This window comes from Chenopodium quinoa, unplaced genomic scaffold (assembly GCF_001683475.1).
Source record: "Chenopodium quinoa cultivar QQ74 unplaced genomic scaffold, ASM168347v1, whole genome shotgun sequence".
NCBI lineage: Eukaryota > Viridiplantae > Streptophyta > Magnoliopsida > Caryophyllales > Amaranthaceae > Chenopodium > Chenopodium quinoa.
Genome location: NW_018745540.1, coordinates 893,270 through 964,450, shown reverse-complemented (window position 1 = coordinate 964,450; position 71,181 = coordinate 893,270). Strand labels below are relative to the sequence as shown.

Genomic DNA, 71,181 nt, shown 5'->3' with positions numbered 1-71,181 from the left:
ATGGCAATCAAGTCATTCAGATACGAGTCGAGTTGATTAAGGTCTCTCATACCCAAATTCAGATTAGGTCAATTTGGTCAATTAGGTTATCTAAATAAATACAACAACAACAAAACCTTAGTCCCAAAATGATTTGGGGTCGACTAACATGAATCGTCATAAGGAACCATTCGGAAAGGGAAATGAACATAGCAAAAAAATCAAATGAATAAAAGTTAGGGAAAAAAAAGTGTGAAAAGTGAAAAATAGAAAGAGTGTACAAGTAAAATTTACAAGAGTTTCAAAAGAGTAGTAAGGGGATAAAAAGGAGAGGAAAAACATGCGAGTAAAAATATAAAAGTTTTAAGAAAACATTGGTGAAGGAAATAAATAGAGTTTAGAAACACAAATTAAGTATATATATTAACATGAATATTCTCCCTCCACTCAGCTATCCAGCATCATATTTTCCTCAATCCCCAAAGCACTCACATTACTGTCAATCACCCCCTTCCAAGGTCTTTCCCTACCCCTCACGATCCCAAGGCCACTCTTTAAGCTTCAATCGTCTCCTTTTTACATGGCCAAACCACTTTAGGTGATTCTCCCTCATCTCATATTCAATGGATGCAATCCCTACTCTTTTTCCTAATTATCTCATTCCACAATTGATCATTTCTTTGTATGATCACATATCCATCGCAACATATGCATCTCCGCTGCATTTATCTTATGCACGTGACAATGCTTCTCTGCCTAACTAAAATGGGTAATTTAAAGGGTGGGAAATCTTTTGAGAACTTCTCAAAAAAAAAAAATTAAAAAAATTAGAAAAAAAAAAAAAAAAAGGATCTAAAAGTAGTAATATACTAATATTCTGATAGTTGCTTTCGGGAATAAATTGCAATTTGAACAACCTACTCTTAAATACCTAGGGGTGGCAAGGATCAAGTTGGATAGATTAGAGCTCAAACCACCTCCATCTGCCACCCGACTCATTCTACATCCACATTTAATCCACCTGTCATCCGCAAGTTAGAGGATCATATAGTAAATAGGTTGTTACAGTGCACTATCTATAAAATTTATCCAATTGTATAATAAATATGATATAATATCAATTTCTTATATAATGTTAGGTTGGAAGCACACATTATAAGCATATTAAGACTAGTTTATTAAGTTTGATAATGAATAAACTAAGTATGAACAAAACTTATAACTTAGTTTAATAGATAAGCTCAAATCAAAAGTTGAAATTAAGTACTTCAGTATTACATAAGTCCTACTTCCTCCATTCATTTTTTTTTTAATTTACTTGAATTGTTTCAAATATCACATTTACCAACACATAACTTTAACCATTAAAATCTTTGATTCTCGATGAGTAAAAATTATAAAAAATAAAAAATAAAAAAAAAATTAGATACAATTGTTATATTTTTTGAGATGATTGTAAGAAGATCCATGTAACGAACTAGTTAATATTATCAGCTATTATAATCGAGATTGCAGATGAAAGAGAGAATTGAGGGAAATCAGGTAGCTTTTCGTTCAATAAAGATGACTACTTCCTTACAGTGGAGGCTTGAGGCCACCAATCTCCTTAGTGTCTTGAGGACACCACTCTCTAGACCTAGATCACCACAATACTCAAGCTACCTAAGCAATTCCTGATCCCCCCTTTTTATATGTACATCATCAGTCCTAGAGAAGATAAGACAAAATTAAGAAAGTCACAGCTGTCGCAATTTGGTATGCAAGCAGCCCTGCAGATCAGATTTTTGGTTTCTCCTGAATGGGGTGCTGCTCCACTACCCGTTCCTCTTGCATAGCATGTCCTTTCTTCCTTCTCCTTGCATATGTGATAACGGCCTTCTGCTTGTCATGCTTGCAGCCACCAGCATTCCTTGCATCCCCTCCCCCTAGAAGCGCCACCTTGTCCTCAAGGTGAAAGGATGGAAATCGCTCAACAATCACAGATGCCTCTTCCCAAGTAGCTTCAAGTGTGGGTAGTCCTTGCCACTTAATTAGCACTTCCAACACCTTTGGTATACTCTTAGAGTCCCTCACATCTAACACCAATTCTGGCTCCACCAGGAGCTCCAATTTGTCGGTCAGTTGGGTGGGTACAGTCGGGTTAGCGACCTGATTGCCCAACGCTCTCTTGAGTTGCGATACGTGGAACACAGGGTGGACACGACAAGAGTCAGGCAGCTCCAATCTGTACGCCACTTGCCCGATGCGTTGGATTATCTTAAATGGGCCATAGAAGCGGGGAGACAACTTCTCATTGGGCCTCTTAGCAAGAGACCTTTGCCTATATGAATGGAGCTTCAAATAGACGAAGTCCCCAAGCTGAAACTCTTCCTCTCTCCTTCGCATATCAACATTCCTCTTCATTCTATGCTGGGCTCGAACCAAGTTCATGTGTAAATCTTCAAGCACCTAATCTCTTTCTTGCAGCCACTCATCCAAACTATCCACCGGGGTTTGACCCTTGCCAACCTTGATCAACCTAGGGGGTTCTCTTTCATAGACCACCCTAAAAGGAGTGAATCCGGTTGAAGCATGGTATGCCATGTTGTACGCATACTCTGCCCAATGCAGCCACGTTCTCCATGACTTAGGCCTCCCATTCACAAAGCATCGCAAATAAGTTTCCAAGGTTTTGTTCACGACCTCCGTTTGGCCGTCGGTTTGAGGATGGTATGCCGTACTCCGCTTGAGATCCATGCCTTGCAATTTGAACAACTCTCGCCAAAATATACTCATAAAAATCCTGATCCGAGACAATGGAGGTAGGAAATTCATGTAGTCGCACTACCTCCTTCATGAATGTTGCAGCCACTGTCGCCGCACTAAAGGGATGTTTCATCCCAATGAAGTGCGCATATTTAGATAGCCTGTCCACCACTACCACAATTGAGTTCATGCCTTTATAAGTTGGTAGGCCTTCTATAAAGTCCATTGAAATGTCCTCCCATATTGCCTCGGGAATGGGCAACGGTTGAAGCAACCCAACCGATTGTAATTGCGAATGTTTAGCTTGCTGGCAGATTGAGCATTGCTTCACATGATCCCCAATATCCTTTCTCATCCCAAGCTAATACCACTCCGAAGCAATTCACAAGTCTTGCTTTCGCCTTGATGTCCTCCAATCGGGCTATCGTGGTACTCCTTTAACAACTTGGGAATTAATTTCTAAAATTTGGGGATTGCAACTCTCCCTTTAAACAACAGCCTATCTTCCTCCATTGCATACCCCACATAATTTCCGTGCCCATTAGCCACGACTGCTGCGATTTTACTCAGCAAGTCATCGGACTGAATCTCATTATCGAGTTCTCCCCGATCAATCCCCTGCACCATGACCATAGCAGCGAGATCTCCGACTGGTCCTCCCCTTCTTGACAGCGCATCCGCCACTCTGTTACTTGCCCCCGGCTTCAACTGAATTTCGAAATCAAAACCTAACAATTTGCGGACCCATTTCTGGTAATCACCCCCACTTCTCGCTGCTCCATGATGTACTTCAGACTTTGTTCGTCTGTCCTCACAATAAAATGACGACCAAGTAGGTAGTGTCGCCATTTAACTTTAGCAAGGCAAATCGCCATTAGCTCCTTCTCGTAGGTGGCCTTGGCTTGCGACCTTAGGCCGAGTAATTTGCTGGGGCCGAGAGTCTTGCATTAGCACAACTCCTAATCCATATCCCGAGGCATCAACTTCGACCACAAACCGTTTACGGAAATCGCATGACCTGCTGACACCATGGTTGTCTTCAGTTTCTCGAATGCATTCGTGGCCTCCAATGTCCACCCAAAGTTATCCTATTTAGCTATTTGAGCATATCCCTTAATGAACTTTCGGTAATAACCGGTTAACCCCAAAAATCCCCTTAACTCCCTTAGACTTTTGGGTGTCGGCCATTACTTTTTCCATGTCAACGGCCACTCCTTCTGGGACACCACATGACCCAAGTAAGCTACTTGTGACTGCCCAAATTCACACTTCTTAAAATTCACAACCAAGCTATGTTCTATCCTTGGAAAGCACTATCCTCATGTGTTCTATGTGACTCTCCTTGTCGGGACTATAGATCAAGATGTTGTCGACGAACAAACACGAACCTTCACAAATAGGGGCGGAATACTTCGTTCATGAGTTCTTAGAAGGTAGCGGGGGCGTTAGTGAGCTCGAAGGTAATCACTAAGAACTCGTAATGGCCTTCATGGGTGCGGAAGGCGGTCTTGTGGGTATCCTCTTCCCTTACCAAAATTTGGTGGTAACCTAAAGGTCAAGTTTTGAGAACACAACAACCCCATGAAGTTCGTCCTGCAGCTCGTCAATAATGGGAATGGGGTACTTGACCGGGATAGTCTCCCGATTCAAGGCCCGGTAGCCGATGCAGAAACACCATGAGCCATCCTTTTTCTTCACCAACAATACCGGACTTGAGAAGGGACTAATGGAGGGTTTGATTATCCCAGCTTTGAGCATTTCCCTTATCAACCTTTCGATTTCGTCCTTCTGAAATTGCGGGCACTGGTAGGGCCTCACACTCACCGGATTGTTGCCCTCTTTCAATACTATCGCATGTTCATGGTCTCGCTTCGGTGGTAACCCTTTAGGGTTAGAAAATACCTCTTGAAACTGCCCCATAAGGCTTTCCAGCCACTCCGGAACTATGGCAGCCCCTGCACCCGTATTACTCTCCTCGACTTCCACCTCCACTCGATCTCCAGCCAAAGTCCTTCACCTTCGTGGCGCAAGGTTCTTATCATGGCCTTGAGTGACACCTTAGTGCGCTCCAAGGCCGGGTTTCCCACTAGAGTGATGCTTTGGTCCCCCACCCTGAAACTCATGATGTGAGTTTTCCAGTTATGTGTGACTGGTCCTAGCTGTTCCGGCCACTCTATGCCCAATATCAAGTCGGCATTACCCAATGGCAAAAAATTATCCACCACCACGAAACCGTTATTGAGAACCACCCTCACCCCCTTACATCGCCCTTTTCCCCAAATCAGGTTGTCTTTGCCTAGGGAAACACCTCACCGGCACTCCCACCTCAGCCACCACCAGAACGTCGGAGATGAAATTGTGAGCGGCCCCTGGTCAACTAGGATAACCACCGATTTTGGCCCCACCTTTCCTTCCAACTTCATGGTTCGGGGGTTGGATAACCCCACCACCGAACAGAGTGAGACTTCCGGCACCACCTCTTCATCGCTGGAGTCGGAGTTTCAGCGGCTAGGATGGCCCTTCTCCAGCGTCCTCCGCGTTGCCCTGCAACAAAACACTTAACTCCTTATTCTTGCATCGATGCCCAACTCCCCATCTTTCATCACACCGAAAACAAAGGCCTTTCGACTTCCGTTCTTGGTGTTCGGCGTCCGTCAGCCGTCGCGGTTCGCCTGGCTTTTGCAGTAGAGTAGGTGGTTTTGGGAAAATTCACCGTTCCTTGGGATTTAGTGGGAGCTTTAGGCCAACCCTTGAAAGAGGAGGCTTGTTGGGTTGGAGTCCCATATGTGCTGATGAGGCCCGGCCGGTTGGCGCCTTGGATCCACTCTCACCTGCAACAGACTTACCAGATCCGAAATAGCTGGGTCCCTTTTTAAACTTGCCTACCCGATTTCTTTCTTCAACTTGACCCGCTATTTCCATGGCTTGCTCTAGGTTGTACGGGTTCATTAGTCTCATCTCTGCCTTAATATCTTCTTTGAGCCCATTAATGAAATGGCCTAACATAATGGTTTCGGGTATATCTTCCAAAGGGGCTGAAAGTTCGATGAACTTCTTCCGATATTCAATGACGGTGGTGTCCTGACTCGCCGCCAACCACTGCTCGTGGAGACTTCCGGCGTGGGTTAGGTATCGACCTCCTACGATTTTCCCACTGGAACCACCGCAAGGCGTCACCCTCCATGGCTACCATGGCGGCCCGTAGTTTTTGTTCCTCCGTCAACTAGTATTGTTGAAAATACTTCTCACCCCGAAGTATCCAACCATCAAGCCCTCGAAAAGTGGCATCTCTAACTTCCTCGGTTTCCACCGATGGCCTCCCCCGCCGCCTGGGTCTTGCCAGCCTCACATAGCATTGTTGAACGGTTGCCCATTCTCGTGTTCTTGGTTCCTCAGGTTTACGAGATTGCGGAGTTCTTCAAAGAACTGAGCTTGTGTTGTGGTGTTCACCGTCATCTGGGCTTCTTGCTGTTGGCAGAATAGCTCAAAGCGGCCCTCGATTTTCTAAACGGCTTCTTCCAGCGATTTCTTGAGAGATTCTTCTCGAGCCTTTACCGTTGCCTCCATCGTCTCCAATTGAGTTTCCACTCCGGTCATCTGTTCATCAAGCGCATCACATCTCTCAGCTGCAGTGAGAACCATTTTTTTTTCTAAACGGAGTTTGTGGTGGTTTCCGGCACCAGCAATCGCAAGACCGCTGTTCTGATACCACTTGTAACGAACTAGTTAATATTATCAGCTATTATAATCGAGATTGCAGATGAAAGAGAGAATTGAGGGAAATCAGGGAGCTTTTCATTCAATAAAGATGACTACTTTCTTACAGTGGAGGCTTGAGGCCACTAATCTCCTTCTCCTTAGTGTCTTGAGGACACCACTCTCTAGACCTAGATCACCACAATACTCAAGCTACCTAAGAGATTCCTGATCCCCCCCTTTTTATATGTACATCATCAGTCCTAGAGAAGATAAGACAAAATTAAGAAAGTCACAGCTGTCGCAATTTGGTATGCAAGCAGCCCTGCAGATCAGCTTTTTGGCTGCTCCTGAATGGGTGCTGCTCCACTACCCGTTCCTCTTGCATAGCATGTCCTTTCTTTCTTCTCCTTGCATATGTGATAACGGCCTTCTGCTTGTCATGCTTGCTGCCACCAGCATTTGTCCCACATGTGACATGTGTATGTTTTTTCTTTTACATAAATCACGAAAGAAAATCAAAGAAGAGGATGTGATTATTGCAAAAGTCAAACTACGTCAATTAAAAAAGAACGAAGGAAGTATTTTATTTGTCATATTTTGTTTGCTAGTGTCTTATGGCATGGTTCCATTTCATTTTTAAGAGATATTGTACAAAATAATTGACATACTTCTCTCCTTTGGTCATTTTTAATAATTGACCTACTTCCAACGGCCTACAATTATTAAAATGTTGTTTAGAGCATCCTCAATGGAAAGCTACAACGTCTACAATACCTTGTAGTTTGCCTTGATTACATCTTACATCAAAATTTCAAGGTAGTATATTTTGACATTTTGTAGCTACAAATGGTTAGCTATAGCATAGTGTAGCTCAAAAAAAAAATATACTACCTCCGTTTCATATTATTTGCAACGATTAGACATTTTTCCTCTCTACTTTATGTCAAATCATTGCAAATAATATGAAACGGAGGTAGTACATAAATAAATAAAGTAATTTTATCATACCCAAAATGAGTAAAAACATCACCAGCTTTAAGAAAGATGGCCTACAAGGCTACATTGCACACTCTAATCAGTAATCAGTAATCAGTAATCAATCACCGCATTGGAACACCACTTGGTGCTTAACAATTTGCAATTTTGTATGTACAATTTACATACTCTCTGCGGTTTTTATTTTTTCCTAGTGTGTCTCTTTAACTGGAATATATTTTTAGGTAAGTTAATTTACTTTAATATATCGTGTCAAAAAATTTGACTATAAAATAAAAGGAAATTTGTGTAGAACTATCTTAAATATAGGCTGGTTTGTAAACAACTATTTGTTTTTTTTTTTTTGTCCAATTTTTCTGTTTTTGGGACTCACTCCTACTATTTCCGATCCAATTAACTCCCCTCCTCAAGTACCTCTCTCTCCTCCTCCATTTAAATGGGGAACTTGAGAAAAGAGATATAATATTAAAATAGATAATTTGCCAAAAATGGAAGTATAACAGTTAATTTGATCTGATTTAACTAAACTTATAAATTAGCGTACAATTAATGTCAAAATTTAATCAAATCAAAAAATTAGATCAAATAAAAAAAATATATAAGTTTGGATCTGATTAGAAAAATATGTTTTGATCATATTAGATAATTAATAATAAAGTCAACTTAGGTTTTTATCTCATTGAAGATTGAACAAAGTGTGTTATGTCCCTTAGGAGATTAATCCATTATTCTTTGTATTAGATTAAGTAAGTAATTAGTAAAAACTTAGTTAAGTCATTTATCAAGGCTATAAATACATACAACCGGTTCAAAAATTTGCGGGACATAATCGAGTCACATATATGTAATACCCCATATTTTTAAAACGTATTTTCTATTTAATTAATTAATTAGTATTTTCTAAATAGGGTATTTTAGTAATATTTTACTATATAAATTTTGGAGCCAAAATGATATTTGAATTAGCGCCAAAAACATTTTCAAAACTCAATTATTATTTGGATAAGATTTATTATCCATTTATATTATTTTAAAAATCGGATATATATTTTAAAATAAAATAAATGGATAATAAATTATATATATTTCGGATATTTTAATTAATAAAAAATTATATTTTCCTATTTATTTTAAAAGGGACGAAAATCTATTTAATTAAGCTAGAAATTTTGGATTTTCTAGGCATAGAAAATCTGATTTTTCATGATTAATTAATTAGTTTAAAGTTGGTATTTTTCTAATTAATTATTTTCTACAAAATATATTATTTACACAATCATTTTTAATCCTTAAAATCTAGCAAAATATTTCCTAAAACTAAGTAATTAGGTCCGAAAATATGGGCATGGATAGGGTCAATATTTTCGGCCACCTTATGCTGATCTTGGTTTAATTGTTTTGGTAGTTTTGTATTTTAATTATCTTAAATTCCTTATTTCCTTAATTCCTTTTTCCCCATCTCACAAAGATTTGATCATGGAATTTATTTGCCTTAAATCTTCCTTGATTATTCTCCAAGTAAGCTCACTTGCCATCTTTTATTTCATGACCAAACTACTTACCTTATTTTCTTATTCCCTAATCACCATAAACTAAACCTTCCTTAATTCTTAAACTTTCTTTTCCAAGTAATGCCTTAAATCAAAATTACCATAATTCTTCTTATAAAATCTTGCCTTAATTCTTTCATTCATCAGCCTATAAACATCCCCTCATAGATTTCATATTCTTCACACCAAATCCAATTCTCTTCTTCTCTCTTAATTTTCTTTTCCCTAAACCTTATCATTCTTTTCTTCTACTCTTTTCATAAATAATCAGCTCGTATACCTTTGAAGCCAATTTTCGGGCACATCTAGTCAGATTTGGGGTTTTGCTATTTCACTGAAGATTGTTCCTCTCAAAAAACGCTTAAGGTTAGGCTCAAGAATCACCCAATTCGGATTTATATTGAATGATTTATGGCCTCTGCAAGTTCTGCCTATTCTTTCTAACGCATATTCAATTCTCTTTAATCCTATTCCTTTATTTTCTTCGTGGTTAGTTTTCTAAAAGATAAATACTTATTTCAAAGTTATAATTTTATATTAAAGTATTATTTTATAAAGAGTTTTATAGTCCATGCACATTAGATTTGGGTTTATGTCTAAAGATGTTGTGATAACCTTACGGTTATGTTAATTGCAAGGTGTATTCGTGATTGAACTATGAAAGTGCAAAGTGTTAATTGAAATTCGGAATTAAGATATGTTTAGGTGGATAGATACCTTCGAAATTGATTGAATAAATAAGCATTTTTGTGTGATTTTAATTATATTGCTTTGAATTATGATTTATGAAATAATCTTGAGAATTAATGTTTTAAAATAAACATGTTTTTATATCTTGTTTTGAATGGTTTGAAATTATTTATAATGTTTAAAGGAATTTGATTTCAAAAGTATTTAAAAGGTTTGATTTTTGAAAACATATTGAATTAAAAGAAGTTTTGAATTATTCTATTATAAAGTTTGATTTTATTCAAAGAAAGAATTTTATGAAAATTATTTATTAAAGCTTTACAAACATATTATATTATTCCCACTTTGCGGATTTGATTGATAAGACTATGGATTTCGTATGACCTAGTATTTCCTCAAGGATAGTCTTTCTACATAAAGACACTAACTTGGGGGTGTGCACACTTGGGAGAGGAATTTGTTTTTAAAAAAAGGAATTGATTTTTTATAAATCATCATTATTGAGTTATTGAAACTGTTTTGAGAATCTTGAGAATTGGTTTTGAATCATGAGTTTTGGAATTATTGGATTAATTGTTGGAATTGGTTTTAAAAGCATGTTGGCAAATAAATTGAGTTTACATCATCTTGCGCTTATCGTACTTAGCATATTTTGCTAATCCGTATTTCCTATTGGTTTTGGTTCGCCCTGCTTACCTTAATGATAATCAGTGTTGACTATTTTCAGGTGGAGTCAATAAATAAGTATTTGGAAGTCCCAGGATTTGCTTCACCTAAATTAGGAATGTTGGTTTTTGTCTTTATTTTGAGTACTAATAACAATGGTTATTACTATTTTATAGGTATTAATAAAAGAAGAGTTGATTTTTTTTCGCTGCAAGTTTGTTATTGAGTTAAGTATTTTGAGTAGCCTTGCGTAATCACGCAGCGGTAATACGTCTAAGTTTATCTCTACGGTATAATTATACGTATTATACTAGTATTACCGTAGAGGGAGATTTGCGGGTGTTACATATAATATTAGGCCAGAGTCAAGTATAGGTTGATATTGAGCAAGGCATGTAAATCGGGTCACGATTTGTTATCAAACGATTCATATCGGTTATTTGTCAGGTTCAATCGGTTTAAAGTTGTTAACAGATGAGTTCATAACGGGTTGAGTATATTACAAGTCAAGGCGTACGTAGTCGAATTAGTTGTAGATTGTGTTTGAGTCTTAAATTATTGGGTCTGATCCATTTTGGTCGATTTTGGGTGGGGTGAGGTCGGTTATTGATTACCACCTCAAGGCATTACAAAGATTGTACATGTGGATTTCGGGCAATTTTATGGGCTGGATCATAAATTGACATCTATAGTCTCATTAAAGATGTCGAGGTGGATAAATAACCTCTTGACACAATCTCCGTTACTTGCTAAAACAAGCAAGTTAAGGACGGATTTCATGGCCACAAGAGAAAGCATGTGCCAAAAATATGTTGATTACCACCTCAGGACTAATTTGATCGTTCAAGGGAAACCAGAATTCAAAGTGGGTTTGTGAATTTACGCTCGGTATCACGGAAAGCCAAAAAGTCATATCGTGAAGAAAACTGGCAATTTGAACATGAATTTTGGCCTTTTATTTAATCATAGCCCCATCTAATATACTCACTAAAGAGAGATATTTGATGATGCTTTTAATTGATTCACAAGGATATTGGCAGCGTCGGTTGTGTAAATAATTTAAATCCATTGTTATTACCACTGTCAAAACGATTTGACAGTTCGATTTTGGTACAGTTTGAAATCAGTTCAAGTGCCTTACGGGTCGGTTTCAATTCGGTTCAAATTATTATCGATTTTGTTTGGTATCGGTTTATTCTTAAGCGATTTTAATTCGCTTCAGCTTGTAAACGGTTCGGATAGCAAACTGTTGGTGCAAACGGGTTGCGGTTTGTTAACGGTTCGGTGTAAACAGTTTTTATCCCAATTCAAACGGTTTCGGGTTGCAAACGGTTTCGAGTTTAAAACGGTTCGGTTATTTTTCGGTTCGATTTTATTTTAGTTCGGTTTAGAACGGGTTCGGTTCTTATATGGTTTAACATTATTCGGATCGGTTCGGTTTCGTGTTTACTAAAATGCGGTTCGAGTTTCGGATTCAAAAATCGGTTTTTAATCGATTTGGTTTTCATTTGGAGCGGTTGGTTTCGGGCAGTTGTGCATTGATCTTTTTCCATGTGACTCAATTCAAATTAAGAGAAAAAAGTCTTTTTTAATAAAAAAAAAAAAAATCTTCTTTTTCAAGCTAGAATTTTTCGAGTTTCTTTTCAATTGATAAATTGATTAATAATATTCTTTATTATAATTTTTATATTGACTTAAATTTTTTTTGAAAGATCAAAGGATGCAATCTCATTCTAAAAATTTCAAGAATTACAATAATACATCATAAGAATTTGACTAGGTCAACTTTGGTCCAATAATATAATTATTCCGAGCAAACTGTGAGGCACTTTGATGATGTCATTTAAAGAGAAGATGAGAGTATTTTTGCTTAATCCACAATTACATTAAAAAAAAGTCAGAGAAAACAATAATGTACTCCATAGTAAACATGTGTGCATAATTAGATTTTATTTAAAATTCCTTTTAACGTGATTTTAATCTTCCCTTTATAATAAGCGGTTTGTAAGTGGTTCGATTTATAAGCGGTTCAGTTCGGTTCGGTTTATAAACGGTTCAGTTTGTAAGTGTTCTATTTATAAACGATTCGGTTTGCACATGGTTCGGAGTAAACAATTTTTATTCCGGTTCAAATGGTTTCAGGTAGAAACGGTTCGGTTCTTTTTCGGTTTGGTTATATTTTAGTTCGGTTTAGAATTGGTTCGGTTTGTTAACAGGTTCGGTTCTTATAAGGTTTAATACTATTCAAATCGGTTTGATTTTCGGTTTACTAAAATACGGTTCGGGTCGGTTTTTGGTTTCTATAAATCGGTTTTTCATCGGTTCGATTCTCATTTGGGTCGGTTGATTTCGGGCAGTTAAACGATTTCGGTTTAAAATTTGATAGTGCTAATTGTTATATATGATGATGGGAAGATATTGGCAAAGAGATTTATATGATACTAATGTCACTTTCCATTTTGGCCAACCATATCCAACTTTTTTTTTTGTTAGAGATTGTTGTGGCTAGAGATTAAATAAATAAATAAAGTTATTAATTTATTATAAAATTGATAAAGGGTCACATATTTGTCAATTGAGACTCAAAGTTGAGTACGTACCTAAACTGCAACTTTCTTTTTGGGTATCTGAGTTTAAATACCAACTTATTGGTATTTTTTATAAAAAAAAAGTACACTTTCTTCTAAAAAAACTCCAATGAATCTCACCATTGGAGATGATCTAATGTTCAACTTTTATAATTTTACTTATTGATAATTAAGTGCACAAGAGAAACGTTTCACTTATTTAAATATAGAGGGAGTATTTAGACTGATTGTTAAATATACAAGTACATTTAAAGGAAAAGATAGAAGAAAGGACGGTAAGGGAGTGGGATAAAATTTTACTACTCCCTCCGTCCCAATTTATAATTCCTGTTTGTGTTTTTGCACGGTATTTAAGAAATGGGAGGAGAAATTAAATGAAGTACAATAAAAAAAAGTGAAAAGTTCAATTATAGACAAAAAGTTAGAGAGAGAAGGTGGAAAAAAGTACAAACAAGTGGAAAATTCAAGGGTTATTTAGGATGTTCAATGAATAAAGTAAAAAAAATGAGGGTATAATGGTCTTTACATACTATCCAAAAATAAAAACATGAATAACATTTTGGGTCTCCGAAATACGAAAACATGAAATATAATGTGGGACGAAGGAAGTAGTATTATTGATCCTTCTAATTTTGTTCCATTTTCATACTCCGTGTTATACCAAAGAAGGAAAACATATCGGTCGTCCCTAATTTTTTCATCCAAGCACATAAATGCCACAATAGTAAAGGAACAATAGCTTTTGTCAAACAGTTCCATTGTTTTACTGCGGTTTATTCTATCAAAAACAAACATCAGACTATTGACATACTTCAAATTAGAGTGATTTCCCTGAATAATGCTAAAATACAAATTAATTCCTTATATAAGTCGATTTAAAAACTATTTCCACAATACTGTCCATTTAGGATCGGTTCATATGCTTGTAATTTGGCAGTATTAAATTGCTAACAATGTTGGCGGTTCTATATATAGAACCGCTAATACCATTAGAGGTTTTATGCATAGAACCTCTAATATCATTAACGGTTCTAAGTTGAAGCTATCTCGTTTACTTTTGCTTTCACTTCTGCTAGATTATATAATACCACCACTAATGGTGAAAACAATTTATATAGAATCGCTAATGGTATTAGCGGTTTTTTAATATAAAACTGCTAATGGTATTAGAGGTTTTATATAAAGAACCGCTAATACCATTAGATGCATAGAACCTCTAACACCATTAGAGTATCTATATTAGTTAAAACAGTCAACAATGTTAGCGGTTTTATACTTACAAATACCGAACCTTGAAACCGAGCCTACATGATATTTGTCATTTGAGAGCTTCGTAGTATACCTGCACTCACAATTCCAAATTTAAGAGGCTAATATTTTATTCTTAAGTAGACCAGGTAAATATTGGGAAACTAATGCAGTATGGTTGATTTCATGTACAGTAGTTAATTAGTTACTTACCCGGCAACTTGACCATTGACAAACCATGGCCTCCAATCTTCAGAAGTCGAGACATTTAACATGTTTATCCATTCCAATGTTCCAACATATGATATCCCCTTGTCTTGGTCTCCACTAAAATTAATATAAGATGCAGACAATATGTGCTTAGCAGTAAATGATGCTGAAAATTTAAAGTTAAAGATAGATCTTGGGTTGAGCTTTAATCCTCACTAGTAAGATGACAATATTGGAGTTGGTATATTGATTATTGAATATGGGTTTCTTTGACTCCTCTGAGACATAATAAGCAGTATGTCGGAGCCATACTTTTGAAGCTTAGTATCCCCGATTATTGACAAATATAAACAACAAATATTGTTTAAGAGTTGCCCTTCTCCGACTCTTACTTATGATTAAAAAGAAAATTCAATACTAATTTATTACCTTGTTTGAAATTTAATAATACAACATTATGTCATACACTTGAAAAAAACGACTCAACTAAAGTACTGAAAAAAGTACAGAGAAGGTAAATCTTGAAAAATAAGTAATTCTGAGTTAGTAACGAGCACGTTATATAGGTCAGTATTGTATACTACAAAGTACAATGCACAAAGGCTTTTCTTTAAATTATAACGATGTGCAGTCCAATAGAAGAAACTATTGTAATAGCAAAATTTTAGCTCAGCAATGTTGCAAAATGACCCTTTATTGATTTAGGCCATGTTTTCTTCAACTCAAACATTACTTCTAAAGTTCTAATAAGAATTAAATCTTGATCGGTAAAAATAAGGTTGTATAGATTAAAATCAATCTAAATCAGTAAACAATATAAGTGAAGATCCTTAATTGTCCTATGTTTCACGCTCCTAAATGATTTTATGAGTATTGTATTAAAACATTTTATTAGTAGTGCCTCATATCTAACGTTTAACTATTAAAATCTTATAACCTTTTCTTCAATTATCTTTTTTCTAAAATTAGGAACCTACAATAATTTTTTCTGTTCTAAAATATATGCATCTAACATTTTGCAGTTGAAGTAGTCTCTATTGATCAATTTCTCAACTTTATTTAACAACACACATGATTACTATTCCACTGAATCTTCTTTAACATAACAATGTGTCATATAGGAGAAAATGTTTTTGACGTGGCACAAATCTAGGAGAAAATGTCAAGGCATTGACACACCGTTATTGATATGGCACAAATATAGTTCAAGTGATGTGCTAATACACTTTAAACTAAGCACTCTAGATGGTTCATCGATTACAATGGACAAATGATAACAACTTTCTTAACAAGAGGTAAGTAGTGACAGGAATTTATTACCTGTAGATCAGTGCACGGATAAAGTCTTGTGTCAAATTTTGATGGTAACCAAAGGTGCTCTCAACATTTTTCTCATATGCTAGAGTTCTATTACATCTGATCCAAGAACTTTTCGTACCCTATTCAGGAAAGAAAAGTACATGGTGCTAAACAAAACCACATGATATAATGAGTGGAAGAAATCAGCTACTAAGATAGAATGGCTTGAATTTTACCAAAATTTCAACAGAGTTCAATTCAAATGAACTTGTTGTCACATAAGCAGTAGCTGTCCGATGTTTCTTTTATAGTGATAATTTTTATGGCGTCCACTTGAGTTTTCAAATTTGGAATCAGTTTTTTTTTTTTTTTTTTTTTTTTTTTTTTTTTTTTTTTTTGTGGTTATATTAATACTAGGCCTAAGTAAAAGCAAGAAAACTACTTGAATGAGAGAGGTGGATTATGTATTTATGATGTTAATTGTGTATTTGGTATTTTACAATTATATATGTAATACTTGTATTTTTATAATATTTTTATTTATATAAATTAAAATAATTCATTTCATTTTGAAAAGAAATTAATTATTTAAATATTATGTAAGTGTGCATAAAATAATATGAGTCATTAATTGAGGCAATAAAAGTGTTTTGAATTGGATCAACTTTATTTAAATAGTTAAATCAACTTGTTTGAAAATTGAGGACACTTAAAAGCCCAACAAGTTGGCCCCAAAGGAAGAATTCAAGGGGGAGTAGGATTTAGTAATAACAGTTTTGTAATTATGAGTTTTTGTTTTAAAAGGTGAGTATAAATACTTCAAGATTTCATGATTTTTCACTCAAAAATCATAATTGTCAGATTTCACAAAAATTTCAAGGTTTTCTCTTTATTTTCTCTCTCCTCTTTCTCTTTTTTTTTTCTTCTTTTTCCTCTCCTTCCCCACGCCTCTCTCACCCTCTTCTTCTCCCCTCACACCGGCAGCCACCGGCGCCACCACCACCACCGGCGCTATCACCACCACCGACGGCAGCAGCAGCAGCTGGCAGCCCGCCGACCACCCTCTCCTTCTCTCTCCTTTGGTTTTCGGTTTTGGTATTATTAAAAAAAAAAATCTCTTTTTCTCTTCCTAATTTAATTCTATTATTTTTATTAAATTAAAGCATGATTTTTATTATGTTTTGGTATTGATTTTGGATATTTGATGTTGTTAAATATTTATATAATTTTCAGATTTTTATTCAATAAAAAACCCAAATTTACAAACCCTAGAATTTGGGGATTTCATGCTTATGGTTAGAGTTTAATCCTAGGTTGATGTTGTTGTTTATAATGGTTTAAACATGTTTTTAATGAGTTTATAGCCCTCAAATTAATGCTGAAATTTATCTATGCACACTACTTTTTAATTATTTAGTTAGGGTTTGATTACCCATAAAAGGGAAAAAGGTTTTAATGATTTAATATGATTTTCTAGTCTATTAGTAATGTTTTATATCAAATAAGTATGCTGGAATTTTTTATTTAAGTCAAAAAATTAAGTCTTTTTGAAAGGATTTGACGTACCCACTTAAAGAAAAAGTTTCATGGCTTTTATGTCATTAAATTGAGTTAATTAGTAAGGTTTAAAGAGTATTATAGTTGCTGAAAATTTGTGATAATAATAGATTAATTATAGTTATGTATTCTTATTTGTAGGAAGCTTTGAGCTAGGTGATTTCTAAAGAGTGTGGTTGAGTTTAGGCATTATTCAAGGTATGTATGTGCACAAGAATATTTGTGTATGCGTAGTATCATGCTAGGATTTATAAAGTATGATTTACGTGATGAATTAGTAGCATGTTTGGTTGATTATTGATATGTTCATTTTATATAGTGTTTTACCCCGTCCTTTGGTCATATTTAGGAGTATTTTTGGCTCTTTAGAGCCATTTTTATTACTAATAGGCGTTTTCTAGTGTTTTTGTAGATTTGGTATTGTATTATAGGAAATTGCATATTTGAAGCATTTTCCTGGACTTATGGGATCCACTACGAGCATTAGAGATATATGAACATTTTCCGTAGCCCAAGATCGGTTAGAGTTATCAAATCAGTGATTAAGGGCTCGGCAAAGAAGAGACCAAGGCATTGGTCGAGCTATAAAGGCCCCAAAGAGGAAATCAGGATTGCGCCAAGAACATGGCCCAATCGAAGATGATCCCTTGCTCGAGAGCTCGTCCGACCGGGTAGTGGCCTCGCCCTAAGGCGCGCCCGGTCGTGCGAGGAAGAAAGAAGAAGAAGGCTTTGCCCTGGTTCGCGCCTGACCGGGCGCGAGCGAGACTCCACTCAAGGAAAAAGGCGGGCCCGGCCGGGCAAATCTCTTTGCCCGACCGGGCGCGTGATTCTGAAGAGGATTTCGAAGACTTTTTTTACTTTGTTTTTTAATTAGGATTTTTTTTGAGCTTAAGTATAAATACGTTTTGTTAAGTTAGATACGGGTACCTCTTCTCATTAGTTAATTTCTCAAATAGCTTTAGGCTTTGGATTATTACTATTGTTCTCTCTCTACACTTTTGGTTTATACAATTCATTATTTCCGTTTACTTTGGTAACAATTTCTTCCCCTTTTATTTTCAGTAATTTAATTGCTTTGCTTAATCATGTCTTGTTTATTTGCTTTGCTTAATTTAGATTTTAATATGCGTGAGTAGATTTATTTCTAGGGTTGTGGGGATCCATAAATAATATGAATGGGTGAATTATTATTGTTGATTTTCAATGCTTTGATTGATTTCCTAGTGATTGATTTAATGCTATGCAATTAGATTAGACCTGGTTTAATTGTATGAGTTTTGCAATATTGATTCGAGATGAGAATTAAAGTGTTTCATGGAAGGTTAATTTATAAATGGTTAAGTCAAGATTCGAGAGATGCATTTTAATACCGGTAGATCAATTTTGTGATTGTAATACGTAGCGAAAGCCCTTTATGATTGATTAATTGATGCATTGATGATTAATTACTATGTTTTACCCTGGTATATTATTTATTGGTGAACCTATACCCTAGGCTTTGTTATATTGTTATTCTAATAATTCTTAATCGTGTTAATTTAATTAGTTCCTTTAGTTTAATTCCCCTAAAATATAAATTGTTTACTTAATGGTTTAGATTATATTAATTAATTAGAAATAGAAAGACTTGTTTCCCTGTGGATTCGACCCTCCTTCCCTATCTATTTTAGTTAGAGGACTTTGGTAATTCTTTTAATTAGGAGATACAACTTTATGTTGTCAATTATATGCTTGGAATTGATGTTGGTTGAGAATGAATTTTTATGCAAGCATATGAATATATTATTTGAGGCACGATACAAGTTGAATATGTATGAATCATGGAAGTATGTTTTATTTTCAAGTATCAAGAAAGCATGTATTTAATAAGCAAAGACTTATATATGAGTTAAAGAGCTAAAATTAGAATTATTGAGCATGATTCATGAAATTATTTCTCACCCATTTATTATTGGTGTTGAGTCAAGAAGTTAGTTTATTTATTTACTCACTCAAGTAAGTTGAGTTTGAGTCAAGGAAGTGTAGTAGTGCGTTTTATGCACCAAGGTAGTAATCGTGCAATTTTGTGCACAAAATTAGGCAAAGAACCTTAATTAAAATAAATAGTATATGCTCACTAATTAATTCAATAATGAATTAGAAGTATGTGTTGATTGTTATTATGTTTATTCTTAATTGATTGGTTTGACTCATCACAAGTAAAATTGATCACGTAAAGTGTAAGAGGATACGCACCAAAACTCTTGGAACATATATACCTTGAGTATGAACATATGGGGGGAGTTATGAGGTTTTATATTTAACCATAGCTTCTACAAGGGTACAGGGCGCTGTACTTTATTTTATTATTAATGCGCTGGAATTTCGTCACCAAGTGTGACATAGTAGGTGTCAATTGGGGTAGCTCCCTAGTTGGAAGCTCAATATTTAAATGGACTATTTTCAAGGAAGGAAACCCGTTCGATGTGTAATCTAAAATTATTATTAATAATCAATATTGCTAGTTATGAGTCAAAGGTAAGTTGACTTGTGATTGTGTGGCGATCATGTTTTTATTATTTTTATTTAGATGCTAGGATATTCATGTTAGCGAGGTGCATATGTACTCAACTTTGCTGATTCGTACTTTTGTGTTTGGCTTTGCTTTGGATTAGCTCTACTATGACCCATTTTCATATGGTGAGTAGAGAGTTGAAATAAAGAGGAAGTAACAGGAAGCATGAAGAGCATGATGGGATACAGTGCAGAGAGTTACTTGTTATGTTTTTTAGTTTTAATGTTTTTGAATTATTGGTTATTGTTATAGACTAACATTATTATGTTTGTTTTTAATTGGTTTTTAAGAAGAGCCATATGTTTGAATTGGTTCCAGCTTATGAATGTTTTATTCTACTTTTGTTTTAAGGTTGTGAACTCAAGTTTTAAGTTTTATTTTTTAAAGTTGGTTTTTGTTTTAGACTTCCGCTGTGAGACTTTGAAAACCAACCTTAGCCATTATCACAGTGGCGGTAATATTTTGGTTATTTTCTAAAAAGAGTTTTATTAGAGTAAAAAAAGTATTTTAAAAAGAAGGAAATTTTCAGGATATTGCAATATACATTCTCAAATTCTAAAAAATCAACATTGGGTGCATTCCCATCAATTCTCTATTTCATATTTACAACCCCAAACATGATTTTTCATCTCAGAATAATAACATAGTAGTTTTCACCTTGAATAAAGAGGTCACATACCTCCCGAATGTGAAGAGCTGTTCGAACTTGTATGTCATTAGGCCAATTTTCCAAGAGATAGTAGATGCTTTCCTACAAAAATGGTAGATTCTCTCGGTAATTTTCTACAACAAATTATCTCATAACTAGTAATTAGCAAACAATCTGATTGGGCTAGCATGTAGTCAAGAGAGTATAAGAGCAGTCTTACGATCTTAATAGTTAGACACTATTAGCTACTAAACACAAAACTTGATGTAGATGATTTTTTTACTAAACTTTGCAGAGAACGGAGCAATAAACAGTACAGTAGCATTTGCATATCATTTCAATCTACCTAAACGCATCATGAGATAAATATCATGTATCTTTAATTTTGTAAATCCATGAGTACATTCGGAAAGTGATCTCTTATTCCACATTTTCATCATAGATGATTAAGGTTGTCCCATATTTTTCCAATCTATTACTTATACATCCTATATTACTTTCATGGGTGCTCTTGATTCTATCAGTTTTACTTTTTGTTCATTCTCAACATTTTGAAAATTCAGATCTTCTAAATGGTTATTTCAAGACACTCAAGGATCACTCTATAACCCTTCGACACCCAAGTCTGCTTGCTACACAATTCGTCCGCTCTCTCAAGAGAATTGCATTTGACTATTACACAAATCTAGATGCATAATTCATTGAATAATTGGGATCCAATGGAAATTTGTTTTTGAGTAAAGGGTGTTGTTAGCATGACTAAGATAACTCAAACCACACAATGGGCAGACAAACCAATGATTTATTACATCAATGTTGGATGTTCTTGATATAAAAAAAAGAGAGAGAAAACATAGGAGAGGAAAAGTCCCACATTGGTCGAAGAAGAGTGTTTTTCCTTGTTTATATATTATAGTACTTTAGTACTACCTAGTTGAATAAGTGGGAGGTGGGTCTTATACCATAGTACCACACACACGCGCATACCTAGCCGGGTCAAGCTCGGGACTTGGGGTCTTAGGAAATGCTATGCGTGGGTGTGCTGTGGGCCCTCCATTTTTTTAGAGAATTTTTTATTCCTTTCCTTGTTGACAATATATTCCTAAGCATTTAATACGTTTTTTTTATTGTTGGGGATTTGTTTAGCTATTATTCCTTGATTATAGTTGACTCACTTGACTGTTACGACCTTAATGGCTGCAATTATGCTCCTTTTTTTCGGCCGTTTCCCCCCTTCGTGTGCTAACCTCTAACTTCTGTTTTTCAACCTTCACATCATAAAAAAATACACAATAATTCGTACCTTTCTCTCTTCTCTAAACACTAAACAGTGTGATGTGGGCCCTCCATTTTTTTGGAGAAATTTTTATTCCTTTCCTTGTTGACAATATATTCCTAAGCATTTAATACGTTTTTTTTTACTATTGGGGATTTGTTTAGCCATTATTCCTTGATTATAGTTGACTCACTTGACTGTTACGACCTTAATGGCTGCAATTATGCTCCTTTTTTCGGCCGTTTCCCCCCTTCGTGTGCTAACCTATGGCTTCTGTTTTTCAACCTTCACATCATAAAAAAATATACAATAATTCGTACCTTTCTCTCTTCTCTAAACACTAAACACTGGTTTTGTTTTCTGGGCAAGTATTCAGGTTCCAGTCGAATTTGTGAGTGCACATAACCTCCGAGAGGTAGCGCGGAATCGTCTTTTAGGTCAGTGGTACGCCACGACACGACACGACTATTGTCAGATTGGTTCACGCAACATTAAGATAAGTAATTATTGTTTTATTGCTTATAGTATAACAATCAATTATATTGTTGGCATGCTTTGAGTTTGAAAAGCAAAGACAATGCGGCTAAACTTTGGGTTGTAGAGATGTGCATTACGGGATGAATTGGTTTTACATTATATTCTAGAGGAGGGTATAAAGACAAGATCCTTCCAAGAGTTGGCAACGAGAGTCCATGACATGAAGCTTTCAATTACATACATGGAGAAGAAAAAAAGGACTCCTTCGGAGCCTCGGAGGTGAAAAAAGAGAAGAAGGAATACTACAAAAAACTACACTGCCAAAATGAAGTTGAACTAAGGATACATTGTCTGTAAATATCACTTCGTCACCCATTAAGATTTCAGGAAAGATGAAGGAAGAAAAGAAGGGTTCATCTTCAAAATTTGTTAGTAACCACTTTGAAAGAATTTCAAGCTAGGAAATACCCTTTCTAGGATTACGTCTTCATATTGAATGACCTACAAAACAAAGTCACAGGAGTCATAGCACCCTAAATCTGATCCAAATTATTTTCCATGGTGGATGCCTCAGCATTGAGTCATCATTACGAATTCAAACTTTACAATTTGAGAGTTTGGAGCCTATAATCGAACTTTACAATTATGAGTTCCAAATGTCGTCATTAATAAAGAGGATGAAGACTGGACATTCTTCACCATAATAAGGCCAAGAAAATAAATGAATAGGCCTCAGCCACAACCTCCGCGTCACGGGAAAAGGCAATAAAAGAGAAAAAAACCAACTGCTCAAACGAAAAAAAGGAAGCCAAAGGAGACCAACAAACCAAAGAACCTATTAGGATATAGTGCTAATTGTGCATATGTGATATGATAAAGAAACTTAATTAAATATATAAATATATGATTAAAATTTATTGTTATTATAATTTCTCATGTGTTACAATGCTTATATAATAATGTAAATTACATAAACATTATTAATAAAAATTTTAAAATGAAAGGTTATTCAAACCAAATCAATATACTTCCTCTGTTAACGGTTATGTGCAACAATTATACTTTTTGCGGAGGCCTAGGCAAAAGTTTTTATACATGATTATTGAAATATAAGGGCATGTACTTAAGCACTAATCCAATTATAAAAAAAAACCCATAATTAATTAAAACCCATGAATCACCACCGCCACCGCAGAACCCACTGTAAACTACCACCACCACCGTAAACCACCACCACCACCGAACCCACTGGAAACCACCACCAAACCCACTGAAAACTACCGTAAACCACCACCACCACCAAACCCACTAAAAACCTAGGCACCCACTGGAAACCACCACTAAACCCACCAAATCCCAGCGAAAACCACCAAAACCCAACGAAAACAACCACCAAAACCCACCGACAACAACCACCAAAACCCCGAAAGCCCCAATTAAACCACCACCACCACGAATTGATGAATTAATTACAATTAAACCACCACCACCACGAAACCGAACACCACGCCACCCATTACCCTACGCAACCCAACACCACGCCACTGACCACCCTTGGAATCAACCACCACAAAACCTAGACCTAAACCCAGATCCACAATCACCGCCACCTAGATCCACCTTTGAAACCCACAAAACCTAGATGAAGGAGGAGTGAGATTTTGATGATGAAAGAGGAGATCTTGACCACCACAGGCCACCTAGAACCCGCGAACCACCATCCACGCCACCCACAAATCACCGAAAGTCACCCACAAACCACCCTATGACCACTAGATCTGAAACCCAAAAACCAAACCCATCCAGAAACTACCCCCACAAACCGCCCAAAACCACCACCACTGACTCCCACCCACGAAGCAACCATCCGCGAACCACCAACAGCCAACCACGAACTGAGATGAGAGATGACAATGAAGAAGATGATAAGAGACGGGAGATGATGATGACGATGGACCGAGAGATGATGATGATGAACTGGAAGATTGAAGAAGATGAGAGATGATGAGACATGAAGATGGAGGAGAGAGATGGTGGGGAGATATAATCTGCCGAGATATCCGATTTGTTTGGGGGGAAAATTAGATAATTAAGTTAGATTAGGGTTGTAATTATGTGTAGTATTATGTGCTAATAATTTTTAAGTGAAGGTATTTTGGTCATTTGGACAGAAAAATGTTACTAAAATAGGAAAGAAATAAGTTTGTTGCAAATAATAGTTAGCACCCTTTTTTGGTAAATGTTGCAGATAACTGTTAACGGAGATAGTAATATAATAAATGGATATTTATAATTTGGTAATGGGAGGCTAATAGAGAAAAAGGTAATCTTCAATATATTAACACTCTTCCTTAAAAAAGTTCCTTTGAACACCAAGGTTATCCTTAGTGCTCGAAACTTGTTTTCGGAAGCCTTTTTGTAAGTATATCAAAAAAAATTTCTTTTGAACTATAGTGAACAAAGTTGATCTTTACCACACTTTCAACTTCAAGCACATAGTGATTTTTTTTCTAATATTTTTTATTTTTTTGATGTAGTATTGATTTTAAGCAAGGTTTTTTTTTTTTTTTTTTTGGAATAATGAAAAAGAATAATCTCACCTTTGTTAGGTCTCCGAAAAATAATCCCAATTCCCACCTTTAATTTATTCCAAAACAATCTCACCTTTCGGACCCCCAATTTCTTTTAATTGGCCAAAGCCGATTTTGTTAGGTTGGTACCCTTTAGGAGGAGGTGACTTGGCACGTATTTTTTTCTATTTGATCTTGTTTTAATAATTAAAAATAAAAACTCCCACCTTTCCCCTTCCCGTTCCCATCACTCTCCCCTGCCGGAGCCAACCCCTCTCATGGAAACCCCCCTTCTCCAACGACCTACCCAACCTCGCTAACATAAGGCATCAGACCACCCATCACTCACTGGACCGCCATCTCGCCTCCAATTTTAATTTTTCTTACCTCATTTTTCCAAGGAATGTTTTACCCATTAATTGAGGCAACTTTGCTATTCCCTTTTCTCGCACTAGGTGGGGTGGCGGCGTTTCAGGCCAAGAAAACATAAAGTGAGGCAAGAGGGGAAGCAAAGCAAGGGGGAGGGGTTTCTGTTGAATTATTTAGCGAATGGTAGACTAATTTCATGTTATTCAATTAATTTAATTTGGTTAAGGTGTTGTATTATTAATTAAATAAGTAATTAAAGCAAATAATTATAATTGAATGTTGTCTTCGATTTTAATCGTATGGTTTGGATGTACAATTCTTTGTGTCATTTGGCTTGTATGGCCAAACAATACTAAGTGACGGTTGTGGCCAAACAATACTAAGTGACGTTTGTGGCCAAACAATACTAATAAGTGACAGTTGCATGTGGCAGTAAGTTTCATTGCATTGTTTGGCTTTGGTATTATGCTTTACATATATATATGTTTAATAACAGATGATAAAAGTTTTTCAAGAGATAAGTCATTTTTATTATTTTTCTTCTTGAATACTATTGCAAGTCACAATTATCATCATCATAATTCCTTAAAGTTTGTTTTACTTTAGATCACAAATATACTACACATAATTGTGATTGTTCTTCGTTGTATCTCCTAAGTGATTTCGTGATACCCGGGTTGTAGTTTAAGGGTCGAAATATTACTTTTGGGAAAGTGATTCCGTTCACGCCTCGAAGGTTATTATTGGTTTAATTCCGATTTCTTCTTTGTGTCCCTTGTATTTTTAGTATTATCCCCAACAATCCAAAAGTAATATTCTTGCAAAGATGGCCACCGTTAAGGAATTGACATCAAACTTCCAGAAATTGGACAAGTTCGAGGGCGTGGGTTTTCGAAGATGGCAAAAGAAAATACATTTTCTCTTGACTTCTCTTGGTGTGGCATATGTTCTCACTACCCCAAAGCCATTGGAGGAGGAAAATGAGACATTGGAAAATATTAGAAAGAGGAATAAGTGGGAGAATGATGACTACATATGTCGTGGACACATTCTTAACGGTATGTCTGATGACTTGTTTGATATTTATCAATTTTATGAATCTGCTAAACTTCTTTGGGGTGATTTAGAATCTAAGTATATGGCCGAGGATGCATCTAGCAAAAAGTTTCTTGTTAGTAATTTCAATAATTATAAAATGGTTGATAGTAGGCCGGTTATGGAACAATTTCATGAAATTCAAAGAATTTTAGGGAGTTTTAAACAACATGACATAAGTATGGATGAGACTTTTGTAGTATCTTCTATTATTGGTAAATTTCCACCTTCTTGGAAAGACTTTAGAAACACTTTAAAGCATAGGAAGGATGAAATAAATGTTGAAGATTTGGGTTCCCATATTCGAATTGAAGAGGGAATCCGAATTCAAGATGGACAAAAGGATGGAAATCCTAGTTCTATCATTAATATGGTAGAGGACTCTAAGTCAAATGACAAGAAAAGAGGAAATGATTCAAACAATAATAAAGGCAAGAAGCCTAAGGGTGATAGTGATAGTAAAAAATCACGTACTTGTTGGGTTTGTGGAAAACCCGGTCATTTTAAAAAGGATTGTACCATTTGGAAGAAAAAGATGAGCAAGAAAAGGACTCAAAGTGGGAAAGGCGAGTCAAGCCAATCTCAAGACAAGTAAGGTAACTCTTGTACACAAATTTCACTTAATTCATTTATGGATTTTGTGTGTGTGATTTCTGAAATCCTATGTGTGCAGGATAATTGTTCGTGGTACATCGATTTAGGAGCATCGAGGCATGTATGCAAGGATCGTTCATTGTTCAAGACCTTTTTGGAGGTTGATGATGGAGAAATCATATACATGGGAAATGATTCCACAACAAGGGTGCTAGGCAAAGGACAAGTAGAACTAATTTTTAGTTCGGGCAAATCTCTTATTTTAAGAGATGTGTTGTATGCTCCCGAGCTTAGGAAAAATCTTGTATCTGGTGCTATCTTGAATCGATTAGGATTTAAAATGGTGTTTGAGTCGGATAAATTTATTTTGTCTAAAGGTGGTACATTTGTAGGACTTGGTTATTTGTATGATGGAATGTTTAAATTAAGTATTTGTAATAATGTTAGGGATAATGTGTATGTTGTAAGTAATAACTCTTCTCTATGGCATTTTAGACTTGGACATGTTAATTACAAGAAGCTTTACTTTATGTCTAAGCATGAATTAATTCCATCATTTAATCTAAGGATAGAGAAGTGTAGAACATGCATGCTAACAAAAATTACAAGGAAACCATTTCCTAACAATATAGAAAAGGATACTTCAGTGCTTGATTTAGTGCATAGTGATTTATGTGACTTTCACAACACTCCTTCCTTAGGCAATAAGAATTATTTAGTAACTTTAATTGATGATTTTTCAAGATTTTGCTATGTATACTTATTGTTTTCTAAGGATGAAGCCCTTGACAAATTTAAAATCTACAAAAATGAAGTAGAGTTGCAAACAAATAAAAAGATTAAAAAGTTAAGAACCGATAAAGGAGGTGAATACTATAATCCAAGTTATTTCCAATCTATAGGATTAGTACATGAAACAACCACGGCATATACACCACAACAAAATGGTGTAGCGGAAAGGAAGAATAGGACTTTACAAGAAATGGTTAATTCCATGTTATCCTATTCGGGTTTGAGTGATGGATTTTGGGGAGAAGCGGTTTTAACAGCTTGTTACATTTTAAACCGAGTTCCTATGAAAAGGAACGAGGTTACCCCATATGAGCTATGGTACAAAAGGAAACCAAACTTGAGTCATCTCAAAGTTTGGGGTTGTAGGGCAATTGTAAAAGTGCCGGAACCTAAACGTAAAAAGTTAGGTGAAAGAGGAGTTGAATGTATTTTTATAGGATATGCGGAACATAGAAAATCCTATAGGTTTTATGTGATAGAATAAAATGACTTTAGGTCGGTTCATACCACCATAGAGTCAAGGGATGTATTGTTTGATGAAAATAGATATTCATCAATTCCTAGACCTAAGGATATTACTCCAAATACCAATGCTCAAGGTGATGATCAAATTATATTTGATCAAGAGGAAGATGACCAAGCTCATTTAGAGGAGGCATCTTCATCATCATCTCCACTTAGGAGAAGTAAGAGGGATAGGAAAGAGAAATCTTTTGGCCCAAATTTTCATGTGTACTTGATTGAGGGATCAAGAAACAATGTTTTGACACAATTTCCTTATATTTTTAATGTGGAAGATGATCCTTCAACATTTAATGAGGCTATGAAGTCTCATGGTGCTCCATTTTGGAAGGAAGCAATTAATGATGAGATGGATTCCATCATGGGAAAAAATACTGTGGGTATTAGCTGATTTACCTCCTAAATGTAAACCAATAGGCTGTAAATGGATCTTCAAAAAGAAATTGAGGGTTGATGGAACTGTTGAAAAATTCAAAGCCCGGTTAGTGGCACAAGGTTTTACACAAAAGCCTGGTATTGATTATTTCGATACATATGCACCTATTGCTAGAATCTCAACTATAAGGTTGTTGATAGCTCTTGCGGCTATCCATAATCTTATGATCCATCAAATGGATGTCAAGACAGCGTTCTTGAATGGAGATATAGAAGAAGAGGTTTACATGCGACAACCGGAAGGGTTTGTTGTGGAAGGCCAAGAGCGAAAAGTTTGCAAGTTAATTAAATCTTTGTATGGGCTTAAGAAAGTACCTAAGCAATGGCATCAAAAGTTTGATGAGGTTGTGTTGTCTAATGGATTCAAGTTGAATAATTCAAACAAGTGTATATATAGTAAATTTAATGACAACGATGAAGGTGTCATAATTTGTCTATATGTAGATGACATGTTGATCTTTGGAACAAGTATGTCACAAGTTGAAATGACAAAGGAATTCCTTAATTCAAAGTTTTCCATGAAAGACATGAGAGAGGCGGATGTCATCTTGGGCATAAGAATAAAGAAGGAAAAAGGGAAGTTGATCTTGTCACAATCTCATTATATTGAGAAAGTGATCAAGAAGTTCAATATAAGTGAAAATTCTCTTTCTCTTTATTCAACGCCTATGGATCCTAGCGTAAAATTATTACCTAATGAAGGTAATGCAGTTTCACAACTGGAGTACGCAAGAGTAATAGGTTGTTTGATGTATGCCATGACAAGTACTAGACCGGATATTGCTTATTAAGCAGTTGGTCAACTAAGTAGATATACTAGTAATCCTAGTATGCTACATTGGCAAGCAGTTTGATGTTTGTTGAAATACTTGAAGAAAACCATGGATTATGGTTTGTGTTATAGTGGATATCCCTCGGTTATAGAAGGATATTCGGATGCAAGTTGGATCTCTAATAAAGATCATTCCTCCACAAGTGGTTGGGTTTTCCTATATAGGGGAGGTGCTATCTCATGGGCTTCAAAGAAGCAAACTTGCATTGCGGACTCCACAATGACATCGGAGTTCATTGCTTTGCATTCAACTGGTAAAGAAGCTGAAAGGTTGAAGGATCTCATGTTTGAGATACCTTTGTTGGCAAAACCAATATCACCTATAGTGATACATTGTAATAATAATGCAACCTTGGCTAAGGCATATAGTCAAGTATATAATGGTAAGTCAAGGCACATTGGTGTAAGGCATAGTTACATTCAAGGACTTATCAAGGATAGTATAATTACTACTGACTATGTTCGTACGAAGTTTAATCTCGTTGATTTCTTCACAAAAGCATTGGCAAGAGATGTTAATAAGAGGATGGAAATCGGTTTAGGATTGGAGCCCTAAATAATTACAAATAAGGAAATCTTAACTTAACGCCCAATAAGACGTTGGGTCTTAAGTTCAATAAGATAAATTTCTTTATTGAGTGATTGGGAACTTGTATTCATCCTAGGTAAGTTCCGGTTTTACTGTGATGTAAAGAGGTTGTATTTCTTAATAGATTTTTTACAATTGTGCTTTGTCACAGGAGCATGTTTATGAAAGATCTACCTATATAAGTACGAAGTTTAGCCGCTTCAAGAAGCTATTTGGGCATAGTTTTGAAGTACTTACGAAAAGATAGGGACACATGGCTTTACGTGTCAAGTATTAATGTAGTCAAATAATTGATCTTGTGTGTGTAATATCTTCATGAATTCAATATGTATTGCTTTTGGTTCAAACGTTTACGATACCGATTGGATACGAATTCTTGGAATGTATATTGCACTAAGTGGGAGTTCAAGTCTTTGTACACTTTCATTTATGCATAAGATTGCTATTTATGATGATGATGTTTTTGCAATGAGTCTAGATTAATTCTCTAAATGGGGGAGGATTGTTGAATTATTTAGAGAATGGTAGACTAATTTCATGTTATTCAATTAATTTACTTAGGTTAAGGTGTTGTATTATTAATTAAATAAGTAATTAAAGCAAATAATCATAATTGATTGTTGTCTTCAGTTTTAATCGTATGGTTTGGATGTACAATGCTTTGTGTCATTTGGCTTGTATGGCCAAACAATACTAAGTGACGGTTGTGGCCAAACAATACTAATAAGTGATAGTTGCATGTGGCAGTAAGTTTCATTGCATTGTTTGGCTTTGGTATTATGCTTTATATATATATATATATATATATATATATATATATATATATATATATATATATATATATATATATATATATATGTTTAATAACAGATGATGAAAGTTTTTCAAGAGATAAGTCATTTTTATTATTTTTCTTCTTGAATACTATTGCAAGTCACAATTATCATCATCATAATTCCTTAAAGTTTGTTTTACTTTAGATCACAAATATACTACACATAATTGTGATTGTTCTTCGTTGTATCTCCTAAGTGATTTCGTGATACCCGGGTTGTAGTTTAAGAGTCGAAATATTACTTTTGGGAAAGTGATTCTGTTCACGCCTCGAAGGTTATTATTGGTTTAATTCCGATTTCTTCTTTGTGTCCCTTGTATTTTTAGTATTATCCCCAACAGTTTCATGGGTGGCTATAACATTTTAGGCAAGAGGAAGAGAGAGGGTGAGGCAAGATGGGATATGAAGCAAGAGTCGGGTGGGGTTGCAAGGTGGGGGATATCGGGTGAGGGTGGTTATGGTTGTTTAGCCGTTTAGAGGGGAGGGGTGGGAGGGTTTTGATCGGTGGGTGGGTACTCCGGGTAGGGGTGCCTCAAGCAGCACGCGGTAGGTTGCATCTAAGGCGAGAGGGAGGTTTGCCGGATAGGGGGGTGGTGATTAAGGTGGAGTAATGATTCTGATGTGGTGGTGGCCATGAAAGGGGTGGTAATTGATGAATCATATTTATATCCGATTATAGGCACGTATTTGTTTTTTTTTTATATAGCTGTTTTTTTTTTACGTCTTTTAGTCTCTTTTTAGGTCACATTTGCATAAGTTATCCGTTTTGTGTTCTATTACGCTTTATTTGTGTTTTCTTAATGTTTCAGGTAGTTTTCATAAGTATTTGGACGCTTTTGGAGTAGTTTTGGAAGAATCGGACAATGAAAGGATGAAACGTCGATATATTGAGGTCGCTCAATGAAAGATATATGTTTGTGGAAGCTTTAGTTTAGATTTATATGCATGAGGAATGAAAATAGCATTCACGAGGGTCGCTATCATAGAATAAAAATGGGTTTCAGTCGCGATCGCGGTAACAGTCGCATTGTTGTGGTATCGGACATGATGCGTTGATCACGGACTGTGTCACGATCAGCGCGATAGAAATTTTTATTTTTGATATTTTTGAAGTATTATTTTTTTAATAATAAAAATTATTTTATTAAACAGATTTTTGAATATCCATTAATTTCCTTTGTCTAATACCTAAAATAAGAATATAATAATATTTATACAATAATGTAAAATGAATTACTGATAGATAAAGTGTCAAAAAGAATGACCTCGGTTAGGATTGTAAAAAAAAGCCATCACGTGATTCCATTTACTAGTATTTGTATCTTTCAAAGAAAAATACTTTATAGAGAATGGTGGGGTCAACAAGAAAATAAGGAAAATAAATTGATGAGTAGCAATTTATTTTATCAAGAACCGCCAGATTATTGCCAGTTGTCCCACTATTCCTACCCCATCCTTTCGCCTTTTCCCTCTTTCACTCTATCGAGTAGCCGGCAAGTCAGCAACAATGGAGTTCGCCATGAAAGCCTGATCACAGGGGCGGAGCCACGGTGGGTTCAAGTGGGTTCATTGAACCCACTGATTTTTTGAAAAAAATTAAAAACTTTTTTTTTAAAAAAAAAAAAAATCAAAATAGGTTTAAATAGAATATTTGTGTATTATATGGCAACAAGTAAAGTTGTAGCCCAGTGGTTATTTTTACCTCTCATCATACAATGATACAAGAGTTTGTGGGTTCAGGGTTCGAAACCCATAACTCACACTTTTATTTTTTCATTTTGTTTCCTTTCATCCTGCTTCCCCTAATCCCCTGCTTCCAGCTTTCCTCTTCCTCATTCCCCCAAATTGCAAAACCCTAACTTCTTCCTCCTTCTCTTAATCTCTTCCCGTTCTTCCTCCTTGGCTCCTTCTCTTCCCGTTCTTCCTCCTTGGCTCCTTCTCTTCCCGGCGCACGGGCGCAGCACCGCAGAAGTCCGCAGCAGCCACTCAGGCACTCAGCCAGCACCGCAGCACGGCAGGTCGGCAGTAGGCCAGTAGTCACTAGTCAGCCACTCAGCTGGCCACCGTAGCTCCGCCCCTGAGTGGCGCCGTGGCGGAGCAGACCCACCGTATGTAGGGGTAAGTGAATTTGGGGATTTTTTGCTAATATACATATGCTAAATTGCTAATATAGTAATATACATATACATATGCTAATACTTGAAAATTGAAATTCATATGCTAAATTGCTAATATACATATACATATGCTATTATGCTAATACTTGAAATTCATATGCTAAATTGCTAATATACATTACAAATTGCAGAATTTTTTGTAAATTGCTGAAATTTGGTTATAATTATCTTATATTTCAAGTATAAATATTCTCTTGAAAAATTGTAAGAGTGTTAAATTGGCTTGACTTTGTTAATTACCTCTGAAAAGTTGTAAGAATGTTGAATGGGCTAGACTTTGTTAATTACCTCGTAGCATAAAAACATTCTCTTGAAAAGTTTCAACATATGGCCTCACCTTGCTCAATATCTTATCGTAAACATTCTAACTATTTGTTGATCAAGAATAATAAACAATCTAATTTCTACCTTCTAATTAGCTAGAGTGGTTGATGTTATTGCTTGGATTGGTATGATTTTATTTAGATGATTATAATTAGTCTTGTACCGACTAAGAATTAAACGTGATAATACAACTCCTCTACATAAGGTAGAGCTATAGAGGTATAAGTACACTTCTATAAGAGCCAGGAGAAGTCACAGCATTAGCCCGGCTATTCTGCCTTCTAGTTTTCATAATTTCATATGCTATTTCGTTCATTCATTGATTTCCTTCTGCATTTATCATGTGTGTGCTGTGTGCAGCAGACTAGTTGCAACGCCCCTGTATACGGATATACGATATACCTATTATACCATGAGTTTAGAGTCATTTTGGAAACGTGCCGGGAAGTCACAAAAGTCTTCAACTTGTTCTTCACCTAGTTCAAGGGATCCTCCAATAGAAGAACATGTGTCTCCTAATGATGATGAGGTTCCTATTGCTGCAACAATTCCACCACCTGAGAACACAGGTCCAAGTGTTCCAAATACTACTATTGACTCCGATGATACTCGCATTTATGATGTTGATCTTCTTCCACATGACCCTGGAAAAAGAATTCCAATTATGGAGTATCCTCCTAATGATCGAGATGCCGTAAGGAGAGGCTATATTACAAAGAAACGTTGTGATCCACGCACACATAATTTTCCTCAAAGAAAAGTTGGAGGTATGCGCCGTTTTAATGTTACTTGGTTTGATAAATATGAGTGGCTTGAATATAGTGTTGAGAAAGATGCGGCTTTTTGTTTTGTGTGCTATTTGTTCACTGATAAAGTTGATTATTCTTTGGCTGTTAATGATTCCTTTATTAAAGGGGGATTTAGAGGATGGAATAAGACTGGTAGATTTGATGTTCATGTGGGTGGTATTGGTAGTTTCCATAATCAGGCTAATGAGAAATATAGTATGTTTATCAACCCAAAGACATCAGTTGCTGAATCTCTTTGCACTTATTCCAAGGAAGCTAAACTACAATACAAATCTCGCTTGACTTATTCATTGAAATGTATTAGATTTCTTTTAAATCAAGGTTTAGCTTGTCGTGGGCATAATGAAAGTGAAGAATCTTGGAATAGGGGTAATTTTCTTGCACTCTTAACATGGTTTTCAGATAATAATAGTGAGGTAGCAAAGGTTGTTCTAGGTAATGCCCCGGGAAATAATCGAATGACTAGTCCTTCAATTCAAAAAGAACTTATTAATTGTTGTGCCAAAGAAACCACTAGACTTCTTATTGATGATATTGGGGATGACTATTTTGGAATACTGGCTGATGAATCTAGTGATGTATCTCAAAAGGAACAAATGGCCCTTTGCTTGCGTTATGTCAATAATAAAGGGAAGATAATTGAGAGGTTTCTTGGAATTGTACATGTTAAGGATACTACTGCTTTGTCACTAAAGAGTGCAATTGAGTCTTTGCTTATGGAATATTCATTGAGTTTGTCTAGAGTTCGTGGACAAGGTTATGACGGTGCTAGTAATATGAGGGGGGAGATAAATGGTCTCAAGACTTTGATCATGAATGAAACAAAACAAGCCTATTATATTCATTGTTTTGCTCACCAACTTCAATTAACCCTTGTTGCTGTTGCTAAGGATAATGATGATTGTATTTGGTTGTTTGATCAACTTGCTATTTTGTTGAATATTATTGGCGTTTCTTGTAAGCGAAGGGAAATGATAAGAGAAATACAATCTCAACATATTCTACAAGCATTAGAACTAGGAGAAATTGAAAGTGGGCAAGGTTTAAACCAAGAACATGGCTTAGGTAGGCCTGGTGATACTAGGTGGGGATCACATTACAAAACTGTTTCAAATGTTACCGCATTGTATGCTACTATTGTTAAAGTTCTTGAGAAGATTGGATCAAATAAGATTTATAAGGATGATCGCGTGAAGGCTATCACTGTCATGTCTACATTTGAATCATTTGAATTTGTATTTATGATACATTTGATGTCCGAAATATTTGGGATTACTGATAAATTGTGTCAAGCTCTGCAAAAGGGGGACCAAGATATTGTTAATGCCATGACATATGTTAAATTGACTAAGGAGGGATTACAACAAATGAGGGACCATGGGTGGGTAGACTTTTTACATCTTGTGGTTTGTTTTTGTGTTAAACATGATGTAGAAGTTCCTACTATGGATGATATGTATGTTCCTCGTGGAAGGTCAAGACGCTTCTTTGCCAAAGTTTCAAATCTTCATCGATTTCGGGTAGAAATGTTTATAAGTGTTATTGATTTACAACTCCAAGAGCTCAATAGTAGATTTGGTGAAGAAAATATGGAGTTACTTATTTGTGTGTCATGCTTAAACCCGATCAATTCATTTGCGGCATTTGATATGCAAAAGTTGTTGAGACTTGCTGAGTTATATCCCAAAGAGTTTCCAACTAATGATATGACGATGACTGCACTTCGTCATGAGCTTCAATTTTATATTAATGATGTGCGCCAAGATGCAAGGTTTGGAGACTTGAAGGGTATTCATGAGCTTTCTATGATGCTTGTTGAAACAAATAAGCATACTACTTACAACTTAGTTTACTTGCTTATAAGACTAGCATTGATCCTTCCGGTTGCAACAGCAAGCGTGGAACGAGTGTTTTCCTCAATGACATACGTAAAAAATAAGTTGCGAAATAGTATGGGTGATCAACTATTGAATGATAATTTAGTCACTTTTCTTGAAAGAGATTTATTTTCAAGAGTTAGTGATGATGATGTATTGGAACGCTTCCAAAGTATGAAGACTCGAAGAATGCTTCTGTAGTCTTTTTTTTTTTTTTTCTTTTCATTTTTCTATGTGTAATCTATTTGTAATCCATAATTTGAACTTATTTATGTACTGAATATTTAATTATTGTATTTTTATTCCTTTGTTAATTATGATTTCAAATTTCGGAAGTTTCGAACCCACAGTTCGAAAATCCTGGTGACGCCACTGCCTGATCACCTAACGAATAAAAGATATTTCTCGGGCGATTCGGAGGTTTGTCGGCCGAGATTCGGATGTCGCGATCGAAACTCGGCCTTTTTTAAATAACGGCAAATCTCGTAATGGTAGCCTGAAATTCCGTTACAGAACGTCTGCAATGCTGCGTATCGGCCGAGATTTAATTTTATGGTCGCTATGCATCTTTTGAAAATGAATTTGAGCTAGAAACGAAGAAAAATGATGTTTTACAAGTTTTGCCTACTATTTTGATCATAACTTAAGTTCTAGAGATCGGATTGGAGTGATTCAAGTTGCGTTGAAAACTAGACGTGAAGATCTTTCCAACTAAAGGTGGGCACGGACAGGGTTTGCCTGCGGGCGGCCCCTGCACGGCACGAGTTGTCAGCTGGCCGCCATACGGTGGTCGCCTGGCGAGCCGTGCCACAGACAACAGTTGCAATTTTCTAGCACGGCACGAGCCCCCCCCCCTTGTCCCCGCGTGCCAGCCGCCAGGCATGCCCCGTTTATATATATATATATACAAAAATATAAATATTACACTTAATTTATTTAAAAAAAATAATATAATTATTTTTGTAAAAAAAAAAAAAAGAACAAAGTCGAAGCTCAAACGTGCCATGGGCTGCCGTGCGTGATTTGGTGGCACGACACGGCATGGCACGTCGAAGGCCCTGGCCCTCCGGGCACGGCACGTTGCCCACCTTTATTTCCAACGATAGGTCACATGTCCCAAAAAACCTCTTAGAACGGAAGTTATAGGCGTTTCAATCTGAGCAATGCAGTCAACGACGAAGTGCGGGCAGCAACCGCGGCCAGCCTTGCAGGCCCGTCTCGCGCCCACACGAAGTGCCCAGCACAATTCTGGCGAGCAGCCAAAGTAGCCCACGAAGCATCATCGCTGCACATATAGCTCGTGTCCTTCGACCTCGCTTACGCTTTTATGCCATGTCATCATCTATCATCTAATAGTAATGCAACTTATGTAATTCATGTTTTCTTATTTCTTTTCTTTAACTTTTTTTTTTTTAGGATTTTAGGATAATATAAATACTCAAGAAATATCATTTTTCCCTTATACCGTGTATACCTTTGATTATTTTACGTTCTTTTTAGTTTTCTCTCTGATCTAGCCCTAGTTTCTCATGGACAACTCTATGGATTCCTCCATAGTTTTGTTCTTGAGTTTGTTACTTTAATTTATAGAGGTAATTTTATTTCTTTACTTTAATTATGCTTTCTTTATTAGATTTAGTTTTTATTATTTATTTCATGTTATAATAGTTATTTCTAGGGTTTGGGAATCCATATTTATAAAACGAATCTTGATTGATTTTATTGATAATTTGATTATTGATTTCTCTAATTGATAGTGTTTAATTGTTAATCTTGCAACATGATCAATTGTTTGATTAATTCATGTTAATAAGAGTTTGAATCGAAAGATCTTACTTTTAGAAGCTTACCTACAATTAACGATTTGTTAGCGATCGTAATTGAGAGCGTTAAGACCCGACCGTAGGCTTAGCAATTGCTCTAGATAATTGATTAATTGAATAGTTAATGATATATTGATTGTTTTAGAGCTATAAACATGGTGAACCGTAATCCTAGGCCTTTTTATTATTATCATTCTTATTTTAATTTAGACTACTTTTCTATCCTAACTCGTGACATAGTTTAGTTTTTCCATACCTTGAAAGCTAGATTGAATAGTCATATCTCTGTGGATTCGACCCTACTTTGCCTACTACATTGTTAGTTGGTTTTGTTAGGAATTTATCTTTGACATGTGTACGACAACCTATCAGAATTGCGAAAGACTAAGAATTTTTTTTTTAACTTCAGGTTGTAGGTCAAATAGCATGTTAAAAGAAAAAGGGAGTCAAATAGCATGTTAAAAGCAAAATTAACCTGTTTAACAGGTTGCAGGTTAAATAACATGTTAAAAGAATATAGAGGTCAAAGGTAGGATGATTGTTTTGAAATAAATTAAAGGTGAGATTATTTTTAGAAGAGCAGACAAAGGTGGGATTTATTTATTTATTTATTTATTTATTTATTTATTTATTTATTTATTTTTCCCGAGGAGTTGATAAAGGTGGGATTATTCTTTTGCCTTTTTCCTTTTTTTTTTTTTTCAACTTCTCCCAATTCTACTAATATTCTTCTTAGCTAGATTGTCTGATTTGGAGCCACATTATACTGCTTTTGACTAAGCCAAGAAATACTTCATAATTTAGTGAAAATACATATTTTCTATCACTTATTGATTAGCTCCAAAAAATTAATGGGCTTATAAAACTAAACCATATTCCATAATATGAGGTTCGTTAATCTTTATAGATAACGAAGAGCTTTCTTAATTGCTTGTAAGTGTTTAATTATACATAAACTTCGGTAACATGCTTACATCATGCATTACATCATATTTGACCTTCTGTTAGTAAGATATAATAAGCTCCCAATTAGGCTTCCAAATTGTTTACCATCGGCATCTTTTGAATTATCTTCTTAGCTTACCTTTTCATTTTAAGATAAAGGAGTTGATACTGGTTTACAATTTTCCATCTTAAACTTTCTTCAGATGTTTACAACATATTTCCTTTTAGCTGATGAAGATCCCTTCTTCTCTTTGCTTAATCTCCATACCAAGAATGTAATTAATTCAGCCAAGATCAGTCATTTCAAATTGATTCATCATATTGCTTCAAAAAAAAAAAAAAAAAAAAAAAAAAAAAATTTATTCATCATATCATGTTCAAATGATTCTGTCATAGATAAATTGTTGCCAGTGATTAGATCATCCACATAAGGAGATACGATTATAACATCGGACCCATCTTTTTTTATGAATAGGGTCACTTCAATAGGACTCTTTGTGAATCCTTATTGGATAAAGTAACGATCAATTCAACTATACCAAGCTCGTGGACCTTGCTTGAGCACATATAGAGCTTTCTTTAATTTATATAAAATCCTTATTTTTCCTTGCATTACAAAACTTGGAGGTGATTCAATATAAATCTCTTAATCTTTTCTTAAATAAATCCATTATAAAAGGCGGACATAACATTAAGTTGATAATTTTCATTATTCCAACAATTTGTTGCCTTTGGTATTTGGAAATCCTTTCATCCGTTATTTTTATTTTCAAAGTTTGGTTTTTATGACTCTTAATGTCTTGCGTCAAAATCCAAAGTAGGTAGTCACAAAGAATGAATTTGTATGAGCTTTAACATCGTTCAAATGTTTAAATTACCACATGTGATGTGAATATGTTATCCTTAAAAATTAAACATTGGACTACTAAGACGCAATAAAATAAATTATGGCCCATTAAGATCACTTTGACAAATTTAAACATGTAATTTGATCACCTTAGAGGTACCTATTATATCATGCTCCCGTTTAGCGGTAGCGTTTGAGCTAATGGTTAGCGTTTTTGTTTGAGCTAGTGGTTAGCGTTTTGACCAAGTTAAAACACCACTAGAAAAAAATAAAGTGTTTGGCAAGATAGTTAGCTAGCGATTAGCGATTAGTGATAGAAGTAACATTTGGGTAGCTTTTTCTTAAACGTTAAAAATAGTAGCGTTTCAAAAGTAAGAGAAAATCCAAGTTTATCCCCTACATTAACAAATTGGTGGCATATTGGTAAATAAAGCTATACTGTTCCTTATTTTAAGAATATAATTGATTAGCTTGCAACCACTTTTCACCGGCTTACATAAAAAGTTGAAAGTGATTGCTACGGTTTACTTGACGGTCGTTTGATAGCAAATTATGGGGAAAAGTTTAGAGAGAGAAAAGATCCAAACTTTCAAGGCTTTGCATATGCCCAATTCAATCAGGAACTTCTGTTTAAGCACTATTTCGTCCATTTGCATATGCCTAACCCAATCAAGAACTATCCCACTTAGTAAATTCAATTCACCTGTGGAGTTATGTTCATCGATTCATATTTGTTTTTCGAAGATGGTGTGGCAGCTTCAATGGAGGACTTCAATGGAGGATTTGGAGGATATTGACGGAGGACGAGGCCAACCCTGCCCTTAGGGATTCACCATACCCTTAATTACACCCTTTTTCATAGGGTTTTCGTTTTATTTGGCGGCAAAGCCGCTTGAGATGGTGGTATTGGAGGAAGGGTGGAGATCGCGAAAGGAAAAAGAAGATGGAGGAAGAAGAAGAAATCAGTTTCAATGGAGGAAGAAGAAGCTATTACTTTCAATATATGAAGAAGAAGAATGAATGAAGAAGAATAATGCAGCAAACGGCAGTTAACTTTCCATCAATTGGAGTTTGATTTAAAATACATATAATATACCCCTAACTTTTAATGTGAAATGACGAAAATACCCGCAGATAAACTTATCAAGGAGATCAACTGGGTGCACCTCCAAAAGTAACGGGTAGCGTTTGTCAAATTTTGGTTACTTTATTAAACAATATGTATGGATTTTAATGTATTTTAGTATTGCAACCGCTACTTTCGCCAAACACTCATATTATTAACTGTTACTTTTACGGCCAACCTTTACCCATTACTAATTGACAGGTACTAGCTAATAGCTACCCGCTACTCAACTGCTCAAAGCTACCCTATACTACTAGTTTTGCCAAACATGACCCATGTAAAGGGACCAAATTTATCTTTGGGAGGGTACGCTACCAAAAGTATAAAGACATAACAATCATGTACAAGAGATTTGTACCTGGCACCATGTTTGACGTGAAATACATTTAGGTAATAAGACATGAGCATCAAACAGCGGGTCAAGATTCTGCATATATCATGATAACATAAATATAAATTACACATTTAAAACGAAGGTTCTCGATTTTATTATGTGTAAAAGAAAATTCTTGTGAAGAATGATTTGTTAGCCCATATCAATACAATGCATGATTCTAGGAATTATAAATAATAAAAAAAAAACATAGTATGAAAGCTCTAGGACAATATAATAACATCTGTTTTGGTACTCCTATTATCTCAAGGAAATGATAGCACTTTAAAACGTGATTTTGGCACACTTATCATGAAAATGCGGTTTTCTATGCTCCTCTCACATAGAGAACTGTTTCAATATCAATAATAGGTGTGCCAAACTGCCAAAATCAGTTTCCTTTGTTTCATGATAATGAGGCATCTTTGGATATTTCAGAATAATTAACACAATTCCTTATTTGGATATGATCCACCATTATTAACATGTTTTTACCACAACTATTATGGCCCACTTTCCTCTCCCACCCTTACATGTTTTTTCCTCACGATATAAAATGGACCCACTAACTTGATTTTACATTAAACAATTTATTTTATGGTATCCACTTGACATTTTCTTAAACTACTGGAAGAACATGTCAATTATTTCAAAACTGAGGGAGTATGAAATGTTTCTCAAATGATATTAGTATTTCTCAAATGATTTTAGTATTGAACTAAACGACTTTAAACCAAGTAGATTTCAGCTCACTTTATAGTATTAGATCGCACTTTCCTCACTAAATTGACATATTTCACTTCACTTCTTGAATGATACACACACACATACATATATACACTTTCAAAACTCACCTATGATATGTCTTGAAGATTATGTGCGCACTCAACATTGTCCGCGTCATCATAATTGCCATGGCAGTATAGTCTAGTTGACTGTAAAGAGGGGAAAAAAACAGTAAGTAAATATCACAGTAATAAGCAAGTTAAAATATTAGCCCAATTACTAATTACGCCCCAAAAAAGTTGTTCTTGTTTTGATTTTGCACGATCTTTATGACTTATCTTTGACCATTAATATTTTTAATCGTGTATTAAAGAAAATTATTTATATAAATTTAACAATGTCTTACACAACTATATTCTATAATATAATATATATTATTGAGAGCTTTTTGTCAAATTTTTTGAAGTTTGATCATAGAAAGTCACAATATGAACATCATTTTAGCATAGAGAGACTAAGACATAAATTATAAAAATGTACATGTTTTAACTTAACAATGAAACAAACCCAAATACATAAAAGTGATATGATAAAAGTCATCAAAATACATACTTCCTCCGTGTCGTTATAATCGAAACACTTTTCTTTAACGTCCATTTCATAATATTGCAACACTTGCTTATTAGATAAAACCACTATTATTTTATTAAATCTCTCCCACTTATACCACTTTTACCGATATTTTATCATCACTCTTCTACCAACCCTGTTTACACTACTCTCTCTTACTAACTATACTTTATATACTCCCTCCGTGTTTTAATAAGTGTTAACGTTCCCTCTAGGGTTTCTCGTTGGGATGGTTTTTCTAGTTCCCTCTAGGGTTTTTCCCTTGGAAGGGTTTTTCTAACATCAATTGCTAGATTTTTTATGCTTTTTTTAAGGGTTTCCTTCGCTCTTCTCCCTTTTTCTTTTTCTCTTTCATCTCTTTTCTTCTAGTCTCTTTTGTAAATCTTTGTAGGGGCTTCCACCGGTGTTTTACCGGTGGTAAGCCCCAAAAAACTTTTTAATAGATTTCAATAAATGGATCCTATATTTGAGATGGTGATTATTCTATTAGGGTTAATTTCTTTTTTGGTTTGCCGAAATTTGAAGATTTAGGGTTTCATAATCTCCACAAGTATCTAAAAGACCATATGAGTATTTTCACTCAAGCAACTATTCATCAGTGGATCTCAAGCCGAATTAGTGCTAACTCACAAATTGTATTGCTTCGGATGAAGTTTTTTTATTAAGGCGATTGTTGATCGACTCTGCAATGTATCTAGTTCTAAGGTGATTTGTACTTGTGTTGAAATTCTTATTTTACAAGGAATTGTTTGTAAGTACCGTTTGACTATATTTCATTAACAAAATCCTTTAGTGTTACACTTACCAAAAAAGAAGGGGGGGTCAAATAAAGCAAGTGATACCTTAACAACAACAACAATGAATCGAAATATATAGTGGCGAATGCCCATACAAGTGAGTAGAGTCCTTTGACCCTATTTGAACATGGAATAAAGAAATTAAGATTTTTTTTTTCCCATTAAAAGTACTTTCTGACCTCATTAAAATTTACCGAATGTATATTGATCTCGTTAAATATTTTTTCTGGATCCGCTACTTCAAATAAAGCAAGTGATATAAGGAAAAAAAACGGAGGGACTATTTTCAACTGCAACTAACATATGAGTAAACAATAAAAAAATTTGACACTCAGAAGATATTGTGAGTAGTGTAAAAGTGAAGCAGTAGAGGTAGTATTATCCAAAATCTACCTTTGTTTTTCTAAAGAAAAATCTACAATAGCTAAAGTCAGGCATTACCTCATAAAGGTCATCAGATAAGAGAGACACGGTGAGCATAATCATATTGTATTCTACTTAAATCCTTCATCCTTGTAAGTGGATTTCCAAGAATATATCCCTGCAACAAGCTAATTCTCATATAAAGATATATAAATTTCGATAACATTAAGTGAACTTATTCGTATCCGAAGCCTAGCAACGTTTGGATTACTTAACTAATTGGTGCTTGATATATTGATTGAAAACACTAAAATGCCTTGATGTTTGAAACCTAGAGTGAGAAAAATGTTATCGTTTGAAATCTCTACCATTATTTATAAGAACTTAAAATAGTTATACAAAATTTTAAGGTTTCCGTCCCAGAATAATTGTTATGTTGACTTTTTTTTCATTATTCACATTGTAACTTTGACCATATTTTTTTAATAACGTATTAAAAACGTACATCTTGGAATATGTTTTTAAATAATAGGTACCAATTCAAAGTTTCATATATATATACACATACATATATATATATATGTCAAACTATTGCATTGGTATGTATATCAAGTTTGATTGTGTCAATTATGAGGACAGAAAGAGTATCTCCTATAAGATTATCGACAACTTTATGCTAATTACAAACTTTTAGCCCTATGAATTTTTCTAAAAGGAATATTATTCAAATTAAATTAAAATGCAACTATTATACTTCGTACTTCATCCATTTTTTTACTTGTAATATTTCAACAGCATACACTATTCAGATTTAGCTAGATTCATATTAATGTGTACTTGATTAAAATTTTATTTTTATAATCTTTACAAATGTACACTCTTTCCAGAATATAGGATACACTTTGACTTTTTTTTTTTTTTTCCTTTTCATATGCTATAGTTTGTGTAATGTATGAAAAAGAATTAATATCATGTAAAAATGTTTTTAGATGATATGTGAAGTTTAATAATGTTAACTTTTTAAAAATATTTATTAAGGTAAAATTTTATATAATAATGGTCAAACTCATACATTGACATGTGCCCAAATTTTACCGTACCAACTATATATTATGAAACGAATGAAGTATAAATAAAGATAAAAATATTTGAGATTATGCATTGACAAACGTGAAAAAGAGTAATGTTGCAAGTAAAAAAACGGAGAAAGTGTCGTTGATTTACTTTCCACACTATGTACATTTATGGCTAATTATTATACACAATTCCTATGACTCCCTTTGTTTTATTTATTTATTTATAATTTTTGCACAATTTCAATACAATATTGTAATTAAAACATCTCAAGCTACGCATTACCCAAAATAAATTACATATTTGGACACTATTAATCGAGATGATTCTATCAAGATCGGTATGAGTTCATACTGGATCCGGAAAAATCGGTAGGTTTTGTTTAGGTATTAAACAAGGAATAAATATAAAACAATGCATGTCTACGCTCCAGCGGTTGAGTGCTTATATTTTAGACAAAATTCAAGGGTTCGAACCCTAGGGGAAGCGCACTCATTTGTTTTCCTTTTTGTAGCAAAAGTAACTAATAAATATATAAAATGCATGCGTTTTCACTATTAGCTCAGCAATCTAGTGGTGGAAGCCTTGTGATTTTAATGAAGGTTATGGGTTCGAATCCAGGGGTAGTAATAATCCTTTAATTTTTAATTATTTATTTAATAATAAATGTCAATATGAATATATTTTGGCTTTTATACACTTTAGAGATGAAAAGTTTAAATTACTTTTGGAATGAATTGTATGTCAATTTATACAAATCATCCACTTACTCCTATCCAAATTCAAATCTAATTTATAAATCGCGTCAAAATGAACCTCCAAAACCTCAAATTGACATGTATTGTGCACACCAAAATTATCATTTTTTAAATTTATTTTGAGTTATGATATTTTATTTCACTGAACATATGTTTGAAGATTTCAAACCCATAGAGACAAATTCTTGAATCCGCCATATGACAATGTTCTCAATAATCCAAATGAGACAAACATTAAAGAACATATGGAGTATTAGTATGAAATCAACGAGCAATAATGAAAAATCAAATTTATAATTACTGAGATACCATACTAAAATTAAAGCAAAAACAACATGCAAGAACAAAATTAAAGCATTTATGCGCTCGTATTTAGCAATTTTTTCACCTTTTAAATTATTTAAATAAAACTACAAAGTGAGATATTGTAGGCTTTGGGAGATCCTGAGATTGATTCAATCATATTAATCAAATTTTGGCCAAATGTATAATTTCAAACTACTCCCTATTCTCGCAAGTTTATACACCAAAGTTAGCCAATAACTTACTAATTAAATGAGTCACATTTGTCAATCTACTTTTTGTCAAGCAAATTAATTTGCCCAACCTATATTCCCATTTCAATTCCATTGGTCAAGCCAATAAGTTGTAACTTCTACAAATTGCAAGCAAGTTTCGGGATAAGAGATACAATTAGAGGTGATTCATTGTAGTACATGAAGATGAATAGATCGTTTAATTGATTAGAAATCAAAAGTTTTTCGCACACTTTTGAAAGAGGAGGAGAGAGAAAAGAAAGAGGATGGTGAGCAGCGTGAGGGAGGAGAAACTTAGGGTTTGGAGAATGGGATCCTTTTATACCGTATTCTTTTTTTAAAATAAAAATCCCTTTTGCGACCGCTAAAAGTGGTCGCTATTTATGACTATTTTTGACGGTCACAAAAGAGTTATTTTAATTTAGAATTATTTTTAATTGTTCAAACATCCTTGCGGCCATTTAATAGGCTAAAAACGGTCGTAAAACAGTTGCAAATCTGTGACCGTTTTCAAAACAGTCATAATATTGCGACCGCGAAAAAATCGGTCGCAAATTTCATATTTTGCGACCGTTTTCTCGACGGTCGTAGAAAAACGATCGCAATTTAACCGGATTCTATTAGTGAATAATAACACTCATGAACTATCTATACTTAGTATTTAAATACATAAACCCAATTTGCCACGTCCTTTTTTTCTACATTTCATTATAATATTTTGCCACATGTCTTTTTCTTTTACATTTCTTTATAATATTTTTATTTTATTGGCCTTCTTTATAAGTCAAACCCCATTTGCCATATGTCCTCCTTTCTTTCTATATTTCATTATAATATTTTGCCACGTGTCTTTTTCTTTTAAATTTCTTTATAATCCTTTTCTTTTATTAGCCTTCTTTATATATCATTAGTTATTGTACAACTTTTCCATTTTCCCCCATTTATGTATCAATAGCTCTAAAAAATTTGTAACGTCCTCTTTAATTCAAGGAAAATTCTACATAGTAACCTCGTTTTTTTCACTTTTCTACGTTGTGACCTAACATATATGACTTTCTACGTGGTAACCTTAAAGTACGAAAAGTCATTATATTGTGACCTTGCCTTTAAATTGCCGTTAGTTGCTTCCGTTAAAACCCAAAAATTAAACTTTTTTTTTTTCATTTCCCCTTTCCCTTTCCCTTCTTCACTCCATAACCACCGGACAATCGCGACCACCACTGAACATGAACCCGACCTCCCAGAATCCGGCCGCCGAACTCCATTGTCCCAGGAATCCGTCGGCCGCCGCCAAGACCCCCTTCCTCTTCCCCTCCCCCGTGCCGACGCTGCAGCTAAACCCCCACCAAACTAGACCCCAGCCAACCCAGGAACCACCGCCACCCAAATCAGACCTTGGAACCACCGCCACCAAACCAGATAGCCAACCCCAAAACCCCCTTTGAAAAATCAAAAGCCCAGCAAATCAGACCCCATGAAACTGGTTGGGGAGGTCGGCACAACCAGAATCGACGTCGGGAGAGAATTGGTGGCCTGATAAGGGACGGGAGAAGGGGAGGGGGCTGGGATCGGGACGGGAAAGGGTTTTCAAGGGAAGGGGGATGCCGCGTGAGGGAGGGAGGGAGGGGTTGGCTGGATTTTCGGGGGAGGGTCTAGGGTATTGGTGGTTAATCGGGGCGGGGGAAGGGGGGAGGATAGTGGGGTGGTTTTGGGGTTCGGGTCTGGTGGGATGGTGGTTCTAGGGTTTGGGTTTGGGTGGTGGTGGGGATGGGGAAGGGGAGGGGGTGGGGTCGTTGAAAATGGAGGGGGAGGGATGGCTGACGAAGGGGGTGGCAGTGGGGTGGACGCTGGACGGTAGTTGGGCCCCACTAACGGAAATAGTAACAGTTAACGGAAGCAACTAACTGCAGTTTAACGGCGAGGTCACAATGTGGTGACTTTTCGTACTTTAGGGATACAACGTAGAAAGTCATATATGTTAGGTCACAGCGTAGAAAAGTGAAAAAAACGAGGTTACCATGTAGAAAAACCCTTAATTTAATATATTGAATTTCTTAATCTTTTCTTCTTCTCCCTCCATCTTTCAAATTTAATTTAATTGAATGTGTTATTTAATCCATTAACCCTTTATCATCTACCCATATTTTCGCTCCTAATAAAATTTTCTAATTTAGTTAAACATTTTTGACATCATCTAAATTCCCCTAATAAAATTGACATAAAAATATCTTTAAAAATGTTGTGCAAAATCTGTGCTATGATGAAGTTGGTGATTGAAAGGAGATAATTTAAAACTCAATAAAGAAAAGTTGAATGGCAAGAAAAGGAAAGGGTGTAAGAATATTCAGAAAACCCATACTTTATGCATTGCTTGCATGACATAAGACCATGCATATTTTCAAGATACTAAATGTTCTCTTTTAAAAAATAGATTTTTATATTTCATATTTGATGTAAAATGTATATTTATAACAAGAATTTGGTCTTCAGTTATTTGATTTTATTTAACTACCATGCATGCCTAATATTACAAGACTGTAAAAGTTATTTTCGTAAATGATTTTTGTAGCACAAATAATAACTTATACACATCCCGTGCATAGAACGGGCCCAAAAGCTAGTTTTAATACAAATAAGTTAACTTATGGGTTAATTCTGTAAAAAAACGATTTAAAAAAAATAGATAGATAAACTAAGTGTTTGTTTGGTAGAGACAACAACAAAGTAAAATTGAAAAAAGTGGAATTTTATGGGAATTGATGGGTTGGTTTTACAGCAGAAACAAAAATTATAAAAAGAGAAAGCAACGAGCTTTCATTTTGAGAGCAAGTCCTGGATTATTTTTCCTCCTTTGGTTTTACAAAGTCGCAAGTATTAACTAATTATCCTTATCAAGTTTAAAGTTCCTAGTTAGCTCACCATTTCTAGAATGGAGAGCTCTGCTTCCCTCAAGAAGAGGATAGTTTGAAAGATCCATTATCCATTTGAATTATCAATCAGCACCCATAGACAATGATGTGGAGATGGAAGTTATGCCCGATGAGAACAACCCCAACTTAGCTCTATCTCCTCGACAGTTGATAATGAGATATCACTTTGGTACCACCATTGGGTTGGGGATGTCTTTCCAAAGGTAATTTCATGAATGCAATCCCTTCTCCCTCTCCATCTCTTATTTGGAAAGACATTTTGTAAGGCATGGACATTCTTTAAAAGGGTTCATGATTAGGTTAGGAAATGGTAATAATATATCACTTGGTACCACCATTGGGATTGAGATGGTCCAACTGACAAAATTCCAGATCTTGTTGTTCTTGATAGAATAGCGCATTAGAGAGTTAGCAAAATCATTTCATTGGAGCCTCTCTTAGATCCAACATTTTTTATCTGATTATATTTCCCATCATATAATCTACATCCCCCTCCCTAAGGTAGTCAATAAAGAGGGCACTCTTCCTTGGAACCATAATCCCGAGGGAGAATTTTCTATCACTTCCTACAATCAAATTGTCTAGTCATAATCAATCCTTTTTTATGTCGATTGTGGCATATCCATGCTCCTTTGAAGTATAAAATGCTCTCACCTACATGGAAAAATTCTGACCTTAGTCCTCTTTGTAATAAGTGCAACACTTTGGAGGAAACTCATTCTCAACTCTTTACGAGACCGCCCAAATTCATTTGCCATTTGGTCGCATTTATTCAAAACCTTCACTGCACCTCCTAAATTTGATCTCACCTCCTTCAATCTCCCTAGGCAACGTTGGATCTCTTACAATCTTGAGTTTGATATGAAGTGGAAAATGGTCTTTGATGTCTCTTTGTGGCACATTTGGAAAAATCAAGAAATAGGGTTGTCTTTAAGTTCGCAATGGAATTTCATACTACTTTTAATCATTTGAAAAGCGATTGGCTTGCTACTTTCTCCGTCAAGAAGATGCAAAGGGGAAACTGAAGCTAATTCCCTATATGAAGCCAACTTTGACACGTCAAGGAGGTTACTAACTCGATGATGACGCCTCTTGTCTCCAAGAAAGGCAAGTGAAGGTGTGGTCATTAGAAGGGATGACGGATCGTGGTTGGGTGGTTTATAAATGAAACAGAGTTACTGGCTATGAGGGAGGGGCTGCTCTTAGCAAAGGACCTCCAACTTCACCATCTTGAGGTGGAAACGGATGTTGCTGCAGTCAGGGACCTTCTTCAACGGGCTGAAGAATCTCAAATTTGGAGTGATTATTGCTGATGTTGCCAATTTGCTTACTAGCCTAATCATATCTGATCTAAAACATGTGGGGAGAAAGGCGAATATGGTTGCAATTTGGCAAAGGTGGGTATGCAATTATGCATAGAAAGTATCAAGATCCACGCAGTGAGACCCCATAACGTGGACCTTGACTTTCAAAAATACATTGATGAGCTGGTGATTCAAGATAAAATTTGAGCTTCTTTCTCTTATGTCCCTGTTAGTAAGCTGTTTAAAGTGTTTAAAGTGTTTCGATTAATTTTAGACATAACGTGTTATTAGGTGATGATAGTAGAAAAAATCACTTATGGATGTTTTTCAAAATTGTTCATATTCAGGGGTTTCCATGAAATATGACGCCTCCCTTAGTCTTATGCCCTTGGTTTAATGTATGTCCCTAAAGTATACTAATAAGAGCTTACTTGCATTAAACAGAACATCTGTAAGAAAAAACAGTAGAAACAGTAAAAATAAATCATGTGATTATATAGAGATACTCATTACCAACGCACCTGAAGGTTCAGAAGAGGATGAACTCCAGCTTTGTTCCCTGTATGTCACAAATTTCACAATAAGTTAACAAATGACGGTTAGATAATAAAGATAATAACTTTAATTGTGCACAATGCAAAACAAAGGAGCAAAAGGAGAGCAGGTTTATATATATATATATATATATATATATATATATATATTAAAGGTTCACAAAACGCCATGAATTTCTAGTAGCTTACATTAGAAAACTACTAATTGTAAATGATTAAGATAATAATTTAACTGGTAGTATAAAAGAACTTGCTTGCAATTATGCTCACCATTGTGGAGCTACAAAGGTTGTAGCTAAGGCCAAACCTTGTAGCTCCTACTAGGTTTTGCTCCACCCAATACACTTATATTGATTTGTTTAATATTTGTATGTATTTGTTTTATGTTTATTTATTTATTTATTTATTTATTTTTTTGGTTTATTATTATTATTCCCAATTACAAAAATAAATAGCTAACCATTGTGAAGGTTTTACCTTAGATGTTGTAGCTTATTTTAACTAAGAAAATAATGATGTGGCAATTGCTAGCTACAAACACATGTAGCTAACCATTGTGGATGCTCTTAGGCGATTGAGATTTAAAAGAGAAAAAAAAAAAAAAAAAAAGTGGACAAAAATGCCATGAATTTCTCAGCCAACAATCTTCATTTCATTCACCACCAACAGGATTTGTATAACAACCTCGATTGAGCATCGTCCTTTTCAAGATAGTCAGAAAACTCTTCAATAATTCCTCAAAAGTGGTGCTTTGAGTCTTGGAAAACTAAGGTGAGTGCACAATGATTTTTTTTTTTTCCCCTTTCTTCCTTAGGTTTATTAAAAGTTATTATTTGTTTTAACTCAATTTTGTTGCATATTTAAAGCAATCTTCAAAAAAATCATAAACAAAATATTCCAACTTTTGTTTGACCCAAGATAATCTCTTATTTAGAGTACCAAGCTACGGATAATTATTCTGTTATTTATACGGCAACATTTTCTTTTCACGATTTCTCATGCACACCTTTGAACATTGACATATCAGTCACCTATTAGTAAAATCATGAAAAGTTTTCAATGTGAAATATACATTATATGATAATCCCTCAATTAAATCAATTTTTAGAAAATGATATATTTAGCAATAGCAATAACAACACTAAGAATAGCAATAGCAGTAATAATAACAATAATCAATGCATGAAAAAGTAATTGTTGCAAAAAGGTAATCTATAACTATGTATTAAAGGCGAATCAGGAATGACACGAGTCATCTCCTGATTAAATATTGTCCCGCCTTTTTTTTTTTCTTTTTTTTCTTAATTTTTCTTTTGGTCAAACCTAAATAACAATAATATTTTCTTTCCATATTTAAGGTATTATATAATTAGAGTAGTATTTTTGGCCAAAGACTATTTATAATCATTCTTTTTTTTTCCCCTCCAACTTTATTATTTTGGCAATATAGTTTATTTCAATTAGAGAAGAAAATATTTTAATAACATATATAAATGTATATTCTTTAATTTTCTATTTTTCATATTAATAATATCATGTGTCAAAATTTTGTGCAAAAATATTTTCAAATAAGAAAATTATAATAATACAATACGTACACAATCTTAACTAATCAATATATTATTTGCCGGAAATAATACAATTTTTCCTTCTCTACTTCAACATAATAATGTTTGCAATAATAACTTATAAAAAATTAATTAAACAAAATTTATTATATAAATAAAAATTTATATATACTACTCATATATTATGTAAAAATCTCTGAAAACTCAATAATTTTGAATAAAAAAATGGTTATTAATTATCACAAAGTAAAAAAAAGATCAAATAAATTTGCATACAACATTTTGTCAAACAAAGTATGTTAACAAATTAGGGACGAAGGGTATATCCATGCATGTGTGTATTATACGGGTACTAATCTAAAATTTACATTTTTTTATTAGGGGTAGTATAAAACCTCATAGTGCATAAACTTCTTTCATTTTATTTGATTTGTTAAGTATTTTGCATCAATAATCTTGATGTCTTTGGCATGAGTTTAAATTGAAATTCTAGCTATTTTATTTACGTTTTTGGTATATAATTGTTGTAATATAATTCACTGTAAAATTTAGTAAAAACGTGCATGACATGGGACTTAAACTAGTTGTTGCAAAAAGAAAACTTAGCACATGTATGCAAGAAATAAAGAGAAAGTTTCCTTTAAAAGCAGCTTCTACGCACTGATGAACTAATAGGGCATGTAGATGTTGTGGCATGTCAATCAAGAGCAAGAGTATACAATTGCAGGAATTTTCACCTTCTAACCAAATGATTTATCTGTAAGAAATGTCTTCAAACAGTCTACTTCTTTAAACAACGAGGTCATCTCATGATGATTGATTCTTAATTATATCCTTGGCAATTGATTCACATTCTTTGCCTAAACTATGGAAAGGGAATATTTTAATTCACAAGGGAAAGTAAAACAAGATGATTATGCCAGGTAAAAAAAAACCAATTGTAATATTAACGACTACGGATTTCCCCCTCAACCCAAAAGCCCCATGGACAATGCCAACATGCCATAAAGTCCACATTTTTCAGGGAGGCAGGAATAAGTCAAGGTAGAGAACCACTTCTTTGCCAATGCTAGGCGAATGTCATTTTATCCCAAAAATTGAGGTTTTTTCCCTTTCACAGTTATATTGGATGAAAATCACGCCATCATTGATGTAAAATTACCATTAGAAATCTCTTGGACAACAATCGGAACAATCTTGCCACTGTAGGAATCCCCAGAAATGAAAAGAGGATTGTTCTGAAATCCATCATGGTCCATAAGCCACTATATGCAACCAAAAAGAAATAACATCAGATTTTTCTTTCCAAAAAAACAAGGAAAAAAAAAAAGAAAGAAAAAAAGAGGGTTGGTTGTAAGACTTATGACTACACATTAAATTTGAGTTAGACCCCTAATGAAAGATTTACAATAGATCTTATCTATCGTTAGGATGAAGCAAGTAGGAAAAGAATTAGAAAGAGGGGCTTTAGTACAGCTAATTCTATAGCAAACCAAGACAGACAAATAATATAGGAATTAAAATTTAGAATTAACAACGATCCATGTTTAAAAGAATGGGAAATTAAAATGAATAACTAAGATTTACTCATAAGCAAAAAATGCATTATCACGGGATGGAAATCTTTGATTTATTACAAGGAGGAGCCTATTTTACTAGCACCTCTTACATATAAGTCAATTCACTAAGACGGTAAGGAAATTACAAGGAAAGGTAAGGAAATCCCTACTCCTAAAAGCAAATAGACGGTGAGACTTAAACTTGTAACCTCTAAGCCACACGTTGACTTGCCACTATCTCCACCAAACTTGCTTCGTTTGATCATTGAAACTAATCGAAGGAGTTTTTTTAATTACAAAGTGAACATAATACTCCTCCACTATCATACTTCATCCATTCCGTTTTAGTTTATGTATTTTGACTTTTGACACTGATAACAAATTTTACTTTATTTTGACACTGATAACAAATTTTACTTAACCAAGATTTTGTGATGTATAGTTATGGTAAACATAGTGGTGTAAGAGTTGAAAGATTATGTCAATGTATATTTTCATAATATCAACTTTTTAAAACTTTTACATATTAATTAGAGATATTAATTGTTAAACTTGTGCGTTTGGCAAACGTGACAAATGAAACATGTTAATTAAAAAAGAACGGAGGAAATATAAGATATGATAAAAATTAAAATTGAGAAGTAATAATAGATTTGCAAAATCTCAAAGTAAGTGCAATAATTTAGATGTGAAAGATTACCAACTACTCCATCCGTCTCTTTTCTATGGTTACACTTTAATTTTCACGGTCTCCAATGTACATCTTTGACCACATATATATTCATACATAATTTGAGTTAAAATACTAAAAAATTGATACTACTTGCATGAAAATCCAAAAACATCCGACACGATATAGTTTTGATTTTTATAATACTCTATTCGTTTCATAATAATCGCAATATTTTCCTTTTACATCCGTTTCATAATGATTGCAACACTTCCTTATTTGGTAAGTACCCTCTATTATTTTATTATTTCTCTCTCTTACCAACCCTACTTACACTACTTTTATTTATTATTTCTGTCTCTTATTAACAATTAAATATATCCCTATCAACTATACTTTACATTATTAAATTCTTCTTTTGCCCCCCACCCTATATTTTTCATAAAACTATGTGCCAAACCTAGTGTTACGATTATTATGAAACGGAGTATTATAGTCAAAGTTTTTAAACGTCGACTATCAAAGTCAAAATGTAACCATAGAAAAGAGATGGAGGAAGTAACACTTTTAAAGGTACATGTGAAACAAACAATTGAAGTTCAATAAGATCTAATTACGTTAGAAGCAGGCACGCATGAGTGCAGGCCGACCTTTAGCGCGTGCGGCCTGCGCAATCACACAGGGCTTGGGGCCTCAAATTCTTACAATATTAGAAATTATGGTAGTAAATATACAATATAAATGTTGTGGCTCAGTGGCAAATGCGGTGATTTAATTTATGCTATGGTTTGACAAATCATAGCGGAGCACTTACTAAAATAAATGAAAGATTATTATACATTTCTTTTTAAAATAAGGGCCTAAACTTATCTGAATTACACAAGGCCTCTATAGTAATTGGGACGGCCCTGCATGAGTGCACATATTATGAGATGAATACTTTATAGACTTTGAGGCTTTCATGATCTAGTGCAATACTAAAAAAACTTAAGCTGCATGCAAATATCACAAGTCTAGTGTCCATAATTATATTTTCTGACGATATGCCAAAACTGAGATATTGAACAATCATCCGTCAAAAGAAATATATGAATGGGAAAAAGAAAAACTGAAAAACCCAAAAATATATCATCACATCACGGCTTCTCAATTGGGACATGTACTAGAAATCTAGAATTATGTCAAAACATAACACCGTGGACACTGATGTGACTCTGTGTGAGCTAGGTTAGCATGATTTAAATTGTTGCATGATCATGAAATTTTTTCCCCTCATTAACGCTCCACTACTGCTTAAGCTTATTAGAGAAGTGTTCGCAACCACAAATATTTTGTATTAACATATGGCATGTTCTAGGTTCAATATAGAGGGGTTTCCAATCAAGAATGCATAACATATATGTGAATAATATGATGATAAATCATCAGAAATGTCATGGAAGGTAGAGGTTATAAAACTATGTGGTTCGTATTGCATAAAAAATTATCCAATTATGTGTAGGCTGCAAATAGCACAAGCATTTGATGATTTTGTTTATCCTGTGGTGTTTTTCTCAAGGAATATGCAAGGCTGCACTATATCATCATGGTGACCCTAGAAGTTCTATTGACATGTTCAAAGAGAAACCAGACCTATGCAAATAATCTATTTATGTAAATAATATTTCGTATATTATTTTGTGTATATCTTCCTAGTTTAACCTAGAATACTTTGTAAATATAATTGCGTTTAATCAATGAGAAAGGCACGGTAAATATTCTCATATTCTCTCAAGAACTTCACTCTTCTAAAGAAAAAAAAATAGAAACATGTCAATAGTGTATCTTTTAAAATAGAGCCAAATCCAAAATTTTGATTTCAATTTTTGTATCTTTTTATCCTGATACTGGTAGACTACAAAGCAGCTTTGTGAAGTTCTGCTTTGATAAATATGGTAATTGTTGATGCGAAAGAGCAAAGGATGTGATGTGGGGTCGCTCTTTGTCTTTTTGTTGCTAGTCTATCTTTTTATACTCTGTAATTGTGTCCTATCACTCTTATATATATTAACTAATATCCAGTTTTTTCACTTGGGAGAGTTTCCTGTTATGCAGTAAAATTAAATTTTCTCTTGTGAATAGAGAGAAGAAAGGTAGCCAAAATAATAGATCCAGAAAATTAAGGAAACAAATAATTAATTTTAAGAAATTTGTAGTGGGCATTATTAGTGTGAGGCTGTTGGACTTTTGGAGCAAATAACACATAGCAATAGTTTGCCACATGTTAGATACAATAATGTTCACAAGCTTAGGAATGCAATTTAAAGTTTACCCGAAGTTTAGTCCATAAATGACAGAAAGAAGTTTTCATGATGAAAGGCTTTCGACAAATAAGCAGTCGCCCCTTACCTTCCTCAAGAATTGATAAATATGCCTTGATGCTGTAATATCATCACTGTAGTAACCTTCTGGATTTGTTGCATAGGAGAATCCCGTGCCAACAGGTGAATCCAGAAATATAACATTAGCTATCTGAAGATCAAACACAATAGATCCGTCTTAGTATAGTCACAATTCATATATCTGCCAATTGTAATCTCAAGGTTCTCATGCTACTGTCTTGCTTTTACAAATGGAGCTACGGATATCTGAATCAAATTTATTTATAAAAGCTATTTTTTGATAAAGATAAATTAACAAGATAAATTTTTGTACCTGTGTCCAAGAAGATGGATTTAACTGAAATGTTGGTTCTTCTGAGTGCCAATTGCATGCTGAAGTATTGAAATTCAGAGGACCTGCAGAGAGACTACGATTTTCATTACATAATTTAAGCATAAAGTAAAATACATCAAAAACATTAAATAAAATGTGTAGTATAATAGAATTAAAAGTTTGTAATAACTATATATAACAGCTATAAACTCTAAAAAACGATAACACATCCACATTATTATATACTAATGCAACCTAAGGACCTTATCTTCATAGTATAGTGATTAGTGACCTTATCTATTCTAACCTTTTTTTTAAGGTTGAATTTTCTCCCAAACTCCCACAATATTCCGCACTACTTAAAATGAGCTATAGATCTACAACAACAAAGGGAGGAGAGGAAATTTTCACTCAAAGTGAATATGCAATGATATTGAAGGGTATTTTCATGATTTTTCAATCTTGTGAAATAAATTAATTTATTTTAAGTCATTGCAACCATTTGGGTGTTTGATTCCTAGTCTATTGTTCGTGGATTATGATGAAGATGCAAAATAAGCTTGCTAGCAAATACACAAATGTTAATTTAAATTAATCCAATGTGTTATTCTACCAGTGAAAGTCTAACTGGCTAATACAAGAGGGGGGGTGAATTGTATTTGAGGTGAAATCTAAAAACTTTTTGCGGAATTTAACTAAATGAAATAGTGACGAGAGAAGATATAGGCTTTTCTAAATTTCCACTAAGTAATCAAACTCTTTACAAGTGAAGATTCAAACCCGTTAACAAGTTCCACAAATTAGGAACTTGTTCCCAACTCTCACAGAAGACTTCAGCAACGAAGCTTCCTTGACCTCACTTTACAAACTCACAATCCCAACCCCTAAGTACTTGAATACAATCTGTGATTACAAATACCTATTGCACTCAAGAATATATGAAGGAAAATAACTCTCTTTATGTTATTAGATGGCTACTGGAATTTTTATGCTCAAGAGTTATGTTTTGCTGAGATAGTTTGCATGAGTATTTATAGAGAAGGCTTAGTCATTAACCTCCACCATAATCACGTCCACATGTCAACAACCCACTAACAACTTGTGGAGTTATCTTGACAGATTGTGATCATGAAGAGGTTTCCTAGCCTTATCTAATTAAACCACTATCCTAACAACTTGATAACCATTAGCCGTATAAAAGATTTTCTCACAGAAAAACCACTTGCTAACTTTATCAAATATTTATTTAAAAGATTATCAAAAGTTTGTTTAAAAAGATTTTATTTGAAAAGATAAATTTATTATTTATTAAAACAACTAGATAATTATCTTCGATAATTATCTTTATTAAAACTTTTACAAATTATCTTTTCTTTAAGAAATTATCTTTTAAAACTAACTTTTATTCCAGTAGTCTTTAACATAAGTCATTGAGTTCCTTTCCGACTTTATATTATTGAGTGCTCACAATTAAAACTAGAACGTGAGATTTGCACGAGGCTTTTTAAAGAATGCTACTCCGCATCCAAGTTCCTACTCCGGAACGAACTTTGCTTGAATCCTTTATTCACCAAAGACTCAAAACATTCATTAGTCGAGTTTGTCAATTTGTCCATCAAAACCAAAAGGCTCAACAAATTCCCCCTTTTTGATGATGACAAACATTGACAAACTTAGGTAAATAAAATCATCCAGGCATGCAACAAAAATTTAGAGTAAGGCATGAAAACAAAAAAAACAATTAAAGAACTTAGAAAAATATTAAAAAGTATTTTTTTTTTTTTTTTTTTTTTTTTTTTTTTTTTAAAAAAAAAAAAACTGAGCAAAAGAAAAATTAACAAAGACTTTAAAAACTGAACTTGGCAAAAGTTTGTACCTTCGATGTGTGAGTTCCTTGGTAAACACTTTAGCCGCCATGAAGTTTGTCTTTTCCCCCTTTTGGCATTATCAAAAGATTGAAAAAAAACATTTTGCTATACTCCCACTAGACTACGTAGGGAATAGTGAGCTCAAATAATGCAAGGCAAAAATAAGTTAGGTACTAAATCATCAGCAACCACACACAATCATATGAAAAATACGAGCCAAGTTCCGATTTAGGAAATAGAAGAGGAACATAGAGAATGTAGCAAAGGATAAAGGCGTACAAACCAAAGTTCAGAGAGATTAAACAAGACCAAAATAAAATTGTTCAACATATGAAATTAGAATAAGTGCAATCAAGGATTTAAGAGGCTGCATTGGTAGGATCAAGGGTTGGATTTGTGGGATCAATAGAGTCTTCCTCGACTTCCTCAAAGGCTACTTTGTTGATAGTTTCCAAGATCTCCTTGTTGCCTTCACTAAACTTGCCTTCAGCCTGTGCAAGCTTTGCCTCTACGCCTGCAAATCCGGTTGCTTGAGAATCTGCCAGAGCCTGCACCTGGCCTTTAAGAGAAAGCAATTCCGAGGCCATTTCCTCCAGTTTCTTGCTCACCAGAGTAGTCAACTTCTCCATATCTGCTTTAACCTGTTGAAAATCATAAACAAACACACGAGTTCCAGAGAAAGCAGCAAAGCCAGTAGGCTGAAATGGAGGAGGAGAAGGTGAATGAGAAGGCTGCCTAGTAGGTGAGACAGGAATAGAAGAGGGTTCAGTGGAAGAGGGAACTTGGGTAGGGTTGAAGGTGGAATCAGATTTGTCTGAGGAGCTGATGGTTTCTACAGTCACAGGGTGTGTAGTAGAAAGGGCAGGCTTGACCACATTCCTCTTACTCCTTCTAAGGCCCCCTGTAAACACAGGAATGACAGGTGGTCCAGCTGTGCTCTCAGAGTCTGTGGTATGTTCCCTCTCACTTTGATCAGTTCCCTGCCCCTCATGTAAGTCAGATTGTCGAGCTTCCCCCTCAGAAACTTCCATATGTTCCCCCTCAGAATCTTCCTGTTTTTCTCCTTGCACATCTCCCTCAAGTATTTTTTCTTTGTTTTTCTCTCCGTTAGAACTTTTTTCTTCTTCCTTATCTCCCTCAGAATCACTGGAGGTGGTAGCACCCTCACTAGCCTCCTCACTACCCTGGTCACTGCTTGCATCACATTCTTCCTTAGCTTCTTTCCCTTTCCCTTTCTTTTTCTCCCCTCCTTTCCGAGGCACAAAACATACTTTGCCATTTGTAAGCCTAAGACTCAGTCTAAGTAATGATTGTTCAGAGAGGATATTATCGGGTTTGAGATATGTTGGGGATTCACATTCAACATCAATACCAAAAGATTTGAACAACACAGTAAGGAAAGAGCCATATGGAATTGTGGTCTTTTGAGCATAAAAATTCAAGTGTTCAATCATTAGAGCAGGGAAATTAATCTGTATTTTGCATGCAAGACAGAATATGAGGGAGGCATCCAAGAGTGATACGGTACTCCGTTTTTGTAAACGGGGTACTATACCCTTCCAGGTGAAGGTAAACAGTAGCTTATGAAGGGGTGTTAGGGCATGATGGTGAGTAGTTTTCACTTTCGGATTTCCTCCAATAAATTGAAGGATTTTGCATTCATCATTATGGCCAATGTTTACAGATTGTTTGTGCTTTAAATAAGAACAATAGCCTTTAACAGGAACTTGAAATAGATTTCCAAGATAATTGGCATCAAACGAAATTGGAATATCATTAACTACGGCCGAGCACACACCATTATCACATTGAAAGGTATTTTTGAACTCATAAATAAATTTAGGATAAACAGGGTAATGAGAACAATTCTGGAACAAGTGAGTCCATTTTTGATAATCAATTAAAGAAGTAAATTCAGTGAACTTACTCGCCACACACCAATCATAGTTGATGTGATATCCGAGAGTGTAATTCCATGATGGGAATTTGGTGGTTGCGCGCCGTTTCCTGTCGCCGCCCTTCACAGCCTTAGCCTTCCTCTTTGGCTGAGCAGATGGATGCACCACCGCAATTGGCACCGGTTGTGGAGACCCCGTGTTTGAGGAGGGTTTGAATGGTGGTGATCGGGTTTTTGGGGTGGTGTTTCGGTTGGTTTTCATGGTGTTGAAGGTAAAATGAAGGGAAGGAGAAGATGAATAGTGTGAATAGGAAGGAGAGAGAGTGAGGCCGGTTATGGGAGTGTATGGGGAATTTAATTGATTTGATAGGTGAAGGTGGAGTGAAAAGAAGAAAAAGAGTTTAATGGGGAGGAGTGAGAAAGAAAAGTGACGGTTTAAACTGTGAGGTAGTGGGGTAGTTTTAGAGGTAGTAGGATTTAATTTGGTGAAATAATTGCACTCATCTAATTCAATGTTGATAAAATAAAATCGTAAGTTAAGAAGTTGATATACATGCTTCTTATCTTACGTAGCAAATAAGATCTTTTTGTATTTTTGAATTCTATGAGGAATAGAAAAATTCATCATGAAAAAATAAGGAAGGAAAAAGATAAGAATAAAAAAAATAAGATAGGAATAAAAGATAAGAAAGAAAATAACAAGAAGAAAAAAAAACAGATAAATAAAAAATGAAAAGGATAAATAAGAGCAAATTGATTGTAAATTATGATGATAATTTACGTGATCATGATACAGAGAGTAAAGAATGATGAAAAGGGAACTTGAAACAACATGGCTCAATATTTTTAACATATTAAGAGTATGTATACGTGACTTTTCAATACTTCACAAATCTTTCCCCTAGGTAATTTCAGCTGTGTTATGCACACAAGATTGAGCATAGCATCGTTAGTTACATCCGATTTTACCTTAGGGGTTCCAAACAAAAGTCACTTGAGCCGTAGCATCCCCAATTCCACACGCATCTTTTCAACCTTGTCTCTGCTTAAAGGCTTAGTTAATATATCAGCAATTTGTCATTCAGTAGAAATAAAATCTAGCCTAATTAAGCCCTTTTTCAAGAAAGTCATAAACATATCAAAAGTTTCATCTTTACTATGTAAGAATATGACCCATGTAAATCTAGAATAATCATCTACAAGAACTAAGACATATATTTTTCCACTTCTACTTTGAATTCTAACGGGGCCACACAAATCCATATGAATGAGTTCCAATGGTTTTGTGGTGCTTACCATTTTCTTTGATTTAAATGATGATCGAACATGCTTTCCTTTGATGCAAGCTTCACAAATTTTGTCATTTAGGAATTTGATAGAAGGTAATCCGATTACCAAGTCCTTTGACCTTAATTTGTCAAGCAATGAAAGACTAACATGTCCAAAACGTCTATGCCATAGAAGTGGATCATCCTCAATAACACTTAAACAGGATAGATTGTATTTTGGAACTTTGTTAAGATCCACGGTATACGTGTTCCCTTTACGAGTTCCTTCCAAAACGATTTTTCCAGTGTTATTGTTGATGATTTTGCAATTTTCAGAAGAAAAGCTTACAGAGTTTCCTTTATCACAAAGCTGAGATATACTGAGTAGATTATGCTTCAAACCCTCGACTAAAAATACATTGTCAATTGCATGGGAACTTGACCTTCCTACTTTGCCAACAGCAACAATGTTGCCTTTCTTATTGTCTCCAAAGGTCACTGTTCCCCCTGTATAGGCCGTCAGTGAGAGAAATCTGGATTCATCTCCTGTCATGTGCTTAGAACAACCGCTATCGAGGTACCACTGGTTGTTCCCCCTCACTGCGACCTGCAAAAGAAATTAAGGGTTAGTAGCAGGAACCCTTTCATTCATGGGTTCCTGTGTTGACACATTTAAATCAGATTTCTTCTGCCAAACATAGTTCACATTCTTATTGTACAGATTTGCTTTCTTAGTACATTCTTCACTGCGATGTTCCTTTTTACCACAAAAAGAACAAACGGTCTCACTAGGTAAGTTCACATATTTCTTTTTCTTTCCAGTGGACTTCTTCTTATGAACATAGCCTAGACCTTCTGTTCTTTTTGTCTGAGCTTCCTTTACCCACTTGGGAACACCCGTGCTTGCTGTATTTTTACTTTTTCTTGCAATTTCTAGGTCCTTTTCTAGTTTCTCATTTTTATCATTGGTTTCCTTTATCTCTTTCTTAACATGCTCTAGTTCATTATTAAACATGATTAAAGGAACTTCAGTAGACCTGCAAGAATCAATGTTAGTACACAACATTTTATATTGAGTCAATTCAATATTCAGCATGATATTCTCACTCTTGACTCTTTCAAGGGATTCTTTTAGCATAATATTTTTATCTAACAATTCAAAGAATCTGCCTTGAACATCATTTCTTAAGCTATTCAGATACTTAACATGATCTCTACAAATTCCAGTTGCCTTTTCGGCTTGCCTTAGTTTTGCACATAATTCTTTATATTCATCTAAGGTTTCTAACAATAAAGAGATTAATTTATCCTTTGAGAGAGATTTCAAATAACTAGGTTGAATGACTACCTCATCATCATGCTTTGCCATTAGACAGAGATTGGCTACTTCATCGTCTGTGTGTTCCTGTTCCTCTTCTTCGGAACTCGATTCTCCCCACGTGGAAATCATTGCTTTCCTGAAATTTGTTTTAGAAAAGTTAGGCTTGGAATTTCTGCTTTGATCAGTTTCTTTTCCCTTGCCTTTCTCAGATTCCCATAATGGACACTCTTTGATGAAGTGGTTGGTGCTTCCACATTTGTGACAAGAAGACTTGGCTTTGGGTTCCTGATTTCTTTTACTGTATCCTTTCTTCTTGTCTAAAAACTTGTTGTTACGGTAGAATTTTTTCAGCCTTCTCACCAACATTGCAGCTTCTTCTTCATCGATGTCAGACTTCTCTTCGGATTCTTCATTAGCTCTTAATGCTAGCCCTTGACTTTTGACAGTCTCCTGAGTCCGATTGTTCGACTGGATCTCGTGAGTAATGAGGGAACCCGCAAGCTGTTCCAGATTGAACTTGGTGAAGTCTTTTGATTCTTGCACCGCTGCGACCTTTGCTCTCCATCTGTCATTGTCTGGAAGACTTCTTAAGACTTTTCTGACCTGCTCATCTATAGGAATTATCTTGCCAAGACACGTTAGTTCGTTAGTAATACTTTTAAATCGAGTAAACATGTCTTTAATGGATTCTTTGTTTCCCATTTCAAAGCGCTCATACTGAGACAAAAGAATGTCTATTTTGGAACGTTTAACATCTGACGTTCCTTCATGTGTAACTTCCAGAAGATCCCAAATTTCCTTTGCGGACTTGCACCCTTTGACACGAGTATGTTCATCGGGTCCAAGTCCCCAAATTAAAAATTTTTTGGCAGTAGCATTCATTTCAAGTTTTTCAAAATCAGTTTTTTCATACTCATCCATAGGTTTAGGGATTACCTCATTATTAGCATTTGTTTTCGTAATTTCGTAATCTCCTACTTGTATAATCCGCCATACCTGATAATTCTCTGCTTGGATAAAGATTTCCATCTTATCCTTCCAATAAGGATAAAATTTGCCGTTGAAGTATGGAGGCCTTTGAATGGATGTACTCCCGAATTCCTTTTCCTCTGTGTAAGCCATTTTCCAGGAACTTACTCAACAGGGTTGCCTGCGTGTTCTGAGTTCCCGCTCTGATACCAACTGAAAGTCTAACTGGCTAATACAAGAGGGGGGGTGAATTGTATTTGAGGTGAAATCTAAAAACTTTTTGCGGAATTTAACTAAATGAAATAGTGACGAGAGAAGATATAGGCTTTTCTAAATTTCCACTAAGTAATCAAACTCTTTACAAGTGAAGATTCAAACCCGTTAACAAGTTCCACAAATTAGGAACTTGTTCCCAACTCTCACAGAAGACTTCAGCAACGAAGCTTCCTTGACCTCACTTTACAAACTCACAATCCCAACCCCTAAGTACTTGAATACAATCTGTGATTACAAATACCTATTGCACTCAAGAATATATGAAGGAAAATAACTCTCTTTATGTTATTAGATGGCTACTGGAATTTTTATGCTCAAGAGTTATGTTTTGCTGAGATAGTTTGCATGAGTATTTATAGAGAAGGCTTAGTCATTAACCTCCACCATAATCACGTCCACATGTCAACAACCCACTAACAACTTGTGGAGTTATCTTGACAGATTGTGATCATGAAGAGGTTTCCTAGCCTTATCTAATTAAACCACTATCCTAACAACTTGATAACCATTAGCCGTATAAAAGATTTTCTCACAGAAAAACCACTTGCTAACTTTATCAAATATTTATTTAAAAGATTATCAAAAGTTTGTTTAAAAAGATTTTATTTGAAAAGATAAATTTATTATTTATTAAAACAACTAGATAATTATCTTCGATAATTATCTTTATTAAAACTTTTACAAATTATCTTTTCTTTAAGAAATTATCTTTTAAAACTAACTTTTATTCCAGTAGTCTTTAACATAAGTCATTGAGTTCCTTTCCGACTTTATATTATTGAGTGCTCACAATTAAAACTAGAACGTGAGATTTGCACGAGGCTTTTTAAAGAATGCTACTCCGCATCCAAGTTCCTACTCCGGAACGAACTTTGCTTGAATCCTTTATTCACCAAAGACTCAAAACATTCATTAGTCGAGTTTGTCAATTTGTCCATCAAAACCAAAAGGCTCAACAACCAGATAAACAAAAAAATGTATTGATGTTTAGAGATGTCAATGTTCGTGAACAACTCGTGAACAAGCCCGGTCAAAGCTCAGACAAAATTTTCAAGCTCATTTAGTAAACGATCTTAACTCAAACAACTATGCGTTCAACTTGTTTATGCTGGTGAACAACTCCTTCATGTGCTAATTGTGAGCTAAGATCAAACAACCAAAAATCAAGAAAAAACAAAGTTCGGTTAAACTCGTCTTGAGCTCAAACTCATACTTATCTTAGAATAGATTACTAATTGGCTTGCTTCGTTGACAAAATAGCATTATGGGGAAATGCAAGGTATTTTAGAACAAGAGATAATTTTAGAGAGAAAAAAATAAATAAATAAAAGACAAATGCATGTGATGAGGCTAGAGATAATTTAGTTTCAAAAAGTGTGCCTAGGCGCAAGGCATAGTGAGGTTCAACGCCTTAGCTATGCGAGGCTCAAAGACTTGCATAAGGCGTGCGCCTCCTATATGCTTTTTTTTCCGGGTGGCTTCTACCGCCTTTGCGCCTTATGTTGTAAGGCATCAATAGCTAATGTTTAAGATAGTAAAAAAAAAAAAAAACAGACCACAGACTTTGTGACTGGCGGATTTATTTTAATTCTAAATGAGAGAGAATTCTCATGTCCCCAATTCGATTTGAAGAACCCTAGCTATTGATCACATAGCCCTTTTAGGCTTTCACCTTTTCTCACAATTCCTTCTTTAGACTAATTTGATAAAAATAAATATATTTTTATTTATATTAATAAAGTGCGCCTTGCCTACAAAAGGTGCGCACCTTTGCTTTGTGCCTAGGCTTCTAGGACATTTAAGCCTAGGTGTGCCTTGCACCTTTTAAAACTAAGAGAGGGGGAGAGAGAGAGAGATCATTGTCCAAAAGAACGCACAGAGGAAATATGTCTAAATTATCATCTGTCAAGAGAGTTGAACTCCTCACAAACCTAAAAAATCTATCATAAACTCAATTGGCAATAAGAACTTAAGAAGATTATTAAATCTCTCCATAAGTACAAGTAATTTATTTAGTAACCATTTTCTAATGTGCAACAATAATGCTAACCCGGATTTTCCAATTCATTTTTGATATACGTGTAGTTAATCTAAATTGTTTAAGGCCCACTCGTTACTTGAAAAAGGGCAGTTTGAACTTATTATAAGCTCGATCAAAGTCTAGAATTCATTTCTTTCAAGGAAAAATTTAGGGAACCGTCGGAAGTCACCTTTTAAATTCTTATTTTTTTTTGTAAAAAACCACCTTTCAAAAAAAATGTTGTAACCAATCACCCAATTTAGATTTTTTTGCTGTAATTCACCACCAACAGTACAAATGACGATTGAATCATTAGTAATCAAAGCTCATTTTCCTGCAATAGGTGGTGAATTACAATAAAATTTTAAACTGGGTGGTTATTGACAATATTTTTTTAAAAGGTGATATTTCACAAAAATAAGGATTTAAAAGTTGTTTTTTGACAAAATTTCCTAGAAAATATAATACCCAATATTTAGGTTATTTGCAAAAATTGTGAATAATAATCCAACCTTAGAATTATTTTTTAATCATCAAATTTTTAGGGATATCCATTTTTAATTGTCCCAAGTTCCCAAGAGGTAAATTACCTATTAACATGTCCACATTATATGCGAAGGGTCCAAAAGTAAGATTACTCCGTATTAGAATCAATTTAACATTATTCAAAGTTAGAGTTTAAGTGGCCCCCAAAGTCTATCCAATATCAAATATTTGTTACTTGATCTCTATCGCTTAAGGTGATAGTATCTATATTTTGGTAAGATAAATAATATAAAATTATCCCATTGAGAGTTGGTTATGCCTACATCTTAAGTGATAAGGACTCCCAATTTATATACCTATACTAAAACAGAGTCTTTTTTGACGGAATTTTTCCTCCTAAACTTTATTTTATTTTTTATTTTTTTATTTTTTTTTTTTTTTTGTTGCAAAATTATTAATTTTACTAGGAACTTAATTATTTATTGTTTTGATTAATTTTTTAGTTATATTTTTCTAGAGATTTAATTTCAAATACCATTATTTTAAAAACCGAGCATGGCTCGGGTAGTATTATATATATCACATCCTTTGTTTCAAGATAGCCTACAATTTCACAGAAAAAATATTCCACAAAAAATGAGAGGGTCTTTCACTAGAGTGAGTCACCATCTTAGACCCTGGGTTTTGGAGTGTGACAACTACCAAGGAGAGTGTGACAACTATTGAGGACTCTGGTACCCCTTTTCTCCCGGTGCTATTTGTAAGGCGAGTTTTAGATCTTGTTATATTTCCACTTAAGAGGTACGGAGTAACTATCATGGCTTACCCAATTGATTTGTACACGTATTATCTCCTACATTCGACAACTCACAAAACTATATAGTATTAATATAATATAATAATATACACCTCTACAAAAATGTATGTGGGTGAGGAATGAAACTAACATACCAATCTCAAGAACAAGACCAGAAAGAGCAGAACAACCAGGGCCTCCAGTAAGCCAGACCATAAGTGGGTCTCTTTCATAATCTCTCTCCGATTTTATGAAGTAATAAAATAATTGAACTTCTTCATTATCTCCCACCCCAACATATCTGCAATTTTTTCACTTTTCATTATAAACCCACAATTTAACCAAAATAAGGCCAAAAATAATTATAAAAAAACCCAATAAAACAAATGAAATACCCAGTTTCAAGATAAAATGGGAGAATGCCGGGAAATCCAGGTACAGATTTGACGATTTTGGGTGAAGCTGCATGCAAAATTGGGGTTAAAATATGGAGAAGATAGAGAATTGTAAATAATTTATGTGAGACTGTGTTTCCCATTTGAGGGGTTTAAAATATGGATGAATAAATCACAGTTTTGTGGGGAAGTTGGAAGAACATGTACAACCAAAAAATAAAACAAAAAACTACCGATTTTTAAATGAACAAGGTGTCAAAACGAGTACCACCAGGGGCGGAGCTACAATGGGGGCTGGCAGGGGCGCGGCCCCCATAATTTATTATGATATGACAGTATGACGTAACGTCCGTACGGGGAACATTGATTACCAAAAAAAAAAAAAGTCAGAACATTGCACATGGATTCTGGTCTCTGGATGTACTCGATTGCCCACCTTATAACTTTTTTTTATCGGCGCCAATTCAAAAATATACGAAGTAATAAGAATGAAAATAAGAAACTAACTTTAAATATACATTCATTACGCAATAGTGACTAATTTATTTATTATCAATGCATTTACAATTTACAGATCACAAGTATTAATCAAAAGCGTTTTAATTGATAGATATTACTCCATTCGTCCCCAAAAGCTTGACCCTTTTGGCCTAATTTTAGTCCCAAAATAATGATCTCATTTGCATTTTAATACCCACTAATTTGCAATAATATTTGTGCAAAATTAGTTTCCCCATGCAAATTTTGCTTTTTCTATATACTTTTATTACTTTCTCTTTCTACTTTTTTGCAATTCCAATATAAAATTCTCTTTTCAATGTACTTTTCTTAGCTTCCCCATACACTTATACTTCCAATTTAACTTTCTAAATACCCGCGAAATCAACCCAAAAGGGTCGTTCTTTCGGGGACGGAGGGAGTAATAAGGAAATAAAACGATATACCGAAGGCATAAACATACTTATATACTTTTGACTAAGTAATTTATTGACCTTATAACGTTTTGTCGCCTAAAATTTAATTACAAAAAAAAAAAAAAAAAAAAAATTGAAACAGTACGAACCAGCCGAGTGCTAGGTACTATCTCTATTTTTTTAAGTGTCCCACTTTTAAGAACGACCGTTTTTTTAAGTGTCTCATTACCAAAATGGATACCCACTCACATTATACAAAGTATATTATTTCTCTTTCTTCCTTTAACCTCACTATCATTATTCCTAGAGGTCCAATTCATATTTCTCTCTTTTACTTTTTCCAAATTTTTATTCCTATTCATACTCACTCATATACTTCGTAATCATTATTTTATTATTTTGCCTAAAACTATGTGCCCAAGGGTATGAGGCACTTAAAAAACGGAGGGAGTACTAAATAATGAATCAACGAGTACATGATATTGTTCACTCGTTCTTGGAATTAAATTGATCCCTTGAAAAAAGTGCAAGTACAATTGTTAGATGAGGATTGAATAAGTAGTAAAAGAGGGGAAAGGATTTTGTATTTTTGTGGGTTGTCAATACTTTTTTGGGAATTTGGTAGTTATTGTATATTAATAGTGATTAGGGGATTTTTCCCGCCACGTGGATCACTCAAGCCCTACCACGTGTCATCCACGAGGACCAATCAGAGGCCGCCACGTGTCACCTTTTGAGAGGTTCAAGGTAGACCAATCAGGCCACGACACGTGGCAGACGGATAGTCCATTAGGAAAATGGCCTCATATGACCCAAAATCCTAGGCAAAGCCCAGTCAGCCCTAGGTTTACTAAAACCTAGTACTAGGCACGCTTTCCAACACCCTATAAAAGGGAGATGTTTCCCTCTAAGGAACACGATTCAAAAACATTTAATTCACATTAACTCACAATCAGAGAAATTCAGACATCTGACACCTCAAACTGAGCAATTTTACATTGCAGATACTCTCTTGGAACCCAAGTGAGACTCTCTACTTTCCGCACTTTACTCCTCATACACGTTCTAACTTGACCGTCGGAGGCGGAACTCCCACCCATCGGAGTCTCCGTTGTTTTGCAGGTACATGCGTCCAGAAGTTAGTCTTGGAATTGTAACTCTCCCGCAGGGCATCAAAAAACCCCGAAACATTTGGCGTTGTCTGTGGGGAGAGTACTTTTGAGATGACTTCACAAGAACCTGTACTGCCTCTTAATGAGAAACGGCTTATGGCCGATGTCCAGGTCTACTCAGACCAGGATACAGATAACGATTATGAAGTCGCCACCCACACGGCCCCTGATGGGTCCCTCAGGACACGGCGCATCCGCCCCACCGAAAGGAGGGAACGGAACACCGACTAGGCAGGGCCTAGTGAAAAAGTCGGCCAGCCGGCTGATCAGCTCTAGGTGGCCGAAGGATCCACCCCCATCACTAGAAATGAGCTCATGACTCTCATGACAAGTTTCAAAGGGGAGATAAAGGATCTTATTGATAAACGGACGGTTGTCCCTACCAAGGAACAGTCGGTCAAGAAGCCCTCTCATTCAGGGAGGAAAAAGCCGGTCAAAGACCAAGAGGCCACTCCTTACCCTAAACCGAGGGAGGGACAGAAGCTCTTGATAAACTTGGCTGGACTTCGGTTCCCCGAG

The 71,181-nt window shown here is 34.9% G+C and overlaps 1 pseudogene; it reads right to left on the bottom strand.

Moving 5' to 3' along the window:
• Positions 1-13,324: 13,324 nt before the first annotated feature.
• Positions 13,325-69,828, bottom strand: LOC110716076 (annotated as a pseudogene).
• Between the last annotated feature and the right edge of the window lie 1,353 nt (positions 69,829-71,181).